We start from the raw sequence: 72,089 nt of genomic DNA, 5'->3' as shown, positions 1-72,089 counted from the left end.
AATAATTGAAGTTCTTCCTCTTTTAAAGCAGCACCATTCCTCTTAACCTCTTTTGCTACCATCCCGGACTCTCAATCTTGAGCCTGTGTTATAAAGGACGAATGAAGGAGGGAACGAAGGTGATTAGGGGAAGTTTTATAGGGGGATAGGGTTTCAGGGTGGAGCGTTCATGTCGATGGCAGCATAGGGAGGGAAAAGGAGGAAATTGAAAAAAAAAAAAAATACTGGTCGGGTTTCATTTCAAACATACCTATAGCTAGCAGGAACAAATGTTGGACATTGTTAAAAATTGGCAATTGCTGGACACTCCATACTACACACATAGATACAAGGTGCCGATAAAAGGTAGGGTTGGTCTAGTGTTTTTTATATTGTGCCTTCTTTGCTTAATGAGGTTATTCTTAATCTATAATGGAAGGCTTATGTAAGGAATCCTTAGGGAACCAATCATGTTATGTTGAGATCTATTACTTGACATGCCAATAAATTTTTTTTTTGAATGATTGTTAAGGTATCAGATGAAGTTGGAATTTAAACAAAATAGAGCACTTAGAACTATAAAACACACTATATAGAGATAGATGAATTCTTACAAAGATAGTAGTCCTTCAATAAGGACAAACTAAGCTTGTATAAGACGCCTGTATCAAAAACTTCTTTAATCTTTGGAATCGCAAGTCCAAAAGTACCCATCGATACTTGATAAGATAAATAAAGAAGAGTGAACCTGGATATTTCTAACACGTATACTGTGGTAAATGCCACTTTATACTTTCTATATGTAAAAGACATTTTCATCATAACTTCTAAGATAACTCAAACAATTATCTTTCTTTAAGTGGTTGTATCTAGTCTTCATCATTTAATACAAAGACGATAAATGGTGATGTTTGAGTATGGCCATGTAGCTTGTTAATCAACGAGAAAAATAGAGATAGTATTTTGACATGTTTCATTTGATTGACAGCATTAGTTACCTTGTATGGGAGCAATGAATTCAACCTGCAGTATCATTAATTTGTCATTGGTTTTAGCACACTCTTCATTTTCAATACCTTACATTTGCTTTATATATGACTTATCTTATTGATGTGATCTTTATATTCAGAACCTAACAACTCCAAGGTTTTCTAAATTATATAAACTTTTAAAATGCCCAGTTTGGATTTTTCTTTTTGCAACTGAAATTCGTCTTGGACTTGTTTTAAAATATGATATTTTATGTTATTTTGCATATTAAATTTGAACATGTAGACCACATCTGGGTAACTATCTTTCCAAAATAAAATCAATTCATTAAATGTCCATATATGTGTGTGTGTGTTTGGGCAGGTGTATCGACTCTGGCCCTAGCTAGATCTTGTGTCCTATTTGTGAGTGTTTCTAGTTGTGAGTGTTTCCTCTAATCCCATGAGGGTCAGAGTAGTTTTCTGTAAACCATTGGATGGAAATAATCCTATGGGTGCCATTGGAACTTTCTGATTTGCAAAATAAACAAAACAAAGTACACCTTTTCAACCTCTACACAATATTCATTTCTAAAATTCTGTCTTCACTTTTCCCTTCTCGTGTTAAGATCTTTGTACTCCTTCGTGCAGCTCTCCTAGTGCTTGGTGTCTCATCAACCAACAAGCAAGTTGCACAGTCCTTGACAATCGATATTGTCACGTCTTATAAGTACTTTTTTTTTTCAATTGGTATCTGTTGCATCTAGGTGGAGAAGAAGGCGCAAAATCAGACTATTTGACCAGTTGATTATTTATTTTTATTTGAGTGATGGAATGATCTTGCCGCAGCTATTGCTGCTTCAAAGGGCATTGCCTACGTCTATGTATAATACTTTTTAGCTATTAAACGGTACAATGGAAGCCAGCAGTTCCATCAGATCCTGCCATTTCCACAAGTTGAGACTGGATGATAAGCCAGCTCGATTTGAGGAATCAAAACTTGTATCAGAACAAAATGATTAATCAGCAGAAACCGGCTAAAATCGACATGAAGTCATATGGCTATTGTGTAATCTTCTTTTATACGTATGTGGGGATGTGCACCTCGACTTCTCTATGCCTTCATGTTTAAGTCAGCTTCAAAACCATTCCAAAAAGTGATCAAGTAGTCAAAATAATTTGGTCAGATAAGTTTCCTTGGATCTTTAACTACCTTCAATAATCAAAAATTCGTCTGTATAATACCTAACGATTGGTTGTTGAAATCTTAGCATGCTTGATTTTATATTTTTTATATATATATATATATATATATATATATATATATATATATATATATATATATATGAACTGAACATCACTCACGTGGTGACAAGGATTAAGATTTTACGGGTCCACATATTCATTTTCAAAGGCCAAATTCATTAAAAACAATTTTTTTACCGTGTTTTTAGCAAACAACTTTTGAACCTAAAAAAATATTTTGGTTCCTTTCCAAAGCAATGATTATTTTTTGGGATTCATGAAACAAAAAATTGTCCCAATGTATTTGCACAATCAAAAGTTATGATCCAACCAATTGTGAGAAGATGATCACTTCTTCCCATACTGTACTATGCAAAAAATCATAAAATTTTACACACCAAAGCAAAATATAACAATAAAATATAGAAAATAGGTTGCTGCATGTACATGCATTGATACTTAATAAACATACCTGAAACTTACATGGAAAACTATAACAGAGATCAAGCAAAAGAGACGAGATAACACAAATTTTTACAAGAAAATCGTTTTAAATGAAGAAGGAAGATCGTTTGGCACATCAGAACAAACCCAATATGTAAAAACTTACTAAATTGCACACATTACATGCGAATTGCTCCATGGAAAACTTTGAAATTTTCATTGTCCAACTTCATTGCAGTATTCTATGTAGTACAAGAGTTTTGTACCTTAAAAAAGGGCCTAACTATATATATATATATATCTATATATATAAGAATCAAAATCAACCCAACCAACATCCAATGTTGGATCGGTGAATTTACATTTTGTGATGTTAAAAAGTGTCACAAATAGTGCGATCCACAATGGCAAATCATTGGCAATAGTGGAATTGAATTCAGCAAGCTACTTTTACGGGGCAGAACTATAGATTCAAAATATTGACAGGAGATTAAATATAATTTATTAAAAAATTATACATGATAAATATTTTTTTAAAAATTTACATATAAATTATAGGCATCTTGCCACCAACTTAAATATTTTCAATAGCTTGATTCATTTATGAAAGCCTTCATGTTGTCAATTTTCTTTTTTCTTATGACATAGTTGTTTGATTTTAATCGTGTGCATACTTTATTTGTAGCTTTTTAACAGGAAAGTGCAGCCCTAATTAACAATATGAATGTTCTCCGAGATATTTGTGCTCTCACTTCTCCTATTTTGTTCTCCTAATTTGTGGGATCAACTTTACTAGTCGTTTTTATTTCCCTTTAAAGATTTTTCTCTTAATAATCCGACATCGGGAGTTTGACGTTGCATTTGTACTTTGCAAGCCTCCAATACACTTCTCCTACTTTTGTTGCTTCCATGAACAACACTATTGCTTCTATCACTTTTGTAGTTGCAGTAATGAATGGGTAAGGAGAAAATAATTTTCTTTGTAGCATGCAGCAGCTTTTTTTTTATTGGGACAACTAAAAGAAAAAAAAATGCAGATAGAAACAGAATTTTCATGTCTTTAGCATAGAAGACAAACCTGTGCCAGTTTGAGTAGTTGTTGTCATCTCTGATACAAGGTTTCTTCCCTCAACCATCCTCTCAGATAAACTTTATGAGAACCAACAAACTATATATGATCACTATATTACATATGGTGTTTACTTCAAATTGAATAAACCCATCTTCATTACATGTTCAGAACATAGTCAAGAAACTAGCACTTTAGTAAGAAGATCTGTCACCATATTTTTATTGTGATGTATTGAATATATACCAGATGATTCTCTATCCTCTTTAACATAGTACTTTAATTCTATATACTTACATGAAGTTGTACTCTTGTTGTTATTAAAGAAAGACACTATTGCTTCACTGTCACAAAAACCTTTAAGTGGTCTTCTTTCATGACATTTATCTAGTACATGTAGTGTTTGCTTTTTACAACTTTCATAAATGTCGAAGGCTTTCCATTGATATTTATGAAATCATTAAACTCTTGCAGATACACTATATGATTAGGTGGAATAGTAGGTTTTCTTGTTCTAGTGGATTTTCGTACAAGTAACTATACAAACTTAACATGAACATGTACCCCTTGTTCTTGCTCATCAGCATGATCTGTGCCTGGTTCATTTGCATTTAGTACATTACATTCTGAATCAATTTTTGTATTATCATAAGAGATGATGTAGTCAAATCTTTTAATATTTTGTTCAACAAGTTTATATTATGTATTCTGTAAATTGTAATTTTTTTAAATTTGATGTTTTGTAATGCATTTAACCTAATTGATCTATTTTTTAAGAATTTAGCTTTATCTGTTTCTTTAATATGAGGCAAATGAGATGAACAATGGAATATATATCATTTTGATCTTTCTGAATAACCCATGAAAAAACCACTAGTTGTTCTAAGATCAAAGAATTTTATGTGAGGGTTATATAGTTTAGCTTCAGCCAGACATACACATATGTGCATATAAGATAGGAAAAGTCTCTTACTTATCCATAACTCATACGAAGTTTCAGGTACAGCTTTAATAGGGACTTTGTTCAAAATATACACTACTATCTCAAGGGCTTCACCCCAAAGATGACATGAAGAATAGAGAAATTGAAATTCTATGATTTTATAAATCATATACAATATGATTTTTTACTATAAACATAGCCCAAGAAAACACATCCACTTCTCACATCAAACTTTCATTTAGGATTCAAGTTTGTTGCAAAACAAGAATAACAAAACACTTTTGGATGACTGTAAGATGGTTTCTTCTTCAATACTATTTCATTAGGGCTTTTTCCTTGTAACAATTCATTAGATGTTCTATTTATTAAACACATAGTAATTCAAATAAATTCTAACTAAAATTTGACGGGCAAGTAAATTTGGCATTTGAGAGCTCAAGCAACATCCAAAATATGTTTGCACTTCTATTCAACTATGTCATTCTATTGTGGCACATATGGACAGCTGTAACCTGTAAAATATTTTGTCTAGTAGAATTTGTTTCACTTCCTATGAAAAAATTGATAACCATTGTGATGTTTATTTTTGGAAACTTTAACTATGCATTTTTCTCATCATGAGAACAAGATAAAGATACCAAAAGCAATGAGCCAGAGAGTGAGAGGTAGTGGTTCTCTCTCACCGAACTTTGCATGAAAACTGAAGCTCAGCAGGACTTTAAGATATGCTAGCTTACACAGAAAACCATCAAAGGCATCATGTCATAGCAAGTCTTCCTATTTCTTGTAATTTCTTGACATAATTTTGTCTTAGATGATAGAATAACTTCCCTTCATCATCTTTTATGATGAACCAGGGGTCGGAAAGAGGATATAGAAGAACCACGTAGATCTCCCATCTTTAAATCCCTCTAGTTGGTGGATCTTATCCACTCCCATGAGCTCTTTGTAGTAAGCTGCACCCTTGCCATGAATCCATCTTTCATTTCTTCACTGCTTACTCCACCTTCCTCAACATTGGTTTCCATCTCCTCACACTTCTTGTCATCTGCATCATTAGGATTATACTCTTCTAGGGAGATAGGAACAGAGTTGCAGATGACCTTGTGGGTGATACCTATAGAAATTTTGGAAGATCATAGATAAAACTTGTGATTAAATATGAAAATAACCAAATGTGAATATACGGCTAATATTTAGAAGCTCACAATTTTTACATACTCTCGTAAACCTCTTAAAAGGTGCTCAACAACTGCAATATGCTAGAGGGTGATGCAAATGTGAATGTTGATATTGATAAACCATTTATTAACAAAGAGAGAGAGAGCTCTCTTACAAAATTGAGCTCTCTAACAAAATTGTGTAAAGCCAAGGACATGACCCAGCGGACCTGCTTGGTCTCTGCAATGGTTTCAAATGCTATCCTCTAGACGACATAGCATCATTCACTTCAAATATGTTTATCTCATTTGAACTAAAAGCAACGACAGTCATATATGCCCTTCCAATATAAATATCTTAGGTATTTCCCTTATCCTGATGACTAAGAATAAGCAAAATTTAAGGGATTCCTAAATCAAGTTTCCTTCCATCTATCATTTAAAAGGAACATAAAGGTTCAAGAATGCTTGCCATTTTTGCATGCTCTTTAAAGCTTCCATGATTTTTCTGTGTATTTTCAAGGTATCCTACAATCAAAAGAAAAGTGAAATAACATAAAAAGAAATTTACAGCAAAGAACTGATACATGGGAAAAGGAGAAAAAAAACTGCACAAAAGTATTTAGACATTTTTCCATGAAGATGGTAGATTATTCATACTTCATGATTTCATTACAACACCTTTTAACTTCAATGGCATGATAACAGCCAAAGCTTCAGCAATCAAACCACTAGGCCTACTACCAGCTTAGTTGGAGAAACATAAAGTCCACCACGACTAGAAAAGAAAGGCAAATGAACCAATAATAAAATGTTGCAGAATCACTTTTGGTGATCCATGCCATGTAGATAATCAGAGCAACAAGAAGAAACTTACATTCTTTATTTAGATGTTAATGGATGTAACGAGAAGGAGGGAATGTGTACATTAAAGGCATAGATTCGTATGTAAATATTCAAGATCGTCTTGCTTGTCAATCTTCAGGTTTCAGTTATCAGGCTTTGGGGCAAAGCATTAGATGGGTTAAACATCTCAAGCACAACAATTCAAAATCTTTAGGCACCAAAAGTCCAATTCAAGAGAACAAAAACTTCATGATTACTTAAATTCCATAATTTCAGAAACTTCAAATGCCAGGACAAGTCACTTCCAGTGCTCAACAAGAGACGGGGTTGCCTGTGTTGGGTCAGATGCACCCTAAGGTTGGAGAAATGATCACTTTGGCCCGCACTGGATACATGCCAGCAAAAGTAACTGTCCAACTACCTAATATATATATATATATAGTGAGTTAAAAAATTATTCTTAATGCATTGTTGCCGCATACATATACCAAAATCTAAAACTTCAATCATCAGGTTTTCAAATCATAAAATTGATGAAATTAATGGAGTTTGAATACTAATAATCTTTATCAGTCACTTTGAGTTCAACAAAAGTAGATTGCTCTCAATTGCAAAGTAGTTTGCCAGATCAAGCAATTTTTTGTGAGGAGGATGACTTTCTGCACGGTACTCAGCAAACTCTCGCATGTTATCTTTAAGTGTCATTCCTAAGCATTGAGAAGGATGACTTTCTGCATGGAACTCAACAAACTCTCTGAGGCCGTCTTTGAATGTCATTCCTAAGCATCTCAGACCCTTTGAACTCATCCCTAGGAACTTCAACAGTATTAATAGTCTACAACTCTATATATCCCATCTAATGGAACCAAGGGTGGAGCCAGAAATTTTTCATGAGGGAGCCCAAATTAAAGTTTCTAAATTTTGATTACGGCTGAAATATCATTTTTCAAAATTTTTACATAAAAAAATTGAAATTTTCTAGAATTTACATGTAAATTTTTAAAAAAACAATCTTGAGGTGCGGCCAAGGCCCATGCACGCCAAACTTTGCTCCGCCCCTAAGTGGAACAACTGATTGGTCAGCAAGCTGCACATGAGAACTCCACTCCAAGACATTCTCTACTGCACCCTTGAGGAAGAACTTGTATATAAGTCCAACAAACACATGCACGTAGCAAAAATCGTGCTCGTTGAAATATGAGCCACATGATGCCAACAACATCAAATCCTGCCTTCTGCTGGTCCTAAACCTTTTTTCATTAACCCAAGATTGATTCAGCTCTGCAGCCATTTTTCACATCCAAAAAGCTCGGATGGACAACCTAAAATAATATTGTTTTAATTAGTTTCAAGAACCTCAAGATATGGTTTTCTTTATAGATTGAGTGAAAGGTGATTATGAAAAGTATCCAAAAGCCTTACTTTAATATGCTTTTGAATGAATCCAGCACACAAAAGAGAGACTCTCACCTAACATCGGCAGTCTGCGGTAGCGGGTTTCGATGTGTGGACGGAAGCCTAGGGCTCGAAAGTACTAAAAGCCTATAACTTAAAAAATCAACAGTGAGAGAATGGAAGTAGGAACACTAAGAACAGAAAACGAATCTAGAGAATAGCTCACAATGCCCGCTGCTTTTGTAGAGGTAGTGAGAGTGAATTTATAATCGCTATGATAATCCTTGTAGGGAAGACCTAAAGGCAAAAAAACGCTTGATGTGCATAGGGAAAATTAAACATTGCATGCCGGCTTACTACGTTTGGCTCTATGACAGACAATGCAGCTCCATCGTGAATGGCTCTATGACAGACAATGCAGCTCCATTGTGAACCTGCATATAGCTAGATAAACTCTTGTGCAGATACTTCATGCAGTTCACAAATGGATTCTGTTCCACCATTGAGTTCATATTAAATTTCCAGCATAAGATTGAAAAAACGACAACAATTAAGGAATAGTTCTAGCTAGAGAAGAAGCAAACCTGCATATAGGACCTCACTGCATATAGAAAGAAGCATAGACACATGAATACTAGAAGAAAACAGTTGTAGCCATCACCAGCTGATTGCAAGATCAGAAAAGAGCACTAAAATGGTAATCGGTAGTAACTGTAGGCCAACAATCCATCCTTGTATGATAGAAGTTTCTGGTCTCCCTGCTGTAGTTTATAAATTCTTGATACAATATGGATGAAAGTAACAAGCACTTAAACTTTTCACTGTACATATTGCCATACCCTTACCATATGTCCACACTACAAACACGAGTGATCCCAATACCTGCAGGTGAAGCGCAAATAAATTATATATGATGAAAGTGTTAACGACTTAACACAAGAAACACAAAACTTCACAATTCAAAATGGTTCAGTATATGCTGGAAACACCAGCACATGATGTGCCCCAAGAAGATGGAACTGAAGGAAGAGGATTGGCATCTCCTAATGGCTTTTCATACCCTGACATATCACAGCTATTGCTTCCAATAGAACCTGCCTCAGGCAGAGTACCAGCTGAATCTACTGAGCTTCCAAAAATGGGATGAATATGTGATGAGCTATGAACGCCTGTAGTTTGACTTGCTGCGTTCAACTGAAAGATTGCTCTGTTTGTTGAGAAAACAAAAATGATCTGTTCTTAATCTCTCCCTGCCAAGATGTGTGAATGTCCTTGTCTAAAGATTGCTGACCAGACACGAACCCTTAGTTATGACTGAAGCATGGATCCTTCAAAAGTAAAAGAATTACCATTGCCCGAAATATCATTCATTGGTTGAGAAGATGTGCGCCCTATAACATGATGTGATTGCTGACCAGACACGAACCCCTTGTTATGACTGAAGCATGGATCTTCAAAAGTAAAAAAATTACCATCGCCTGAAATATTTCAATGGTTGAGAAGAGGTGCGCCCTATAACATGATTTGCGGAAACCAAACTAGATTCAAGGTTCTTGTCATGATAACCACCCAGATCAGAAATTGACCGTATTAATCCTTTAAATTAATAGAAATTATCATGCATGCCACGCGCACATGCATAAAAGCATGAAAATATTGCCATAATCCTGATCACTTGAGTTGGTGATGTTTTTCAAAATATTATGATTCAATTTTCTTTATCTCTTCCACTTTTAACACAATATGTTTAGAAATACGAGACAACATGTTTGTGACAATGAGAAAAATAAATATTCTATACTATAATAGAATAAAAACCAGATCCATTAAATCACATGACTACACCTATCAAGATTCCTCTGTTTCAACCTTCAAAGGGTTCAAATATGAGGTTAACTAAACCCTTTGCTGACATTTTTCCGCGGCCACAAATTTAGATTTGCTTAGTACAATGAACTGGCAAGAGAACGATCAGAATGCTAACAAGAGAAACAATGCGCCTAGAAATCTCAGCAATGATTCCATCCACATCATGAAACCAAAGACAAAACCCAATTGCTAACAACTAAAAGAGAAAGGGAACAAGCAGTCAAGAATTGGCTACAATTGAAGGATCCTTTGGTTGCGAGTGACCCCTATCAAATTGATGACCAGAAGTACATAGAAGCCTGAGGAAGTTGTGACAACTTATCACGTCTGCAAATGAATAAATCTCCACTTGGGAGACAGAAATAAATTGGAGTAGTGATGCAGCCACAAATTAATCGCAGGAAAAAATTTGATTCATGAGTTCTGATGAGAGAGAGATAAACAGGGAGATTTCAAAAAGAAAAAAAAAAAGGGTCCTGCTGGAGTAGCGATGCAGCCGCAAAGATGGGCTGCTCAAGCAGACCGAGAGAGAGGTGGGTGAGTAGCAGCCTTTACAACTGAGGCAGCACCTGCGGACCAGAAGCATAGTCCCATTGGAAGACGAGCAACACCGAATTGAATGAGGGATGAAATCGAAGGAGCAGCAGGGTCGTGTGGCCAGCCTCGTCGGAGAAGAATGGTTTTGGCAAGAACAGTGATTTTTTTGTGCGAGCTTCATGTGCGGTGCATAGATAATTGAAGAGCTTGGGATGGATACGAAAAATAGACCCGTTTGAGTTCCAGTGGTGAAGAGAAGGGAAAGCCGACACATGGTCTTCCATGTGTCGGCAACCGTGTGTCGTTGATGGGCATATTGTATGTAGTGAATTATCTAAGTGGATTGAAAGAAACATGTAAAAAAAAAAAAAAAAGCTTCCAATTGAAAGGAACAGCAAAACCTTCCCTTAGATGACGATTGTATGATCATGCAGCTTCAAAATATCAACCACACAATCCCCTGTTCATGTCGGTATGCATCAAGCAAGCCCTTGAAATCGGCACTAACTGTTTTCCAAATCAACTTGTACAAAGAAAAATAATAAACCAAAGATTAAATGAGGGAGAGATCGTCAGTGCTGAAACAAAGAGAAATCTACATAAAAACAATACAATGATTTCTTTTGAAATAATATAACTAACAAGACAACTTTGCCCACAAACACAATTCTAGCTTCATCCAAAACTCGTTGAATCTTCAACAACTTGTCAGCTTCCGTGGGGTCCTGACAAGTGCATTATAAATATCATACACCGCAAGAATAAAGGTAAACTTGACATTCATAGAACTAGGCCACACAGCATGATGAAAAGCAAATTGATGACTTCATATGTAAGACAACATAGACATACCTTAAACTTGCAGCGAAGAAATAGTCTCAACCAGAAAATTTAGTCATTGAGAATGTCTAGCAGCCTGAAAACGGTCATGTCATTCCACCAAACACTTCTGCAACACACTTGCATAATCATGTACACAGCAATAGATATAACGAAATACTAATGATGCACCAAACATAGAATGCACTACGAACAGGCAACGGTCCATCTTACGAGGTTCTACGATTAGCATCAAGCATTTTTGACTTTCTCATTTTCTTATCGTGGACCAGAACCCAGTTGTGAACCCTCAGCCTGCAATTTGGACTCCGCGGCCAGGAAGTTCGAAAATTACTGTAGTGAAAGTTTCACAATAGGGGCCTATAGTTTTTGTTAAATTCCGCAAGAGGCACTCAACCTTTTCAAATTTTTTGGCAAGATCTATAGCTGCAACCAAAGGGAGGGGTAGTCTTGTCTGTAAGCTTTAGAATTTAATGTTGAGAAAACTCTGTCAACTTGAACGAAATAACTTTCGATTTTTTTTTTTTTGGAGAAATGCGAACACTTTTTCTTTTTTTGTTTTTTATTCAATGATTGATAGTTAAAAATATGGTTCATATGGAAAATTTTGGAACACGAGAGGTTTTGGTAATACTATCGAAAGAAGAGCCCCTAATAGAAATGCCTGAAACCATTTTCCTACCATTTCCGTCTCTAGATCTTCGGTGGGTTTGCGGTATTTTTTTGGGTGGTGGTTCTGTCCACTGCACTCCAAAACCGAATTGCTACTTCATTTGAAAGCTCTTCTCCTTCTTACTTCCTTCTGCTCCTACTCCTACTCTTTTTCTTCCTCCCCACTTTATAAAGAAACAAGGAGCAAAGGCGAAGTTTCAGAAATAGAGGATAAAAAATCCCTAATTCCACCTTCATTCTTCTCTCTCTCTCTCTCTCTCTTTCTCAGCGGGCTTATGGATTCTTCGGAAGAGGAGGAGGAGAAGAAGGGCCAGACTAGGTCAATTTGGCGAAGAGAGTGAAAGGGGGGAGTGGAAGAGTGGAATATGAAGTTGCAGCAGTTCTTGGTCTGGCGGCGGACGAATAGTTTCCGAAGCGTACTGTCTGAGGGTGAGGGAGATGGCACCATGAAGTCGCCGGTGGGGCATTTCTGGCTCGTCCCCCACGGCCTCTGCTGTATCATCAGCTTGGGTTTCACTTCTCCAGGCTCAACTCGGGGAAAAGAAACCAGACCGCTGCAAAAAATTTGGAAATGCCGCTTGGGTTTCGCTTCTCCAGGCTCTACTCGACGAAGAGAAACCCAACCGCTGCAAAAGTTTGCTAACAGCCAGCCACCGGTGACAACGCCCCAATCATTCGTGTATTGAGGGCTGCTGATGGATGTGCACGCGGCCGAAAAATGAAAACTAACGATGGAAAATGGTGGCCGAAAAAGGAACAGAGAAATATCGTGTGAAACTGGGAAAAATTCACGCAAAGGGTACTAGGGGCTATTCATATAGTATGCTTCGGCAATGAATCCTAAATGGTGGATTAATAGTAGAAGCTATAGCAACTGCAACCATTTTTCCTTACTAAGTTGTATAATCAGCTCCGCAAGCAACCAATACTTTTTCATTACTATTTCTATCACTTTTGACAACCAAATATTTTGTTGCTGAACACGGGTATGTTGTAGAAGCTAATATCGAAAATTATCTTTCATTGCTGATCTTATGACACTATAAGCCATCTACAATGCATCTTTCCTTTCGTAGTGAAGGCCAAACAAATAGTGACAAATTTCAATGTAACTTCCAAAATGAATCTATCTCCTAAAGATTGTCTAAATGTATCAAAACAACAATGAATGAAGAACGCGTCTAGCCTAAAGCCTGAAAGCTTAGGCCACGGATGTAGGTCCCTCAATTAAATTGAATGCGTGATTAGAGGGTGAAAGTGGCGTCTGAACTTTCGTTGTATGCATTTGACATTGTGCCTTCTTTTTCTAATGAAGTTATTCTAAATCTACAATGGAGGGCTTAGGTAAGTTATCCCTAGGGAAACAATCATATTATGTTGCGCTCTATTACCTATCGTGAAAGTAAGTTTTTATTTTTGAATGATTCTAAGGTACCATATGAATTTGAATCTAAACAGCCCTTGGCAACTATATAAAGCATTAGATAGAGATGGATGAATTCCTACAGAGATAGTTGTCCTCCACTAAGGGCAGCCTACGCTTGTATAAGACGCCTACAGGGATATCAACTTTCGAAATCATGCCTTGGAAGCTCAAGTCCTAATGTACCCATATAGTGATGTTAGAATATTATGGAATAAAAGGGAAGATGTCATGTATGGATAAAGCTGAGCATGCAAGGATTAGTAGCTAATGTGTGTGTGGTAAGAGTTGGGCCCATACCCATTCAGGAGGATCCGTTCACATTGAGTTTTAGCTACTATTGTAGAGAGTCAAATGTGAGGTTTGACCATTAACGTTTAAATTTGTCCATATTTTGCACTGAAAAGTTAAACTTTTATATGGGCGTTCATTAGAAGGACGGTGTGTCTTTTTCTTTTGGGGGTGCCTTTACATGGTGGCAGGTGAGCATCTTCTGTTATTAAGAGAGCAAAGAGGTCATTCTTGCAGGTTAAGAGAGTTGATTTCTCAAGTTTCAATGTTTGATAAGATAAATAAAAAAGAGTGCAGCTGGATATTTCTGACACGTATACTGTGGTAAACGACACTTTACACTTTCTATACGTAAAAGATAATTTGACCCTAAAAAGTTGCCTTTATAACTCAAACAATTACTTTTATTTAAGTGGCTGTTTCAATATTTGATTGTCAGCATAAGTTACCCTGTATAGGAACAATGAATTAATTCAACTAGCAGTATCATTAATTAGTGATTGGTTTTACCACACTCTCCGATTTCAATAAGGTTCATTTGTTTTATCTATAACTTATCTTATTGATGTGATCTTTATATTCACAACCACATACAAATATTAAAAACCATCCTTCTGAAATGTCTATACATGTGTGCATTATCAGTGGGCGTATCCGGGGTCGGAATCAAGGGGGAGGGTGGGCCATATGGGCCTTGCCCCACTTCAATTTTTTTTTAATTTACATGTAAATTTTAAAAAAATTATTTGTCATATATAAAAATTTTGAAAAATGATATTTTGATCCATAAACTTTAATTCAGCTCTCCTCATAAAAAAATTATGGCTCCGCCCTTAAGTGTATCAGATTTTGACCCCAAAATTTATGGCTCTGCCCCTAGGTGTATCAGACCTTGACCCCAACTAGTATGTGAGTGTTTCCTAGACTATTACCATGATGGTCACAGTAGGTTTCCATAAGCCATTGGATGGAAATAATCCTATGGGCGCCATAGGATCTTTCTGATTTGCAAAATAAACAAAACAAAGTGCACACTTTTTCAACCTTTATACATTTTTCATTCCTAAAATTACGACTTCACTTTTCCCTTCTTGTGCGTCGCGGATCTCTCTGTTTGAAATTCATCAAAGTGAAGCTCTTTGAATTCCATCGTGCAGCTTTGGGAGTGCTTAGTGTCTCATCAACCAACAAGCAAGTTGCACAGTTCTTGTGCTTAATCGATGCTGCGTCCTATAAGTACTTTTTCTTTCTTTTTTAATTGTCATCAGTCGCATCTAGGTGGAGCAGAAGCCGCATAATTAGCACTGTTTGACCAGTTGATTATTTTACTTTATTTGAGTGCTGGAATGAGCTTGCCCCATGGTGGGGCTAATGTCTTGAGCTATTGCTGCTTCAAAGGGCATTGCATATATCTATAATTTTTTTTAGCTCCCAAATGGTCATGGAAGCCAGATCCTGCATTTCCGCAACGGTGAAACTGGATGATAAACCAGCTTGATTTGAGAAATTAAAATTTGTATCAGAAAAACCTGATTAATTAGCAGAAAGCATTTACAATTAAACTTCATGCAATCTATACATTTATTACAAGATATGAAGTCATATGACTACTGTGCAATCTTCTTTATATATATATGTGCGTATGTGAACGAGCCTTGACTTTTCTGTGTCTTCTTGTTTGATCAAGCTCTAAAGCCACTCCATAAAGTAATCAAGTAGTCAAAATAATTTGGTTACAAGTTTCCTTGGATATTTATTTAATTACCTTAATACTCCAAAATGGTTTTATTTCATATCTGACGATTGGTTGTTGAAATCTTTGCATGCCTAATTGATTTTATACTATATATATATATATATATATATATATATATATGAAATGAAGTTCACTCACTTAATGACAAAGAATAAGATTTCTACGAGTCCACATATTCATCTTCAAAGTCCAAATTTATTAAAAAACAGCTATTTACCCTGTTTTTAGCAAACAACTTCTAAACTTAAAAAATTATTTTGGTTTCTATCCAAAACAGCGATCATATGTCATGCTTTACAAGGCACAAAAAATTGCCAAATCTATTTGCGTGATCAAAAGATATGATCCAATAAATTGTGTGCTACTCGATGTGATAGTTTCACCGGTATAGATTGCTAGACCACAGTGCTCTAGCAGAGTAGCAGTGGTGTTAGAATACATCTGTAGTGATTACGGGCGTTACTGCATAGTTTATGGGTTATATTTCTGCAGGATGACCACCTCTTCCCGTACCGCACTGTGCAAAAATTCATAAAATTTTATACCAAAGCAAAATATAACAATAAAATATGAAAAATGAGTTCCTGTATATGCTTTGATCGAGATCGAGTTCCGTGAACAACCCTGTGCAGGCAACATAAATACACTCCTCCAAAAAATGAGAGATGGTTGTGGTATTTTAGAAATTATAATGCATTGCTTTTTTTAGTTTTTTACTTTTTACAATCTCTTGTTTGTCCTTTTCAAAACGTTCGTTTTTTTTTCACTTGATGAAAGGTACTTTGGTCATTACACACCCCCGCTTCAGTTTTGATCCTTAACAACAAACTTACTTGAAACTTATATTGATATAACATAGATTAAACAAGAGAAAGCATGCACAAACTTTTACATGAAAATCGTTTTTTAGAAGAAGAAGGAAAATCGTTTGGGATATCACAACAAAACTACTATGTGAAAACTTACTAAAACACACACATTACATACGAATTACTCCACTAAAAATTTTGAAATCCAATTTGATTGCAGTATTCGATGTCGTACATACGTTCTTGTTTTGCACCTTAATAAAGAAAGTACCTAACTAGTAGGCCAACGTCCATTGTCGGATGGGTAAAATTAAATTTTGAGATGCCAAAAGTGTCACAAATAGTGCACTCCACAACGGGAAATCATTGGCTACGATTTCTAGCCATAGAATGCACCATTTATGACAATTTTTTGGTGTTGCAATTTTTTAAAAAAAAAAAATCCATCTGAAAATAGACGTTGGCATGCTGATTTTAGTTAGCTATCTTCGTGGTTAGGTGGTTATTTTGTTTATAAATTGTGCTGCTAAAAGCTATTGCAGTTGCATTTGCAACCGATAATTGTCTAGTCATGGTTTTCAATGACAAAATATCCTTTGCAATGATTTTTAGCAACACAAAATAAAAAAATAACCATCCGGTCTTTATATATACATAAAGGGAGGAAGACAGAGATATTGAAATCACCCAGCTACCTACGTGGTCAGATGGTTATTTTTTTTATAAATTTGTGCCCGCTAAAATCCATCGCAGAAATGTGTGTTTGTGATGACCAATTGAGTAGTCATAATTTTGAACGATAGAATACACAGTACAATGGTTTTTAAAAAATACAAAACAAAAAAATAACCATAGGCTCATAAAGGTAGTTGGCTCATTTTACTAAACAAAATATTTTAAACAAAATACAAACGTCTTAATATATTTATAATAATTATTTTGATATAAAACATGTTTGGATTCAAATTGTTTTTATGAAATAAGTGGATTTTTTATTATCAAAATGCTAGTACTATGAGGCCGTTCATTTTTTTATTATAAAAACACTATTTAAGTTTAACAATTAAACTGCATAATATATATTTTGCATCAACCTATTCTTAAGAGTATGGTTAAACTCCAAAAAAAAAAAACAGTTTAAACATCAAAATTAAAGCGGCTAGTTCATCCCTGACCAAACCGTAACCGTCTGATTTTATCAACTCAAATAAAACTAATGGTTTAAGCAGAAATGCATGCTAGATCTCCTCAATGTGTACTCAAAAAGAGGGTGGGCACGTGCCTACCCACTCATAAATATCGATGCGCCACTGTCTTAAGTTGGGATGATCAAAATCGTAAGAAAGGACCACTGGCTATGATATTAGGTACTAAACATGCAGAAGGTGACCAAAGCACTTCTTCTAAATAATGTTACCCTCTCGCATAAGCCGTCACTGGGCACCCACCTCTCTGGCCCGCTTCCACCCCATCCTTTCCTTGGTATGACTCACAGCTCCGTCAGTTGCCGGGAAAACCAGACGTGCTGGACAGCTCGGCCACTAAATAACTATTTCTTAATGCGAAGAGAGTGCTTAATCGGGGCCACATTTTGGGCCTTTTGTCTTTCAGGAAAAGCCCCGAGTTCTGACGCTCGCTAGAGGGAACACTATATAAGAAGGCGATTGGTTTCTGTTACAGCACCATCAAAAAGCAGCCTGTGCTTCCCAAAGTACTACTCCTTTGAACTCCCTCAATCAATTTCGATCCCCCTCGTTGGTTGCTATCAACCACGAGGGTTGTCCACGAAGGGTTACTGTTTTAACATCTCCCCGCTACAGTAAGAGAAGCTGGCGCATTGTTTAATCCAAATCCACGACGTTGGCGCCCTTACTTGTAGCGCCACCTAGGCAAATTACCGCATGCAGTTTGCCAGTCTTCTATTCTTATCTCCATTAGCAGTTCTTTCTTGAGTATAACTACGTGATCTTTCCTAGCGATCCAGCTACGTACGGGCCTCGCCTTTGTGAAGGCTTTCGACTACTGTTCGAATAAGCAAGAGACTAGTGGTCAAGCAAGATGGGGATGATGAAGAAGTTCAAGGCACACCTGTTGATGGTGGTGACGCAGACGGGCTTCTCTTTCCTCTACTTCATTACTCAGGCAGCTTTCGGCAATGGGTTGAATCCTTTTGTCTACGTCACCTACAGGCTTCTTGCCGCCGGTTTGTCTATGCTGCCGTTTGCCTATTTCCTGGAGAGGTACTTGTCTTCATGCTTAATTTTCCATAGCTTGATTCGTTTATCAAAGCCTTCATGTTGTCATTTTCTTTTTTTCTTGTGACATATATGCTTGTTTTGTGTTAATCATGTACATGTTCTGCTTGTTGCTTTTTTACAGGAAAATGCAGCCGAAGTTGACAATACTACTATTCTTGGAGATATTTGTGCTCTCACTTCTTGGGTACTAAGACGAGTTAATTTGTGAGATCAACTTTGGTTTGTCTTTTTTATTTCCTTTTTTCTGAAAAATTGTTCTCTTATAATTCGACAGGGGGAGTTTGACGTTGAATTTGTACTTTGCAAGCCTCCAATACACTTCTCCCACGTTTGTTGCTTCCATGATCAACACTATTGCTTCTATCACCTTCGTAGTCGCAGTAATGATTGGGTAAGGAGAAAATATTTTTCTTTGAACCATGCAGCAGTTTTTTCAACAAAAAATAAACCAATTAATTCTTTCATAAAAGTCTATATGCATATGATGCTTCAGATATGAATAAAGAAAACATCCTTTCTTTATCAAACTATAAATATCTTTAACTACTTTGTCTTTTCAAAGTAAAATCAAAACACCATCCTTAAATCTCTTTAATTTCTTTATGGGAGTACCTTAATACATTTTCTACTTTTCTTGATTAAAATATTCGTTACACGTTATACGTGCCTGTGTGCATCTGTGCTTGTCTATCTTTGTGTACATGTACGTTTGTGAAATTCACAGTGCGATCCTCGGCGAAACCGCATAGAGACTGGTAGAAGCTTCCATCTAGAAATACATCCCTGTAAGCTATAGCTACAGAAGCATGCAGCTGGCCACTTGCTTAATTTATTCTAAATAGACCTGACTTTGGCAGACGACTAGTACCAGAATAATACAGCTCAATCATATCATTTAAAGTATGAATCATATAGCTTTTCGTACTCATTATGACTTAAAAAGGTTTATTTCCACTTTTGCAAAATAGAAACTAAAACATATTATCATTGATGTTTGATTTATTCTGACTGACTTATATGAAATACAATTATTAATGAGAAACAGGAGCAGCGTATGTAGGACCCCATCTAGCAATTGTGAGCAAATTAAAGTTAAGTCCTTTACAAATAAATTTTGGAATAATCCGATGCCTTTCTATAATAAAATTCACAACAAAAAGTTATACCATAAGTGGAAGACAGAATATATATGAAACATTGCAGAAGCTAAGACTTCCAGTAAATGATAGAACTTCTGAACTTGTACTTCCGGTTCTGTGCCTCATCTAATTCAGAGCAGAGTATGAGAAGCATCTATATATAAAATATATATATATATATATATATATATATATATACACATATACCTAAAAGTATTCAGGATTTGCTTACTTGGTTGCCTTGTCGGTGTACTGCATATGCATAATTAAGAATGGAGAAACTGAATGTAAGAAGCAAAAGAGGGGCAGCGAAGGTGGTGGGCACGATAGTATCGTTAGGAGGAGCCCTGATAATGTCCATGTACAAAGGCCCTGACTTCAAGAGGCCCTGGGGAGCTTTGATTTCTATCCATGGTGGCACCGTCCATGAGGACTGGGTGAAGGGCTCTATCCTCTGCATCACAAGCTGCTTCACTTGGGCCATGTGGTATGTCATGCAGGTATCAGATCCACAACTCATCTGTCTTCAATACGATCTCTACAACTGTTAGTGTACGTATATCACAGTTACTGGTTTCATGTTACCCAAGTTAGCTTTCCATTGGAGACTCTCTGATCTCCCTCTCTCTCCCCCCATCTATAACAAGCGGGCACAGGCTCAAGCATCAACAAGTTAGTACTTACTCTTAGTTCGTCACTGAGCTTGGCTTCTCTGTTTTGCATGGGGACACAACAGGCCAGCACGCTGAAGCGATATCCTGCACAGATCTCATTGACCACATGGATGTCCTTCATTGGAGCAGCTCAGTCTGCTATCTTCACGGCTTTCGTGGAGCGCAAACCGGAGGCTTGGGCCCTTCGTTTTGACGTCAGCTTCTGGAGCATCATTTACTCTGTGAGCCTTCATGATTCTATATCGCAACATCCATTTCACTGCTTCTAATTACTTTTAGCATCTGATAACTAGCTAGAGACGTTAGTATCGCTACCTTTAATTACTCTATTGAGTGACTGCCGACTCTGTGCTGATAAAAAATGTTCAACTGCAGGGGGCCATAGGTTCAGGCATGCTGGTCTACACGCAGCTCTGGTGTTCCGAGCAGAAGGGTCCGGTTTTCGTGACCATGTTCAACCCTCTCTGCACCATCTTAGTGGCGTTAATAGCGTATGCAGTTGTTGGCCAGGACCTGTATGTTGGAAGGTACATACTAGGAAGCTAGATCTCACAAATTAATCTTACCCGCAACCGACTACATCAGCTGCCATGTTTCTTCATAATCTCATATATATACTTTGTTCACTCTGACGATCTAAGGGCTCATGATTTTGTCGAGGCTTAAACCCCCCAAAAAAATAAATCAACTTTATTTCGTCCGGTTAATTTCACAAGGCATCCTAAAGCATTTAGCAACATTTTACCCACTTTTACCAGTCTCACCAAAAATATATGAGTCTTTATATAGGGGATCTCGCAGTTGGAAAGTTGAACTTTTGACTACAATGTGCTGAGTAAAACGAGATCGAGTTGCATGCATAAATATGCAACGAAGGAAAAAAAGAAAGAAAAAGGAAACGATTGGGCTATTTTAGAACTTTTTTTTATAAAAAAAATACTTTTTGGATTTTGAACTTTTTCATATTCCTTTCTTTGTCCTGGTAAAAAAAGCTCTCCTTGTTATTTATTCAGGGCTAGGTTGGTCATTATACACCCCTATATGGGGATGCACACAGAACCAGTTTAGACAAGGGCGGAGCTAGAAAGTTTCTTAAGAGGCCGAATGGTATTTTAAAAATTTGTAGAGGGGCCGAACAATATTTTTCAAAATGTTTACATGGAACAAATTAAAAATTTTCAAAACCACCCCCCCCCCCCCCAACCAAATATTACCTGTTTGGTGCGTTCGTCCAACCTCATGCACGATGTTTGAGCAAGTGGACAAAAAATAGTTGTCGCAAACCATTTCCAACGGAAAAGGTATTCCCTCTTGTAATGGTGCAGCTCAAAGTTCAAGTTATGAACACTTAATCTATGAATTGCAGTCTTTCAAAACAAGGGAAAGAGAAAAGTATGCATAACTGTGTTCAATCCATCTTGTATACCTATTTTAATTAAGACGACTGATATATATATATATATATATATGGCTGTTAGATCTAGTTATATCCTGTATATTGGATAAGATTAAAATGTTTGTGGGGACCTCGCCCATTTTATTTATATATGGCTGCTAGACATAGTTATATCCTGTAATGTTTGTGGGGACCTCGCTCATTTTATTTGTTAGTTGATGCCCTGACCTGTTATGGAGTGGGATTGGATAAAGGTTCGGTAAACAATGCGCATGGATAAAAGTTGCAATAAACCAGGACTGTCAGACGTATATTTATATCTGTGTGTGTGTGTGTGTTAAAATTTTAGCAACTAACAGTGGGTTAATAATTGTTCTAGTGTTTTGGGAGCAATCGTTGTGATTGTGGGCCTTTACTTGGTACTCTGGGGGAAGGACAAAGATCAAGTGGATGTCAAGGATGGAGAGTTTCTGCCTCAGTTCGACAAGGTGTTTGCATCAGACATGAAGGGCCAAACCAAAACCCAACAGTTGGAACAGGAGAAGAACTCCAAGGAATGGGCAGAGATATAGAATTTGTGCATGCACGATTTTGCCAAATAAGAAATAAGCTCAAGAACTTTGTCTTCTTGGCACGGGCTCTTATAAGATGTTGTAAGATGTGTGTGTGTGTGTTTCTTCCCTTGGTTTTGATGTCTCTGCCGCATAACGTACCTGATACACTATGGACGTGTAAGAATGGATTTTATAATTTATTCAAACGCAATCTGTTTGCCTATACTTTAATGACTTCCTATTCTACATATTCCATTTTTTTATTCCCTTAGCTTTTTTGTTAGTCCATGCAAGGAAAGCAACAGCAGCACTGGTGGTCAAGGGTGGTCACTGTCTTATGTCTCCAATAAGTGATTGAGTCTGTTCAATATTTGTGATCTCAACAAAAAAAAAAAGAAAAAAAGAATGTTTGGGGGCCACAGAAATGTTGGTCTGAAACACGTAATTAGTATAAATTAATTAATCGGATTGATAATGAACCTTTTACAAACCACAACGCGCTCAAGTTTTAGTGATGTAATAGAAACATGCACTAGTTTTGGATTCCCTTATCATTTAGCTGCGTCTGTTTCTCATGTAGTACTTTAATTTGGCTGTTAAATGAAATAAATTTATAGGTCAGAACGAGAATTAGGAGAGAGAACAATCATGTGTGTTATCTCTGTTGCTAAATATTGTTCTCACGAATATATAGAATCTGACGAGACATACATGCTGTACAAGAAAGATAAGATAGGAAGTCCTAAATTTTAGCACAACTCCATCCTCTTTTCGGTTGATGCAAATTTGGTCGCTATCATTGCGATAAAAAATTCTGATTTGCTTCCTGCTCTCACGCCCTTTGCTTCAGCGCTTTCCTTAAGGGCCTCCTTCAAGGTAAATGGTGGTTTCATCATGTTAATCTTATTTCGAACCTCCCTGAACACTGCCAAGCCCAAAGACTTAATTAACCAGGATTTGGATTTCAGGTTATAATTGAAAGATGAATTGTTTTATGGCCTAACTTATAGGGAAAAAAACCCATTTTTCCAAGAAAAAAAGAGACTCAGTACCATAATATTGTAAAAGAAAGAAAATGAACTATCCATCAACCTTTTTTTGAACAATTTTCTTCCCAATTTGCTGGATAAGCTCATAATTTGAAGTTGCAAGCAAATAGAAAAAACAAACATTTCTAGATATGGGTGAATTTAGTATAGTACATGCACTAATAATGACTAGTTCAATACACAACTTTGCTTTGCAACAATCCTGAAGCACAAAATTTACAATGCAAATAATCCACCAACAAAATTTAATCACAAATAGCCATATCTAAGAACTTAATCTATTTTTTCTTCAATCATCTACAAGAATAAAATGATTACTCCCTAATTCCGATTGCCATACTGCTTCCCATTTTTTTAAGATATTCTCACTCCAGCAACAATACTGTCCATGTGAAAGCAAGTATAGGCTTTTATAGCTTGATTGCTGAAGCAGCAGCTGACATGTGATACTGTTTTTTATAGAGTACACAAGAAAATTTTATTATACTTGAAAAATATAGCTTCCGCATGGTGGCTGTCACTTCAAAGTTAACATTCTGATGCTCAAATTAGACTAGGGAGCTTGTTGAGGAAGTGTAAGACTATACAAAACTGTGTGAGAACAGAAACCTTCGATTTAGCCTGCTTCTGGTTGATTCCAACGAAGAAGAACACAAATCTCTCTGTGTCTATCTCAAACAGATAAGATAGAAATAGAAAATCAGCTTGAGAAAATATCATAATGATTGTTTTAATTGTTTGGTTGATTGTTTCAATTGATTGGTTCCTTTAGCAATGGCTGAAGGCATTGCTTCCTACCATTTGCAATGACTATAAATGATTACTCTTCTTTCCTTTTTGGCCTTCTACATTTTTCCTTTCTCAATCTCAACACAAAGTTCATCAGATTTGATTGTACATTTAAATGAGAGGATGGAACACAATGGGTTGCCGTGGAGCTGTCATGCTTACATTGCTCACACTGTTATGTTTTTCTTCAAGACATTTTTGGACTCAAACAAGGAAGAAGAAATAATATTTTATGAGTGGTAGGCTTGTGGATTCCATGGAAGTACGTTGATCGGCTTTGCATCACACATTTGTGTGCAACTTATGCCCTAATTCCAGGTTGTGTACAGCATGTACCTTGATGACATCAGGAGCCATTATGCCAAATGACTTTCCAAGCAAAGATAGATAATAGGACAAAAGATTAATGTATCAAGCATCAATAGTAATGTAATGCTCTTTCACCTCCCACCCAAGTTTTTTCACATTATGCAAAATAGTTCTCCTGTTAAGCAGAAATCTGGTGGAAACTATTTGAGTAGCTATGATTTGGGTCTTTGGAAGCTATTCTCTCACTTGCATGCAAGAAACTCTTAACACTCATCCTAGTCAATTTTGACTGCATAGCTTTGGTACTTTTGGCAGGTGGTTGCTGTACCTACGCAGAGCTACAAGACTAATTCCTGTAGGCAATAACACACTTCCAAACTATAACGTCATTATCAACACCATCATCATACCCTCATCTAGCTATAGTAAAATTACTTACTGGGCTGCTATGAGGATCCAATGCAATGCAATTTGCTCTCTCTCTCTCTCTCCCTCTCTCTCTCTCTCTATTGGTACTAATTAATTTATCTATGATGTTTTGTATATTAATATGTTTGTTTTTATTAGCTCGATAAAATATAGTGAAAAAAAGTGATTGTTGACAATGGAAGATCGAAGTTGGAAACACAAAGATAGGTAATATTTTCTTTTTCTCAACTGTAAAATGGTATTGCATAATTAAATTTTAAAATTTATTTATTAAATTTTTTCAGAAGAAGTAACAAATATGTGACTGGAGCTGAATGTTTCATTGATTTTGCCATGACAAATAGTGTAGTTATCAATGGAAAAATAATGTGCCCTTGTGTAAAGTGCAACAACTATCTATGTCAACCAATAAGAGATGTTTAGATCACTATGTATATTTTGGTTTTGTTCAAAATTATACTCACTAGCATTATCATGGTGAGCCATTATTGCTATATCAAAGTTGTGATGACAAAGTAGAAGAAGATAATGAAGGTGATATGCATGTGAATTTGAAGTAAAAGATGTGTTGCATGACCATGCAGATGATGACATGGAAGATCAAGGGAATTACATAATAATGAATACATAAAGTTGATAAAAGATGCCAGAAAAAAATTGTATCATGGATGTCTTAAATTCTCAAAGCTAATCTATCATTATTCCACTATTTCACATAAAGTGCACATATAGATGGAGAAACAAGTCATTTAATATGCTAATGGAATTATTACATAAAGCAATTTTCGAAAGAGTAATTTTATGAGACAAAGAAAGTTACTAAATTGGGTATGACTTATGATAAGATAGATGCCTGTCTATTTTGGAAGAAATCTTTTGACAAAAAATCAATGTGATATTTGTGGTACTGCAAGATGGAGAGATACAGATGAAATGAATAATACTACAAATGAAAACTCTAGTAAACCTTGGAAGATTGCTACAAAGATTGTACACCACTTTCAACTAATACCAAGACTTTAGAGAATGTACCTATGATTGCTTCAGACATGAGATGACATGACAAAAGTTGCACTAAAGATGGTAAAATAAGGCATCCAATTGATTCATTAGCTTGGAGATCATTTGATGAGTTACATTCAATTTTTTTCATTTGGCAGTTGTAATGTTAGACTCGGTTTGGCAAGTGATGGGTTTGATGCCTTTCATACTTTGAGTACATCATACAACATATAGTCTTTGAGTACATCATACAACATATAGTCGGTTGTGATTGTTATATATAACATACTACCATGGATGTTACGAAGCAACCATACATGATCTTGCTGTTGATAATTTATGAGCCAAATATTCTTGAAGAAACAACAAATGTCTATTTGTAGTTGATAATTGATGAATCAAAATTAAACAATAGATGTCTATTTGTAACTGCTAATTGATGAATTAAAATTATTTTGAGATGTTGGTATAGAAACTTATGATGCAAGTAGAAATCAGTGTTCTAAAATGTATGCTGCATTGTTGTGAATAATAAATGATTTTTCAGCTTATAGAGACTTATCGGGATGGAGTATAAAAGGAAAGTTGCATGTCTTATATGTCACAATGATACATATTATTATTGGCTAAAAATGAAGAAATGAGAAGTGCTTGTCTTCCTCTTTCTGAAATTGATGCACTAGAAATAATGAAACATGGGCAACTGCCTTATAATTACAAAAAGAAAATTATATTTGTCATTTTGCCATACTAGAAGCACAACAGGTTACGTCACAACATAGATGTAATGCATATAGAAAAAAATGCATGTGATAATGTAATTGGTATATTGTTGGACCTGAAAGGGAAGACAAAAATCACTATAGTTCTCGTTTGGTCCTACAAGCAATGAATATAAGGCAAGGAGTCCATCCAAAAAAATAAAATAGAACCGGTAAGATACTATTATATGCAGCATGTTTTCACATGACAAAAAAAAAACATATTTTTCAGTCTTAAAAAAATTAAAGGTTTTACGTGGTTATGCATAAAATATTTCAATACGTGTGCATTTAAAGGGCTATAAATTATCGGATTAAAGAGTCATGATTGTCATATGCTAATCCATCAGTTTCTTTCATTGACTGCATGAAGATCTTTACCAAAAAAAACATAAGTATAATGTTGATTGAGTTGTGTATCTTCTTAAAAAAAACACGTACCAAAGTTGGAAAAGAATATGAGTTGAAGCATTTACAAGATAAATTTATATTGCCACTATGTTGCTTGAAAAGAAAAAATCACCAACATTTCTTGACATCATGATTCATCTACTCATTCACTTAATTCGTGAAATTCTATTGGCAGACCTATAAAGTATCCTTAGATGTGTCTGATTGAATGCTGAGTGCAAATAATATTTTATGTGAGATCAATTTATGATTTCTATTAACATGTAAGTACTAACTTTTACTATGACTTTTTGTTTAAGATATTCACTCATGCTGAAATCGTATGTATGTAATAAAAGTCAACCAAAAGGAAGTATCACCAGAGGATATTTAGCCAATCGAAGTTTAACTTTTTGCTCTAGGTACTTGAGCAGGATAGAAGCACAATTTAATAAGCATGAAAGAAATTATGAAAATGTGCCAATACAAAGTCACACATACCTACAAAGAGGCTGTTTTTTGGGAGCATATGAATTGATTACTCTAGACAATCGAATGCTCCAACAAGTACATACATATATTTGTTCAATCATACCTTAGTGGTGCCATATCTTTAGTAAAATGCCAATTTAACTTAACCTAAACCTTGAAATGATTATACATATTTAATTTATTCATAAGTTCGTCATCTAATAGGTGACATTTGAAGTTGATGAGAAGATAATATTATAAAATATCTCATCAAATTGAGAGATTGCAGTCTTTTTAGAATGGTTTCAAGATCATATATTATATAATAGCTGCAATTCGAGTTTTAATGCATACTAATTAATTTTTTTTCATCTAACTTATCATGTGAGTACAAGCCAACAAGTGAATGACAAGTTGATGCCTTCAGAAAGTTGTAAAGAAATATAAAGTTTTTATCATAAATGGACTCAATTTCATACATTTGAAAGACAAAGAAATAGGAAAACCCAAACTAGTGGAGTTATTGTCACTACACAAACTTCAAGTTTCTTCAGTGCAAAACATAGAAATCCAATTGTTGTTGAAGTTACCTACTATGGTATAATTAGAGATATCATTGAAGTTGAGTATTATGGGGGCTTGAAGTTCCTATTGTTCAAATGCAGATGATTTGATGTTTTGAGTTCACATTCTAAAGGCATGTAAAAGGATGAGTATGACTTCGTACTTGTAACCTCTAAATATAAATGTATGGATAATGAACCATTTGTACTTGCATCTAAAGTTGAATAAGGTTTTTATGTAGAGGATCCTATTGTTATAGATTGCAAGTAGTTGTGAAATTGAGACCTCAAAACTTATTTGATGTGCAAAGATAGCAGTCTACATCATATGAGATGATTGATGAAGCAAATCCTAATTTTGGAATAGTGAATCTTATAACTTTGAAATATTAGAGGCAAGTGATGATGTTGCTGCTTGGGTTCGAACATATGTGCCAACTATACTTGTCAACACATCTTCTCCACTTGATTGAGCTACCAAAGAGAACAATATCATAATATTGTAATACTTGTACTGTATGTTTTGAAACTTGATGGAAACATATTAAACATGTTAATATTCGTCCTTGTAATAAGTCTGGAGTTCAATTTAAGAATTTGTCATGAACATCAAATTGTTCTACAGAGGTACAAATTACTTTCAATTAGAAGTTTTTTTGCTTATTTGAGTGATAAAACTAAGTTCATTCATAGATATGTTGGTTGATAACCTTCAAGTAACAATACTCTCTTACTTTACATTGAGAACATTACCTAAGATTTGCAAGGATGAAGTGTGGAAGTGGGTCACAGTAGTGAGACATTATTTTTCTTCATTCTCGTACTTGAGTATAAAATATATATATTACTAAATATTTTTGTGTTGCATGACAAATATGAAGGTCCGGGAACTACTTTAAAATGGGTAATGAAACAATATGTAAAATTGTAGAGAAGTTGGAGATGTAAGATGAAAAAAGTTTATGAAAAACATAAAACATTAGAGAACTGCATGACAAGGTTACAATCCATGAAGATCAATGGAGGGCTTTAATCAAACACTTTCAAAGTAGAAGATCAAAAGTTAGTGTATGGTCATTTCATATTTACTTTTATTTTCATCAAATTTTAATTTTAATTTTATTTTATAGGAGCAGAATGTTTAAAACAAAATTGACTATGCAATGCAGAAGTTGTCTCATATGACAAGCACAAAGACTTTTCCTCATTTTCATGTAGAAAAAGTAATTTAGTCAAACAAAATGTTATTTGTTTACTGTTAGTTATTTAATTGTCTATTATTAATTGGCTATGTTGTCTAGATTCTCGAAGGGGAACCAAAGCCTTCACCCACTGAAGTATTCATTATGATGCGGACATGTAGAAGTGGTACTCAAGATCCAACGGTGAGTGAAGCAATTGTAAGTATAATCAAATATTATTAATGATAGTTGTAATTCAATTCTTTTTAGTAAACATGTTATAGTCTGTTACATTGATTTGTAGAATCGAATCAATGAACCAAGAGATCAATTACCTAAAGGTGTTAGAGATGATCCATATCCAATAGATATATTGTCACAATTTATGGGGCTAGACCAATATGGATGAGTGTGTGCATACGAGATGGGAGTTAAACCATCCACATATTTTTATGCTTCTCCAAGTAAAAGTGAATTAATGGCACAAAATACAATGCTAAATCAAATAACAGAATATTCAAGAGCAAGGTGATCAAGCCAATACGATACAATAATAGGAAGAGCAAGTGAAGATGCAAGAAAATCAAGTAGATATGATACACCAATTGGAAGAGCAAGTGAAGATGCTCAAGGAAATTATTAGAAAGAATCCATCATCGGGGAACTAATTGGTAAGCATTCAGTATAGTAAAACATGTGATTATTCAAGAACTATATTCTTCATTAGTCTAATGTATCTTTTCTTTTTATGTTTACTTTTTAGGGGCTCAAAGAAGTGTGGATCTTTTTTGTTGGTTTGTTGGAAAATTCTAACTATAATTGTAAATATGTTTTTCTTAATAGTTTTTTGGTACTTATCTCAATCTATCTCTCTCCCCATTGTTTATACGTTTATAGCTGCCATTGAATCTCTGATATTTACTACACCAGCACAACATTCTTTGAAGATGAACAAACTTCACATGTTTTTGTTTTTCAAGATTGATCTTAATGAGAACTATCCTGTGTAGTTACATGTTTAAATATGCATTGATCTTTAGTAGCCTGAAGCAGGAGAGTAGCTTCACTTTTGTGTTCTCTTTCTTTTTATGTCATTGAGAGTATTCAGATTTACAAAAATTGCTATGAATGCTTCATTAAGGACAGTCTTCTTGAATTATAGCATCCAAAGGATGAAAGGTACTTGCTATTGTCTACTTTTACTTTTTATGTGATTGAGAGCACTTGCTTCCTTCATGTTTGGTTCTTCAAATGACATGCACTAAGAGTTTGGGCTTAGTGTAGGACTGGGCTGGTCGTTACATTTATCATATCTATAGTTGTTGAACTGTTTTCCTATTTTTTTACATCCATTCTTTCAAGATTTGTCAAATAACAATTTTGACGATGCAAATTCGATGACGTGCTCACCTTCGTCGAATGTTTAAGAACACCTACCTCTTAGTTTGGTTGACTACATTGTTAATTGTCACTTAGGTTTGTGTTAACTTCTTTGTACAGTTCTCCATTTCTTTATGCTCCAAGAAGCTCATATCCACTTCTCATCTACAACTGACAATTCATAAGCACCATATTTCTTCCTTTGGAGAACCACCTCTAGCTTGACTATTTGTTGCTTTTCAGTTTTCAAGGAAAACTTAGATATCAAGGAGGACATCCCTGTCACTTTTCTCCCTTTCCCATTTTTGCATTCAACATACACACACACACACACATATATATATATATAACAACATGTGGACAATCATAAAAGATGGATAGTAAGATTAGTGCTTAGTTGAGAAAATAAGAAAAGTTACATTTGATTTTTCAATTTAACTATCTATTGTTTTAAGTTGTTCTTAATAGTTTGAACCCAAATATCATTCTACACTTTTGTAATCAATCACATGATTTTGTGTTATTGATTTGTTTTCAGTTCATGGTGCCTAACCTTGGCTGGTACTTAAACTTTTGAGCTGATTTTTCAGCTTTTACTTGAATATGTTTGAATAGTGATGGTGAAGTTTGCAGATTGTCCTTATCCAGCAATATGAACAAAGAATTTGCTTGCACTAGAATCATTAATTCAGCATCGTGCACTTGAATATCATGGGGCACAACTAATATGTTGTTTGAGGCATGACGCGCTCATACTTCAGTTCTAGTCCATTATATGCATCCTTTATCTGCCAATTGTGTTTTACCTCATACCAGCATAAGGACTTGGAGGGTTGAATTTGAACAAGCTCAGCCTCCTAGTACCATCTCTGCAGCACCATGGAGATGAGGCCTAATATTACTCATTTCCTATACATACATTGCAATGACGGTATCCAATTATGGAAGCTTGAAAACTGACTAATTTGAATGCAAATTACATGGCTAAGCATTTGGAGGTTCGGATTTTTTTTTCATTTTTTGTGATTCAACCTCTGGTTATCAATTGAACTTTCTGATAGTGTTAAATAAAATAGTTGTATCATATTTATTCTATTTCTTTTCTTCACGATTTATGTGGCTTTCCATTGAAATGAAAAAGAAGCAACTAAATGTTGAAGAACTGAATTTTTCTAAACAAGTGATAATAGCATGTGCCAACTTCAGTTTCTTGCTTCTACAAGCTTCACATGTAAACAATTGACAGCAGTGGGTTCCTTGGTTGTGTGAACGAGACTAGATAAGACCGCTCCATGGTCATGCTTTGCTAGAATACATTGTCTGCCCACATTTACCAAAGGTTGGATCTAAAGAAATCAGTATCTTGAGGATGTTAGTGACGAAAGGCGAGATCATAGCATTGCTGCCAACGTAAATAACATGTTTTTCATTGCGGTTTTACCACAATTATGTTATTTAGGATATTTATGTACATCTAATTGTCATTGTAATTGCTTCAAAATCAGAAATTTTAGCATCCATATAGTTTCTTCTTTATTATTGTAAATACATTTGCTGCAACTGTCTTCATTGCCAAGTAGAGGCTCTTCATTTACATATTGAGTCTATGAATACTACTTATCTTGCTAACCGACGACTCAGAGGGGCTGAAAATGATCCATTTCTTGAAGTCTTTAGAAGGGAAACAACAAAGAGAGAAGCTACTACTAGAAGAGTCCATCCAACTTTACGTGTACACAGTCTGTCTCAGCCTTCCACTCAAGGTGCTGCAGCTTGTTTTCTAGCTCTGGACCCTTTCAAGTTCCCATCCTTCAGTTATTGGTAGGAAGTTCAAGTTCATTAAGTAGCAGCTATTCAATTTTCAACACCCCAATGAGTTCTGCTACTTCTGCATCCAATTGAGAAGAAAAGAACCAACAAGCAAACAGAGATACAACATTGGTTTTGCATGGGCATACAACATTCAACATGGGTCTTGCATTCTTTGGCATCACAAAATGTGAGATCTCATATAAAAAGGATAAGGATATAAACATGAAATGCCAGAATAGTAGTGTTCTTGTAAATGCACAAACTCCTAATGTTGGTGAAGTCGAATACTATGAATACATCACAGATGTAATGGAGGTCAGTTACTATGAGGGACTAAAGCATATGTTATTCAAATGTGAATGGTATGATGTCTTGACTACACGTTAGATGGGCATTAAAGTTTACGAATTTGGGATCACATTTTAATATTAACTATAGATGTATGAAGGACTAATCATTTATTTTAGAATCTCAATGTCTACAAGTTTTTTATGTAGAGGAACTAGTAGACAACAATTGTCATGTTGCAATTAAAACAAAACCAAGAGACTTGTATGACATATTGGGACATATGACAGAGTATGATATAGATATACAGAACTCGTCAAATAATCAACCTATCAATGAAGACAATGATATCTGTTGGCTTAGGGATGAAGAACATGCAATATTGTAATTTTTGTGATTATATCTTTTTATGTCCTTGCATTATACAAATCCATTTTATGAATCCATTTTGTACATATTTGTTTCTTGTTGTAATTTTATGTGAATAGTTGAAACAGACGTAATGGTTATATTGGCAGTGAAGAGCAGACAACTGATGCATGTCCTCCTCGTAACGGATATGAAAGAATTTAGTCATTTGTATATCACCATGTTGTAGTTCATAAGTATAAACCTCATTTAATGTACTTGTAGGCCCTTCGAGTAGGAATACACGTGACATCACTTGAGCTTTGGCTACTACAAACTTAAGAAATGTCTCAAAGCACGAGATAACTAGAAACCCGATGGGCCAACCTATTAAAAAAGTGGCACAATATTTGACAACTTACATCTTGCTACACCATTGTTATTTCATAACTTTTTTGAGTTTTCATCATCATTCAAGATAAATCTATGTTTGTGTGTACAGGAATGTAATGTTTTGATAGAAATTGTTTATGTTAAAGTATTATACTGACATCACTTCAATATTTGAAAACATAACCTTCATTAGGCCCTTGACATTATCTATCATGACGTTCAATAATCAAGGTCTCCTTTCTTATTTTTCCCATTTGAATTGTTGAAGGGGAAGGAGTTGGTGATGGTTAGAGCAGAATTGTTGAAGAGCACAATAGAGAGCTCGATCAATTGCCGGAGATTACGGTTAGAAAGAGAACTATATAAACTTTCATCATTTAACATCTTTTGGTAAACTCCCTTGACAAAATGTCACGTCCATCAGCACCTAATTGTCAAACAAGCTGGATTTGTATGCTTGTTGTTGCCTATACAATTATGTCAACCATTTATGTTCATCAAGTAGGATTGTCCTTTGAGTAATTAAATAAGATATAAGTATGAATATCAGATGCATCATTGAGTAAACCTTACGTGACGGCATAATATATATATATATATATATATATATATATGTGTGTGTGTGTGTGTGTGTGTGTGTGTGTGTGTGTGAGTATGTTTATGTGTGTGTCATTAAGCCTGTGCACTGGGTCGGCCCGCCGGCGGGTACCCGGTACTCGGCCTGACTTGGGCCCGGGCCCAGAATAAAAGGGCATCGGACCGCCCAATAATTTATCGGGCCGGCCCAAGTAAGTTTGATAATTTTTTAAATATTTATTTTATTAATTTCTATATATAATTATAATATTTTATTAGATTAATTATATTTATGTATTATTTTATATAAATATAAATATAACATATATTTTTTAATTTAATCGGGCCTGGCCCGGGCCGGGTTCAGGCTTGGGTTTTAATTCTCAGGCTAGGCTCGGGCCCGGTTTCAGTTGTCGGGCCGGTCTGAGCCCGACTCCTTATTGGGCCGGGCCAGCTCGATGCCCAGGCTTATGTGTAATCATCAAAGGGCATAAACATCTTAACTTGGAAAGTAAGGTACATGATTGGATTTCTACCCTCTCAATTTTGATCAACATGAGCTAAAGACATAAGATCAAAATGAAAATTCAAATAACTAAGATTAACCATTTGGGTTTCTATGTAGGTTGCATTTCTATGCACCCATGGTTAAATTTCAACCATAGTAATTCCTGTTTAAATTCTCATTTCTTGGAACCTAAAACATGGACACTGACTACATATCAATGGTACATTTTTTGTATAGTTATTATCATTAACTTTGAAAATAGAGATGTCAAGACTGGTTTATATTTCATAGAAAAGAAAGCCACATCATTCAGAAATAGAGAATACAATAAAAAAAATTATCAAGTTGTAGACTATACCACACAATGAAAAAAGTAAAATTAAGAAAATGGTCAGCAATGAATAAAGTAAAATTAATCAGAACAGATATGCTAATCAACCCAATAAAAGTAAAAATATTAGGGATAAGATAGTGCCTTCTTCCGTAATTGACAAAAACTATCTCCCAATAACATCTTTTGGTAAACTCCCATGACTGAATGTCATTAGGTCCACGTCCATCAACACCTAATTACCAAACAAGCTGGATTCGTATGCGTGTTGTTGTCAGTGGTGCTTGAATCTCCATATATGATAGCCAGATCTTCAAAATATTTCATTGTTTAGTATTTTTGAATTTCTGCCTAGCTAGATATTCTACAACAACACCCACAATCATGCGGTTGTAGCAAAATAGTACTTACACAAATAATTACGCAAACAATCATGTATGACTTACAATTATGTAATTTGTCCATACTTGATCATCTATTTCAAAGCCCTTTGAAGTAGGATACCATCCAAAGCCACTTGTGTTTAAATTTTTTTTCCAAGCCATCATGGTACGTTTGCAAGTTTTAACTTATTTCTTATTTTTTCTTTCATGAACGCAAACCCAAACTCTTCAATCATTTTCTTTTTTATTATCTTGTAACGTTTGTTGCAATCCTCCACCATGCATCATCCCCACCGTTCTTTCTACTTCTAGTAGGTGTTGTATTAAAAGTCCACTTATTGATATGTCCATTGCATGAATTTTCCGTTTGATGAACCATACTCTTTCATTTTAATCAACTTTCCATCAAACTACCAAAATTATCTTCCAAAACAACTACCATGCTAATCAAATGTACAATTATGTTGCAAACCATACATTCTACTTCAACTATAGGGTCTTTATTTTTGTCTTCTTCTTTTCATAGATCCCATCAATACTTCCCACTGATTGCATTCTTCTTCCCCTCATGAATTCTTGCAAGCCATACATTCTACTTCAACTATAGGGTCTTCATTTTTCGTCTCCTTCTTTCATAGATCCCATCAATACTTCCCACTGATTGCATTCCGTTTAGATTAGTGGCAACCTCACAAATATGTTCACTTTTTTTAGCTTTAAAATAAAGAATTCTTCCAATTGCTGGCCTTTGGCTTTTTCAGATAAGGATGTAAACCCCATGAGTTTTTTGCTCTGCCATGCTTCCCCTACATATCTTCTAATGATATAAGGGGAAACTTGACCTAAGCTATAGGCAATTTCACATGCCTCCTGGCTGCTTTGGTTTTTGTTGAAACCAAGTGGACTAGTAAATACATGGCATAAATCTAATTCATGCTTAAGATTATTGAAAGCAGGATTAACAGAAACAATTTATGGATGGCACAAATTTCATACTATTGAGGAAAACACAAAGTACAGGCATACATGGTGTTTTTTCCTTCAAAACCATAGCATTTGCTGAAGTAATATTCTGGAATTGATCATCCTGCTGAACAGATTAAACAACAAGTTTTCTTTCAGTAGACACCTCTTTGTGAACCTTTGCGATTGAGGGTATTTCTTGCATTGATTCTTAATTTGCTGCTTCCTTCTTCTCATCTCTGACTTCAACTTCCATGTTACATGGTAAAATAGCAGCAGGGCAAAATCCCCAAACTCCTATTGATTACTAGCAAGGTTGTGGTCTTCCTCTGGTGTTAACGATCTATAGTACATCCTTCAACTCAAATATCACACTTGTCATTGTTTACAGTTCAGAAGAGTAAAACATCGGAGCATGACAATAACCATAGGATACAAACTTCATATCCTTATGTGTGAACCACCTTGCTGCTCCAAAAGTCTAAAATATACATAGAGTTAGATAAAAAAAACAATTTGGACTTAGAAACATATTTGTGGTTCCAAAGAAAGACGGGTAGTTTGGTAAAAGAAATCTTCCAAATTTCCGTGCAAAATGACTTTTTTCTTTAGGGGACGTTTGATAGCATTGAAATGTATTGTAATGTTAGGAAAAAAAATCATTTTTTTTTTAATTCTCCCCATCAAACAAGGGACTCAAAATGTGGCCATTGAATTTCCGAAATTATTATTCCGAAAATTCCTTTCCACCCTCGAGAGTGGAAAAACATTTTCGAAAATGTAATACTGTCCATTACGCCCTGTTTGGTTGGAGGGAAAGGGAGGGAGGGAAAGGGAGGGAAAGGGAAGGTAAAAGAAGGGGAAGGGAAAAGAAGGGAATGCTCAATCCATCCCTTTCCTTTCCTTTCCTTCCCAATCCCTTCAATTTGGAGGGATTGGATTTACACTACACTCTCCTTTCATTTTCCTCCCTTTCCTTTCCCTCCCCTCGCAGCCAAACAAACTTTCTCTCTTTTCTTCCTTTCTAATTAGTCAACCAAACAAAGGAGGGATTGCTCAATCCCTTCCTTTTCCTCCTTTTCCCTCTAACCAAACAGGGCGTTAGGGCTTCACTGTCTCACAAGCTCGGAGAGGGGGTTTTGGCCGTTGTGCGTCTGCTGCCGGGGTTGATGACATTGGTGCGTAGCGCGGGTTGCTTCACTTTGGGGTTTCCATTATCGCTATTTATCGGCACTCGACAGCAGAGATAAGTTGCATCACTGTCGCACCCCATCTCATCCCTGTTCATTGATTGCTCATGTTGCGCAGCCGCAAGGCAAGCAGCACCCTGCAAGACCCTCAAACAACCGGCGATTGTGGAAGTAACTTTGTTGCTATTGATCTCTCTCTCTCTCTCTCTCTCTCTCTCTCTCTCTCTCTCTCTCTCTCTCTCTCTCTCTCTCTCTCTCTCTCTCTGCCCCATTATTTCCCCTTGAGGGTTGAAAGTTGAAATGGCCGACTCTTCATAGCATCTCCTCAGCCTCTCTTCTCCCCTTCGTAGTAGCTCTTCCACAGTAGGAACGGTAGCTCTCCATAGCAGGGACTCTTTCGCATCTCTGTCGAGGTTGGGCATAGGCTGCTTCTCTCTCTCTCTCTCTCTCTCTCTCTCTCTCTCTCTCTCTCTCTCATTGTTTCGTATTTGCCTTTTCCCTGATCTCAGCCCTACTCCTCTTTCTTGCCCTTTTCCCAACACCGTTTATCATTTTTAGCCTACGAACAGCCCAACTGTAGTGTTCGGTGCAGCCCAGCAGTAGCTTCTCGTCGGGGTAAGGGCGTCCTCTTTTTCACCCTTTTCCCAATTGTTGTTTATCATCTTCTCTCCATTTGGCACAACAGATAGTAGGTCGATTCATAGGATTGTATTTATTTTTTCTAGCATAAGTTGGATTGGCATCAAATATGAACCCAAATTTTGGGCCTTTCATTTGGCTTTTCTCCGTCTAGTTTTTCTTGCTTAGAAAGAGAGCATGAACTTTTTTTTCTCACTAATCCTACGAAAACCATTCGTGTCTGCTATGTACCCAGATTTTAGGCCTTTAGTTTGGCATTGTTTTTTCATGAAATTTTGCTTGTAGGGTAATCGAATAGTCTGTAATCATGGATTTTTGAAGTTTCACATTTAGTCGATTATGTTTTACTTAATCCAAAGGTCATATGGATGCTGGAAAATATTAAGAAAATAGCAGATTTGGTTGCAGATGATTACCCATTTCGTTTCTAACTTCTTTGAAATTGTGGTGCATGAAACCAGTTGATGTCCTGTTTAAACCTAGAAGATATTATTATGAACCCATAATGAATGTCATCGTCTCCTTTATGAGCAAGAACTCTCAGAGCTCAAGAGGATTGTAATTGTTGAGGTTGAGCAGTTACAATTCATAAGCAAATGTACACGTTTTGTGGTGTCTATTTGATGAATATGATAACATTGATTTGATTTTGTAGACTGGCTTATTGTCTTGGCGGCATGGCTGCTTTGTGGGTTTCATGCTTTGTCATCCAACGATCTCATTGTTCGTAAACATTATCAATTAAGATTGAGATAAAAGTATATTCGTCTCTCACTAACTGTATTGTTTTTTCTATTTGCATTACTAAATTTTACTAGAATTTGAATATTTTGGATCGACAATGCGAAGGAGGCAACAAGTTGATTCAATAGTTAAGAAAATGCAGTTGATTCCTCTACCTAATATATTTCTTATTTCACAAGCTATTTTACTATCAATAGTTAAGAGAAAACAGTTACAGTGATTTAAAAGTTTGTTCACTTTATAAGATAAAGCACATATGTATGAACATTTGTTTTATGGTATGTGATTTTTAGGAAGATTCTTGTATCTACTTATTATTCATGCATACTATCTTCTTGGAATTGTATTGTAGTAGTTATGGAAGGTTCAAGCAACCCAAGAAATGAAAGTCTCATACGGAGTGATGCTCAACTATAATATCTTATACATCTTCTCATTCAGCAATCACGATTACCTGGCATGAAGTCAGGCGACAATTAAAGGGAAAATCTTATAAGGCAATTGAACAAAAGATGATGGAAAAGCTTGGGCAAGAATTCACAATAGAAAAAATTAAGAACAAGTTGAAGGGTACAAAAGCAGACGACAATATATGCAAGCAAATTTTGGCAACAAGCGGGTTTGGTTTGGGCAACAAGCGGGTTTGGTTGGGACCCAACAAACAAGTGTGTAGATGTTGATAATGAAGTTTGGGCTGTCTACATTCAGGTAAGTATGAGAACATTTAGTTGATGAAATTCATCATCATGTCAATTACTAGTTCTAACATATGTGACTAAGAACCAAATTGCAAAAATTCCCAGTCAGGCGCAAATTCAAAGGATGGAAAAAATAGAAGCACTATGAGGAGTTACATGAAGTGTATGGCAAGTCAACTGCCACAGGTCATGGCAGTTATAATTGTACTTCATACATGATGACTAATCCTATTCCTGAGAACCCTATAACTCATACCAATGATTTGGGGATGAATGTTGATGAAAATGTATCCTTCACACAAGTGTTGAACAATAATGCTCCTATACCATCACCAACAAGATTCACAGCCTACTACAGTCATCCAACAAAAGAGTAAGATTAAGTACAATTGACGAGGACTATCGAATGTTATTGCATGACATAGTCAATAGTTTTCAAACAATGACAAACACATCTAGAGCACAAACAAACAACAAATGTGCACTCATATTACGTGAAATGCTCAATTCAGGAGAGATTGATAGGAGCTTGCATAGAAGAGCCTTGACACTAATGAAGCATGGAGATAGGCTGCTCACTTTCCTGAACCTTAACCCCGATGAATATGTGCCTTGGTTGCTTGAAAATATCAATTATCAATAGTAAGTAGCATATGTTTCAGGTATCTTTGTAATTCAATGTTGTGTTGGTTCTAACTTCTATACAATTCAAAACATGTTACTTATGTTAAGACCTTTTGTCTGCGTTACCTAGTGCTGCAGTCATGTTGTCAGATGAGGGAAGAGAAAATGCTATGATGAAAGTGATGTTTGTTTTTGTTCTCATATTTTTTAGATGCCTTTATCGATGTAGGCGAATTGTTCACCCATATAGAAATGTTGGTAGTCAATTCATTGATAATGTCATTAATGGCCATTCAAGAAACTGCTTGGACTTACTGCGCATGGATCACTACTCATTTATTACAATATGTAATATCTTACAAGAGAAAAATTTAGTAGAAGATGGTCAGGAAATCAGCATTGAGAAACAAGTTGCTATGTTTCTACTCATTGTTGGCCATAATGAGCACAATCGTGCATGTCAAAACACGTTCCAACAGTCAGGTCAAACAATTAGCAAGTACGTCACCATTATCCTACCTGCACTATGTCAATTGGGAAAGTAATACATCAGCCAATTGAAGAATGACACTCCATCCAAAATCCACCTCAATCCTCGTTCCTATCCATATTTTAAGGTAAGCTAATTCATGATCACATATTACATTGTAAAATTACAGTGCAACTAACATTTTCCACTGTACGTAGGATTGCTTAGGAGCTATAGATGCCACTCACATACTGGTCTGTGTACATACAACAAAACAATCAAGGTATCATAATAGAAAAGGAACTCTTTCATACAATATCTTCGCTGTAGTTGGATTCAACATGCGATTCCACTATCTTTTTATGGGTTGGGAAGGCAATTCGACATATTCAAGAGTATTATACAATACACTAGATAATGACATCGACCCTTTTGTCATACCTATAGGTGAACACAATATTTACTCCTTCTTAAACAACTAATAGACTGTTGTGAATGTCTTAGCTTACTATTTATTTAATGTTAAAACTCTTAATAACTGTACTGTGTAGGGAAATACTATCTCGGTGGAGCATATCCAAACATACATGGTTTACTAACTCCATATCGAGGTCATCGATACCATCTCTCTGAACTTAACGCACGGGGGGCACGACATACTACCACTGCAGAGGAATTGTTTAATCATCGTCATTCATCGTTAAGAACAACTATTGAACGAGCTTTTGGTTTATTAAAAGGATGGTTCCCTGCACCAAAGCACAAATGTCATTTCTTTATCGTAAACAAGTTGCAATTGTGTTAGCCGCGTGTGTTCTACACAATTTCATTTTAGACCATAATCCTCATGCAAAACAATTTGATCTTGATGAAGGTCCATCTTACGATGCAAATGAGGGTACACCGTTTTTAACCAAACATGGAAGTGCAACACAAAGTGTTCATCAAGAATCCAATAATGACCTACACACTTCAATAACATCTCAAATGATCATAGATTTTCAAAATTGTAAGCGTGTGGTAACTTATCACACACATTTTCTATTGTGAAGATGATGATTATTTATTCATATGTTTGTTTTGTTTATGTTTTACAATTGTTAGTTATTGTAAGATTAATATAAGCTCATCACACTTTAATATCTGTTAAAATGTGATGTTTATGCTTATGTTCATAGGTAATCAAGTATGATGCCTCGACATAAGTATTATGTCGTGTTCGAGAATCATTCAAGCGGCATATCTAACTGTTGGGAAGAATGTCAACCACAAATTCATCGATATCTAGGAGTATATATTTCCTGTTGGGTCTTTACAAGAACATGTTATTGTAGTTTTATGTAGAATAGTGTTTGGATGCTTTTGTCAACACTTACGTAAGTTTCTTGTTGATGTCTATATTTTCATTGTTGCTTCTATCTGGTTTTCTGATATTCACTAATTCAATGTTGCCAAACATTTCATCTACTTGGAGAACGGTTGACAAACTAGTGTAAACTGTCCCAACCAGAATGGGTGAGTATGTCATCCCTCCTACAATTGTTATATTTAGCTAAAGACAAGCTTAGTATGGATTACTTTTGCCAGAATTTTTTATAGATGTTTCATGTGAGAGCTGTATATGGTTGCTCTTATGTTTGTTTTCTAAAGTTCATGAAGAATCTTCAGATCATGCAATTTTTTAATGTTCTATTTCATCTAACATTTAGCATTTCAATGTTTCCAAAATTCCCAGTAAACTGAATTTCTTATGGGAGCATGGTGAAAATGGTTAACTCTTTGTGGGTTCATGGTACGTCTTGCAGTCATTGGAAATTGTGGACCATGATCCTTAACAAAGAATATTGCTCATAAAGATCAAGTCTATTGGGCTGCTTGAGCTAGAGATTTTGTATTGTGTGCGGGGAGGAAAATTTTTATCACTTGATTGGATTATAAAAGAGCAGGGAACAGTTGGCTGTTGGCTGGTTGAGAGCCTATAGCTAAGTCCTGGACTCAGCTACAAGCTGGGTTTACTCAATTGCAGATGATGATACCTATGGTGCACATCCTCTACCAGAAGTTCAAAAGCCAATGGTATATCAATTGGTCTCTCTGTCTGTTAAAATCTACTTACGTATCTGCACTTGTTCTCTTATCATCTCTCTGTCTGTTAAACAGGATGTTTTCATGTTTCAAAAGATAATGCTCAGTCTCTCTGTACTCAGATGTGCCCGTAATATATTTAACGCATTTAGTTTGCCTTGGCTTTAGTCGATATGAACTGGCAACCTTCGCCACAATTTTTTTAGGTCTTGCATGTCTTCACATTTTCAATTTCTTCCCGTTCCATCAAACTAAGAAATAACTTTTCAGAAAACATTTTTCAACCCTATCAAACACACAACCTAACTGGAATAGGCACCAACTTTTGGGTTCTATTTTTCCTTAAAAATATTTCTAAAAATTTCTTTCCGGGCCCTTTGAAGTAAAACGGAAAAATTGCATGAAATTAAATTGACGAGGAGCCCGCTTGAGGGTGATTAAAACAATCCGCTCCATCTAACAAACGGGGAACAAAAAAAAATCCCGCGAAGAGAGAACAGGAAACGAAGACTTTTCGTTGGAAACTGGAAAGGGTTGCGCCTCAAACGGACCGACTTCTCTTCACTTCCGGGTGTTTATGTGTTTGCCCGTTAGGGCATCGTCGCGGTGCCCATCAACGAAGAGCACATCAGCGCAGAGCAGCGGTGGTATCCTCCTCCCCCTCGGCAGCAGACCACCATCCGAGCAGCGGAGCAGCAGCTGTAGAAGCCTTTGGGTTACTCTCTGTCTCTGTCTCTGTCTCTGTTTCTGTCTGTCTCTGTCTCTGTTTCTGTCTGTCTCTCTCTCAAGGTACGCGCCTCGCTCCCCCCGTATCTCTCTCTACCTTCCTATAGTCAGTGAGTTGGACGGTGGTGGGGAACGGCGGAGAAGGGTGGAGAGTTGCTTTGGCGATGGATTTTCCGTCTGTCGCTCGAGGAGATGGCGCTTTCAAAACCCGCCCTCCTCCCTCGTTTTTCTTCGCCTTCCCCTTACCCTTTCGTTGCCTCTCCTTCGCCTCTTACCCTTGCTCACTTTCACGAAGCGGCTTTGACAGGTACAATCTACTCTCACGCACCGGCTTTGACGGGTAAAGAGGAAAGATGCGGGCAATACCTCAAAAGGAGGGAATTGTCTGTGAGAAGCGGGCTAAAGTGTTCTCTCGCTATTTCTCTCACGCAGAAGAAGGAACCAAAGAGAAGGAAAATTATAAGAAGAAGAAGGCGATGGGTGAGAAGGGTGGTGATGGAAATGGCAGGAGAGAAAGAAGAAGAAGAACAAAAAACTCGAGCCAACCGCCTCCTCCACCGATCGTTGTTTCTCCGTACTTCTCCCGCGCTATGGCGAATTCACCGAAAAGAAGAAGGGTGGAGGAACTCGGAGCACCCTTAACAGGGAATTTCAAAATTCAGAAAAGATTGCCTATGGAGATTGGTGATTTGGTTTCCCCAGATGTTAATTGCAGCAAAAAGGTGAACTGCAGTGAAGCTGGGAAGGGAGTTGCGAAGAGAAAGATGGAGACAGGAAGGGTGGCAGCAAATCAAGGCAGCCCTGAAGACTTCGGTGTATTGCCATCAACATCTGCCGACAGCGCTGCAGGATCTCTCGTCGGAAGGATGTCTCCACATTGTGAAAGAATCAAAGAAGCGAAGAAAACGGTTGGGAGCAACAAGAAAAAACCGAAGGGGAGAAGTGGGAACGTTGGCATGTCAACTCCGTCCAAGAGAGCCAGTGATAGTCAAATCCGGATCGTCTCTCCGTACTTCAGCAGAGTTGAAGAAAATGAAGGTTCCAAAAAGGGTGGGAAAAGGAGAAGCTCCACAACATCATCAGCAGCACCACCTTCACAGCCATCACCTTTTCCAGAAGTAGTTAAGGATAGCAATATCAAAAGAAGACGAGTTAAGTCTTTTGTGCTAACGAAGAAACAAAAGACTATGGATGCTTATAAAAGGAGGACGTCAGACAACAACTGGGTCCCGCCTCCCTCCCCATTTTGTCTTATGCAAGAACAATATTACGATGACCCATGGAAAGTGTTAGTTATCTGCATCTGCCTCAATCATACGTCCGGCACTCAGGTTCACTTAGGAATCGCCTCGTTGTATCTTGCGTTCCATGAATGCCTTAAAAGTTTGATTTATTATTGTGAAAAACCTTGGACATTTGCTAATGATGTCACTCCCGGGACGAACATAGTTTACTGGTGAATCAATAGCATCTGTAACTTAGTAATTAGTTAATAACATCTGTAATTGTTCATTCAGCTGCTTTGTACATTTATTCAGATTGTCAGAAGAAATGCAGAGAATTATGGGTTCCATTTTCATGCTACGAACTTGTGCTAATCTGTCTCAGTGTTGTAGACAGACTATTTTATAAGAAGCTCTGTTCCTGTTTACTTTCATGTGTACTAACTCAATCTCATTATTTGTTTGCGTCTTGCAGACAAAGAGAGTTATAGAGGATCTGTTCGATCTCTGTCCTGACCCTTTGACAATGATGTCAACTCGTGCTCGTGAAATAGAAAGAGTGACACAATCTCTTGGCTTGCAGAAGAAACGGGCAGAGATACTTCAACGCTTTTCTTTTGAATATGCAACCACGGGATGGACCCACGTGACGGAACTACATGGCATTGGGAAGTATGTAGCATATTTAATGAACGGTACTTAGGTCTAGAAATTTAGTTTAAGTAGAATATATGACCTGTGGATTTTGAGGAATTAAACTCAAAACATCTTCACCATGGACGCTTCAGTAATGAGGACGATTGATTCTTTTAGTCACTAACTGGGAGAATTTCTCTGCAGGTATGCAGCCGATGCATATGCGATATTTTGTACAGGAAGGTGGATGGATGTTCGTCCCGATGACCACATGCTAAACAAATATTGGGACTTCCTCTGGAAATTTCACTCAACGGATCTGCCTGTTCAAGATTCAGTTGTGCCCGCATGAACAGAAATATGTAGCTCCATGAATTCTTTAACTCAAGAACGTTGAAATTAGAATATAGTCTATATACGTTTTCATCTCATGCAATACTCTCTCCATTGACTTGGCCTTTTTTTTTTCTTCCTTTTTCCCATTTCTGTTGCTTTGCAGCTGCTTATCATTCCACATTGCTTCGCTAGAGTTTATAACAGATAGGGGAAGCCGTGGCAGACTTTGTGGCTATTTACAGCAGGTTACAGAATTTCAAGAAGGCCGCTCGTGATCCTTAGATTTTCCTGGTGTTATTGTTTGGTATTGTTATCAACATTTGCTGTAACATGTTACAGGGCTTGGAGGTACAAATCAACCTTCTTATAACTTCAAAAGAACAATTTGCTTTCGATGTCTAAAACTAATATTTATCTAAAATTTTCTATTCCCTCAATGAATGTGATTGCCTAACTTGTATATGCAGAGAAAACAGAAAGCGATGCCAAGCCTAAACCTGACATGGTTATATGTAAGCTTAACAGGCATTAATAGCTGTTGTCTGATCTGAAACGTTTGCTGCTATTAGCTTTATCAACTGGGGAAGCAGGTATGAGGTGTGCTACTGCAAAATTTTCTCATTGGGGCTTAGTCATCTATGTGGTTTATTTACTGTCCAACTTCCTCGTGATATTTTGAACGTCGCAGGCTTCTTGGTTGTAGGAGCGAGGGAACGAATCAAATGAGAGAACGGCACAGGATCAGAAATTTCAATGAGCTCAGTTCAGAAATTTATCTGGATGCAGACCTATCATTATGAACTATTCCGAATAAGGTTCCCAAACCGCTGAAAAACCTGAAAATGGACAAATTGTGGAGCTGGGGAAAGTTAAGGCTTCATTTTTTGGGTCGTGGATCGCGCGTTAACAGTTTCATATTTGAAATCCATATCTGGTGATGCCCAGAACATATTCTTATCGTCATAAGGGTGTGCTATCATTGATTCGTTATTGCTAACTTGTTTTTTTAATAAACTGGTTATTATATTGGTGTAGGTCCCCGGGTTGTGAATATTAGGCACCGTCCGAGGCGGCAGTGACAATCTATACTTGTTAATCCTGGGTTTTGTGTTTTTTATACATTTGCTAAGGATTAATGGACTCGTTCGGTTGTTGATAGTTGAAGTATTATAAGATGTCGCAAGGATTTTTTTTTTTTTTCAATGAACCTAACTATAAAGTCGAGAATATCTAAATTGTAAGGCTGGAAAAACAGTGCAAAAATCTGATAGTTGGATTTCATATTCTGATGAATTTAAAACCATCGGATAACCCATTTTTATAAAATCTAATAATCGTTGATTAAACAAATGTAATAAAGCCACAGACGCAATGGATATTTTTTTTTTCTCAATCTTGTTCATTTCATTATTACAGTTGGGTACATTGGCTGGGAAGCTGGGAAGAGCTTCTGCACATATTCGTAAAGTCGGCCGGCTAAAAATTTTAAACGGTAAAAACACCATAATAATCTCGAGCATGCAGAAAGGAAGTTCATTAAAGTTCCAACGCATTTTGTTGGAAGGCAGGCATCTGCTTTATTACATGTTGCATAATTACTGTTTCCTACTGCAGAAGACTTAAAAAGTAAAAAAGGAAAAAGAAATGGTATCGCAGAACGTCAAGGAGGACATGTTTTTCTTGTATTCTTTTTCCTGGTCGTTTACAGTTGATCCTAAATGTCTGGCTATTCCTTGGAAACCTTCTCCTCATTTAAATTCTGCTCTTGCATGTGACCATTCTTTGTCGATGCAGGAAGTTTGGAGTCAAACTGCGGCAGCAGCTCCTCGTCATTTGCCTGTTGATCCTCTTCCTTCCCCCATAGCACCAAGTAAAGACCAACAATGACAATGGTTCCTCCTACAACACTGCAAAACTTATAGCCTGATTAATCGACTGGAACAACAAACACGAGTCGGGCTGGTGATTAATTTGCTATATAATTTCTTCGGCGATAAGAGTGAGTGCCGGCCACAACGGCAGGGGTGGTTGGGAATTAAATTTCTCTTTTAACCTCTGGTAAGGTAGCATTCCAGCACTAGCATAATCTACATGCCCGATTTGGGTAACTGTTTTTCTTTTTAAAAGTATTATTATGAGATATGTACATACTCTGTTTGATAAAAATCAGCACTTGAAACTGAGATGTGCGGAATATTTTCCAGAAAAATTTTCAGAAAAATTAACCATCATGCAGGCCCCAAATTTCAGCGATTTGAATCAATATGTTTTCCACATGGGACAAAAATGAGCCAAGACGTTGAGCCTTAACAAATTACTTAGCATGTGTAGAGCATCGCACGATAGCTTAAAATACTAAGGAGCTGTTTGGTATCAGCAACATTCTATTAATGTCCCAAGAAGCTAAACTATCCCTAAAAATAGAGTAAATTCATATGACATTGCAACAAGTGTTCCATGCATATTTATAAAACAGTAGCAATGCATGTGTTACTTTACTTTTGGCAAACAGCCTTTAAGATGTTGTTTGGCACAGGGACACTTTGTCCGTGTTCTATGAACATGCTCCAAAAATTGAGGTAGACTCATGAAACATAAACTATTGTTGCATGAATATGTCCCAATCTTAGGAATAGGTTCAAGGGATACCCACAGATATTGGGAATATCTGTCAAACGGCCTATGAAGGGACACATTTAATAATAACAAAAACACAATATAAGTATATGCATTTTTTCCAAAAATAAAAGTAGATTCATGAAACACTAACAGAGTGTTCTTATTTTCAAGCCTTCAAGCCGTGGGTTTTAAAGGCAAAACACCTCCAAAACCTGATTTTGAGGCACGTTTGAGTGACATTAATAACACTGGGATTCTCAAAAACTCAATTTAGATAAAACTCATTGCGAGAAGGGCCTGAAAAGGCTATCTCCCGTCCCGGCCTCTCCTAAGTTTCTCTCCTAAGTTCATGCCTTGTTACTCAAGTACGCAGGCCAGTTCTTAGAAACTATTTAGAAAAACATTTTTCATAAAGCCTGATTTCTAGAAAAGACCGTCCTTTTTTTTTTTCTTTTTAAAGGGTGTCATCCAAATTAACTTAACTGTACCTAAGATTAATGCCCAGGGCATAACCTAGAGACCAACAGCCATAGGAGTCCGCATCGTCGCTAGCTAATCATTCCTTCTTTTCCATGTTAGTGGAACTATATCCTATAATTTACAAAGTTGGTTGCATTTGATTCTGTTTCGTAATATCATGAGAATAATTCATGAATTTGCATCATCACGCAAAAAAATTTGTGAGATTCCAATACCTTCCGGTGTTCAAGTCCTGGCCTAGAAGCGCGTATGCTGTTAAGGCCACCAGCACGGTGCAAAGTGGATTGAACATGGTGACAAAGACTGGCCCCTTTTTCTCCGTGCACCACAGCTGAACGAAGGTCACAAGGCCTGAAATTACGACGCCCTGCAGTAAGACATTTTCATGAAATTGAAAATCCGTCAGCCAAATATGTTAATAAGGACGTCATTAGTGTTGTCAATTTCTGAAGACTAAAAGATCCTGTACAATGAGATCTTTAAGACTAACCCCATAGATGATGGCCCAGAAGTTGATGTTGAAACCAATCATCCAAGCCTGCGGCTTCTGCTCAATGAAAGCTGTATAGACCGCAGACTGTGCAGCTCCAAAGAAGGACATCCATGTGGTCAGTGAGAGCTGTGCAGGATACCGCTTCAGCGTGCTGGCCTGCAATTCCCCGGAAGAGCCAACTCGAGTTTAATGGCCATGAACTATTTAATTAGGTAAAATTTGATCTTGTACGAAAGGCTTCTAGCGCATTGCACTTCAGGAGAAACACTCTTTAGGAGCCTCTCTCAACCCCCATAGGTAGGATGTTCTTGGAACGTAAGAGAAAGTAACAAAGAACGAAAGGAGAAAAAGCAAAGAACAAGGACTTGAGTTGCTTTTTTGAATGAACTGGAATTGCTTTTTTGAATGAACTGGAATTGGTTTTCTGAATGAACTGGAGCTTAACAACCCATTGCTCTAAAAAAGGCTCCAATACTCTCGTCATTCCCTCAACCCTCGTGGGGTCTCGTGCTATGTTGGGACCTGAGTAAGGTATAATATATCAATCAATTAGAGTGTCGCAATCTCACCATTTACAGTACAAAAACATTAACGCACCCACAAAAATTGAATTTGACTATACCTCTTCCACGTGAACACTTGTCGACAAACTATACTATACCTCCAGGTGAATGAACACCTACCGGACAAGCTATACTAAGCCTTGGAGTTGACTTGAATCACCTTTTGTACGACACCACTTTATGTGCTTTGCCCGTTAAAATAAAACGTAACATGTCATTTAGGCTATTAATTTTAAACCAACCTGACCTTTTGTGATTGGCAATTTCTACATGTGGCAGGTGTGGTCAGCTGTCCATATGGTCCCCTAAAATTTCCTTTATTCACATATTGGTGTTTTCAGACATTTGATTATTTATATATGCTGGGGCCTCTAAGGGTTAATTATTTTTGTATTATTATCTCCCAGTTTGGTACCGCAGACTGTAACTGTGATGCCAAGGATCATGTACAACAGGTATAAAATCTTTTATGATTCGCAGCTTCGGGCTGTTTTATATTGAATGAAGTATTTAATAGTATAACTGCATCAACCAGCCGCTCACGATTGGATAGTACCAATATGTAGTTAAAATGTTCTAAAGGAACAACCTTCATTTTTACTGCACTTTTTTGTCTGTTTATACGCGCAATTGACTAGTCGCCCTTTTCATTTGCTGGAATATGTGAGAGAGGCATCTCTTTTCCTTTAATTGTCGGCAATTGTTTAGAGGGAGGGAGAAAGACAATGGAGGAAATATTGAGTGTGAGATATTGAGTTTTAAAAAGCTGTATGTCGTGACAATAAACTGACTTTTACATATTGGAGAGCTAGAGTAAACTAAAATATTGTTGTGCAAGGATGAATTAGAGATCGATAGAGAGATATATATAAATATATACCTGCATGACAAACCACACGGCCCAGGCGAAGCAGCTTGCTATTGTGAGGATGGAGCCTTTAACCCAGTCCTCGTGGACTGTGGTGCCTGGTATAGAAAGCAGCGCTCCCCATAGCCTCTTGATGGCTTGGCCCTTGTAGAGCGACATTATCATTGCTCCACCCAACGATGCTACCGTGCCAACCACCTTTGCTGCTCCTCTTCTGCTTGTTACGTCCAGTTTCTCCATTCTACACGTATAGCAAGCAGCCAACCAGTGAACAGTAGGATTGTAATTGGATAGCTTCATATCATTATTATTCAAATGTGCATATTGCGAGGGGTTTGACATAACTGGACAGATTGGTCCTTAATTCGACTCCTAATAAAAGTCAAACCTCTTAACTAGTCAGTTTAGCCCACACATCCCCATACCCATGGGGTCAGGCCAGTAGAGGAGCTACTGTGTGACTGGTTTGGGTGACTGCCCACACTAGCCCTTAAAATCTTGCATTGTGATTAAGCTGGAGCTAGGTTCAACTAGGTCAAACTACATGTGGTGTCCACACCATATGTCAGTGCCCTACGATTACTCATGCTCCTAAGCAAGAGATCGATTAGTGCCCCTCAATCAATGGGGGTCACCTAGGCCATGGCCCCATCCCAACTAATTAACAAAAAAATATATTGAAAAAATTAAAAAATTTTAATTGTACAATGTATTTTTTAGATTCAGGTTCAGTTTGACCATACTTGGATCTGAGGTTAAACTGTTTGGCTCGCCCCTTAAAAAAAATATTGGCTCTGCCCCTGCCTTCAACCAAAATTTTTTAGCTCTGCTACTTGGCCAGGCAAGAGGAAGGAAGTGGGCCGGGGGACTGGCCTACACCCTTGCCATTCAAAGAAAATCGGTGTTGGAATGTATGAGAAATCAGATACGAGTAAGACAGGTTGCATCTAATTAAGAGAACTTGAAGGCCCGAAGACAATATATTGAACACTTTACAATCATATCTGTTAGTGTAAATAGATTCAGTTGCATGCCAGTTTGAACTGAATGTTCCCATGAAATTGAGACAATAAGTTTTATGGGCTGCTTTATATGCCCACACTAGCTAGTTAGATGAGGCATGCAGAGGAAATGATGAAAGTCCAGAAATAAGTCTCATACAAGTAAACTAAGTCATGTTCCTCTTTGTTAGATAAATTTCTGTGCATGGAACGAAGTTTCTGTCAGAATTCCAACAATGGACACATAGTTCCCAATTTAATTTTTAGCAATAGACATAGGTTTCCTGACAAATATTGTTGGCTAATCGTGCAGTTAATTTGCCTATCACTGTAGTCGCACGTTAAAAGGTCAATCTGGTTGAATAAAGGAGGCTGGTAGCTAGTTCTCCTTTATTATTATTATTGTTGTTATTATTACTATTATTCATGAAGGGAAGAAGTTTTTCAAGTCGAAGCCTGATAAGAAAGTGCACAACATTTAACTTTATAGTTTTAAAATGGTAAACGCCTATATATATAATGCCTTTCCTTGCCATAACTAAGGACAATATCAAATATGGACAACTTGACGATCGTTTACCATAGTTGTTTAATAAATTAATTTCGACAACCCATTTTTCAAACATCAACAGATTTACCTAAGTTGTTGGCAAATGACCTTGCAAAAATTTAGCCGGCTTTCCTCAAGTCACAACAACTAACATGAGGGATGCACTAGCGCCGAGGCACAGTTGCTTTCCCATGTGATTCATAAAATTTTACATGCATCTGTCTCCTAAACCTTCAAAATGTTACAACATCGGTGCAAGCTTGATTTTGTGGCAATTTAGAATTTTTATTAAAAATAAAAATAAATATTGAAATATGGAAAAGATAAAATCAATTTAGTTTATTTTAATAAAAAAATGTCTTTTTTGCTATATACCTATCTTTTCCTCAATTCCCTTTTAAAGGACAGGATGTGCACATTAAGTGAAAGACACAATGTGATTTCTTTTGACTCTTGGTACCATGGGTCATGGTATCACCGTAGATGAGAGAAAAATAAAAAGAAAAAGATTTTTCCTTGTTTTTTTCTCAACCTTTCATCGCAATGAATTAGATGACCATAAAAAATAAGTTGACACCCAATTAATTTTCTTATATATATATATATATATATATATATATATATATATATATATATATATATATATATATATATATATATGAAAGAGAGAGGAGAGATAGTCAAATAGTATGCCTATGTTGTCAGCTTTAAAGATTAATTAAGAGGTAGCCAGCCACATTCTAAATTTACGACGGTCACTTTTTGAGTTACGGTGAAACGCTGGCTGCTTGTCCAGACCATGATGTACTTACCGAGTCACAACTGCAATGATGAAGGTCATAGAAGCTATAGTGTTAACCATGGAAGCAACGAACGTTGGAGAAGTATATCTCAGGCTCGCAAAGTACATATTCGGCGACAAACTCACCCTGCCACATGATGTAATTTGAAATTAACAAAATTGAAAATGAAAAAAAAAATTCAAACAGCATGTACGTACTTTTGTACAACAACGTGAGATCTTTTTCATGTTTAATCGAAAGATTGTGTGGATGATTCATTTACCCAATAAGAGAGAGAACGAATAACTCTAAAAACAGAACTATTGTTAAATTGGGTCGCGTTTTCCTGCACAAGAAACATGGAATCATTTGAGAACACCAAACACGTGAACAAGAAAGACAAGTAAAGGGGCCATTAGGTTACAGCTACACTAATACAGTACAGAATGCAGTGTAAATCTGCTATAAGACATATTAATTTATAAAAGACTATGTTAATCTTCTTATCATCAAATACCCTTTAACTGTTCAAATTAAGCTGCTTCAACATTAAATTAAGAGAATGGAAAGCACAGTAGAAATACCGCTCAAGGAAATAGGCAAACGGCAGCATTACAAAAAATGCTGCGACGTTCCTGTAGGTCACGGAGACATGGGGATTCAGCCCTTGACTGAAAGCGTCTTGAGTGATGATGTAGAGAAACGTGTAGCCTAGCTGCGTCGAAACCATCAATATGTGTGGCCTGAACCTCTTGGTAGCAGCCCCGCATCCTGAACTCCCCATCTCTCTCCCCTCTTCAATTTGAGCTGTGACTTCTCTACATGAGCAAGCAAATCGAGTAGTAAATGGGAATATATATAGATATTGTCTGCCTGGATGTTGTGATGCGAGGTCACAATATTCTCCATCCATCAGCAACTATTCATGCAAATGGCTGGGCATGTAATATATATTCGGAAAGACAAAACGAGAAACAGCCACGGAATTTAACGGCAGTGGAGAATCCGAAGCCAGGGCTTGCAGCTAGACTACTCTGGCGTGTCTTACACTAAGAAGAAGAATATTCGCAACGTGCATGATCTTGCTGCCCCTAGACAATGGGCTCTTGCAAAGCTTTCGAGCACAAAAATAATTGGGAACATCTGTCGGTTGGAAAGGTGAGGCAGACGTGCGATTCGCTGATGCTGTTCTCAGGAGAACACTTGAACGGTGAGGAATCTGAAAGATCCTCAACATGATGACAGAGATCGATCAGTAATATGGAAAGATAATAAATTAATCAACATTGTAATGTGGAAGCAAAATTTAATGCGGAAGGCATTAATTAAAAGGCATTATGCACAAGGTAAGCGAGACAACCGATCGCGACAACTGAAACAGGTATAAAAGAAATCTAAAGAAATACCACCTCATACGTATATACTGCACAATTACGTAAAGAAATCTAATGAATTCGTTATAAGACGAGTGCCTCTCAGCTTGCCTGGGTTGTGTTAAGTTAAATTTTCGCTCATTCGTTGAAGTTTTATTTCTAATTTTCTTCTTTACCGTTTTGCTTGTTTTATTTTCTGGAGCTAAACGAGGCAAATATGCTTGATTGATTATTCGAGTAACTTCCGGTAGATTGGACCCAATTCGTTCCTATTGTACGAACCGTTGGAGACCCATTTAAGTTGCCTTTTTTTTTTTCCCCATTGGAAAGTATCTTCCAAAGTTGCATATATTCGAGAAGCATACAATAGGGATGATGAACAAGACTTTTTCAGAGACTATGATCATATATATGATGAAATGGATGTCAATTCTTTTTGGTATTGCTGAGCTACCGTGTCTCTGATAGTCGATCTGTCCGGTCGGCCACTTATGTGCATTCGTGTAGCAATCAAACGCTGCATTTTTTGTCCTTAATTCGCGGTGCTTGGATTCAAATAACTAAACATTTAGATGACGATAGCAAGTGCCTACGCGTGGTGCACGACGCCTTGCTGTCAAAGGCGCCATAGATAAGATAATGCCAAACTTATTTCAACCTAAGACGCTTGGATGTTATTGGATGATCTATGGTGTCGGATGTGAAAAATATGCCAGATGTGAAAAATATTGGCTGAAATGTTGCAGAACCTTTTGGATGGTCATACCAAGCTATTCCATTCTCTCTCTCTCTCTCTCTCTCACACACACAAACCTTGTAGGGGATGATTTGTATCTCTCTCTCAAAAATCCATTTGGTGAAAGCATCCAAACGGTTGTTAAAAATACAATAAGCAGTTTCTCACCATAAATTGTCGTTAATGCTTTTATGATGTCCTTTTTTATGAGATTTTTTTTTTTTTTTTTAGCTTCTATCAACATTTGACACATTTAAATTATATATATTGGAAAACATGTAAATACTAAACTCTTATATTACATGCTTTGATGGGCATAATGTATGTCATTGGTTTCAAGGAGATGAGATGGCAAATATTAAGTTATAAATATAGAAGCAAACTGTTTTTTGATAGTCTAAAATACCGCTCAAAAAAGTCGAGAGATTTCATTTAAGAAGATTCATTTGTTTCTCTTTTCCTTTTTCACTCTCATCCTTTGAAGGGTAGTTTCCGAATCTTATTAAAGAAAACTACTTGCCTTTTATATTTGTGATTGAATCTCCACCGTTTAATTTCTTTGAATCGGCCGCCTAAATGATCCCCATCAAGTATTGCATATGGGTCTGATAGCTACTTGTATGTATATATATATATATATCTATATATATATATATATATATAAACTTATCCTCAAAAGCTATTAGTTTGTTTTTTAACTGCAAATTAACCAAAAATACACTATTTTTTGGTCCTTAGTGTAATCTCATGCGCGGAACCTCTCTCTGTCTCTCTCATACAATGAAAAATCCACCATTATTCAGCACTTCGTAGTCCACCATGGAGCTGCGAGTGATTGTTGTCTCATCTGCCACCCAGTTTGTTGACCCATCATATTATACGATACACTTTGAGTGGAGGAGAAGGCATGTTAGCATTCTTTTGACTACTTTTGTTGTCCTTACTTGATAGTGGAGACGATTGTGTGTACTTTGGCTGCCGTGTTTCTCTCCTGTCCGAAACTAGTTATATCAAACCCTATCTCTGACATCCATAAGAACTTGAAATCAAGTGGTGGATTACTGATGAAATTGGCAAACGATATTGGCAACCAAGTCCCCAGGCGGATAATTTCCAACCAACTAAATAACACAAAAGTTAGTGGACACGAACTAAGATGAATTGGAAATGTGATTCCAATTCAAACTAGGAATTATGTACGATTCAATTGTCTATGTTACTGGTTGTGAATGTAAGCTATGGGCACTGTGGAAATGCTAGGGACCAGACTGATTCTTCATGATTTTTACCAATTGAGAATGCTATAGCCTAGAAAACCAAATGTAATAGCCATAGTAGTTGACAACCTACCACCAGACGTTGCAAAAAAAAAAAAGGGAAGCGGAAATAAAAAGCCAAAATCCAAGATCAAGGAAGGGCAGATAGCGTGTCTCTGCGTAATATTAATTGGTAGAAACCGTAATAGGTCGGAGACAAAAACGGGACCATTTACATATGATATTTAATTTTTTTTTTGTGAAATATAATCTTACCAATACGATCTTAAGGATAGGTTGATGCAAAATATATATTAGTTGATTATTTTTTAGGTTTTTTGGGCTTTAATAGTGTTTTTATAATAATAAAAAATGAATAGCTGTCATAGCATCAACATTTTGATAATCTACATTTTCTTATAAAACCAACTTGATTCAAAGCACGTTTTATATCAAAGTAGTTTTTATAAATAGATTAGGATGTTTATATTTTGTTTAAAATAATTTTTTAGCAATAAATTAAATAGTCTGGTTTTTATCCCTCATCTAAATGTCTGTTGTTTACCAATTTCTCTCTCTCTCTCTCATATATATATATATATATATATATATATATATATATATATATATATATGAACTGGCTAGATGTCTGTTTTTTTTTTTTTTCTAATTTTCTATCGTTAAACAGCATTGGAAACCGTAGAAGACAAAAAGTCGCTTGATTGAGTCGCCTTTCTTCGACACACTCTCCCCTTCACCCCCCTTTCTCTCATCCCTCCGGCTCTCTCCCCCTTTTTCTCTCCCCTACCATTCAACCCTCCTATTCTGTCCACTTCCCCTTGTTCTCCTGTGAACACGACAAATTTCATGTGGACACAATCTCTATTTTGCCTACAACCCAAACCTTATGTTACCATTTTACCATTAACCTGGATCTTAAATTGAATTCATGCTTCTAATTCAAAATATCAATCCAGTCCAAATTTTGGCATCAATTCTAATGCCAAAGACATCTCAGATCAGATTTGTGCCTTAATCCTAACCGTATATCCATTTCGGATCCAAATGTTAATTTCAGGTCCGAGATCTCACTTTTGGACCCATTTCGGACCTAAAAATTAACAAATTCAGAGTCAAAACGTTTCATTTAGTTCCATTTGGATCCAAGATATTCCTTTCGAATCTATTGGGGTTGAGAATATCTCATTCTGATTCTTTTGGATAAAAAGTATCACTTTCAGGTTCATTTGGATCAAAACTGTCACCCTCATATCAATTCAGGTTCAAAATATCCTTTTCAGATTCATTCATATCCAAAATATTACTTTCGGATTTATTCGGATCCAAGCTATCTCTTTAGGATCCATTTGGATCCAAACTATCATTTTTGGATCTATTGGATCTAAATTAGGGCTTTCAGATCCATTCAGATACAAAATATTGCTTTCGGATCCATTCAGATTCAAACCATCATTTTTGGATCCATTTTATCACCTATGGATCTATTTGGATCCAAAACATTTACTTTAGACCTGTTTGGATCCAAAGTATAATTTGTAATCCATTTCAATCCAAACTATTGCTTTGAGGCTTATTCTGATCCAAGCTACCACTTTCAGATCGATTTGGATCCAAATAAGGATCCAAACTTCACTTCCAATTTGAGTTAAAATCTGACTTTTGGATCCAGTCCAATCCTAAACAACACTTCTAGGCCCGTTCTAGATTCCAAACAGTCATGTCTGGATCCAGAATCTAGAGTCAGATCTACAACTCATAATCTAGATCCAAAACTCCATTTCAGACCTCCAAGGGTACAAAATCCAGTACACTATACACTTTTTCTAAACTACCTTCATTTCTGCTTCAAAATGCCTGAATAACCCTTAATTCGCAAAATACAGTTGATTCCCAAAGTACCCCTAGATTTCACTTCAAATTATTTAAAATAAATTCGATTTAACAAAATAGTACGTCTTTTCAAAAATAAAATTGTTTATAGATACCCCCACTTCCCTGACTTGGCATCAAGCCATTTCAAGCTCTTCTTCACTTCCATCCTCTCTCCACTCTCTTTCTCTTCTACCCTCTTGTCTATGAGGTTCTCTCTCCCCCCTTCAGGCCTTTAAAGTAGGCATTCTTAGGTAACTTCTTTTTCCTTTCTATTTTCTTTATTCATTTTGCTTTATTTTTTTGATTATAACATTATTTTACCTCATTCTTAACCATCTTTTTTGTGGCAATTTGCGTGTAGCACATTGTGAAGCTCTTTTATTAAAAAGGCTGGTGACAAATTGGCGAGAAGGAAAGTGTGGATGTTGTCATATGTAGGTACATTATGATTAATTAAATAGATTGTTTCTCATATTGTTGGCTATTAAGATTCCAACACGTACTATCCAATGTATAGAGAAGGATTGCAATAACTTCTTATGGAGAGGTCAAAAGAACTAACGCAGGTTACATCTTGTTAGTTGGAAGACTCTCTACATGGACAGATAATTTTTTTCTATTATTTAGAATTCATTTGGCTAATACAATGTGGGCCCAAAACATGAGATTTAAATCTCTCTTCGAGTAGCTTGTGGACTTGTAAAGCTGAGGCTAACACTTCATGGACATGGAAAGGAATATAGTGGGGATGGCATGATATAAGCCAAGAAGTTGTTTGGGATCTAGGCCAAGGAGACAACATAGTGTTTTGGTATGAAATTTGGGCTCGAATTTGTTATTTCATCTCTTGGGAGGACAAGATTTTGAGAAAGTCAAGCAAGTGCTGAGTTATAAGGTGCAGTATTTCATTGTTGAATGATCAGTTGTCTACCTTTGAATCAAGGTGGCTCAAACATGTGTTGCAGGTTTCTAATGTACATGCACAAGAAGTCATATTGAAGTGGGGTGAATCTGATGTTCAGATTCTTAAATCATGTGGCTAGCTATCGTAAACTGAAAGAAATAATCCAGGAGGGGCTGGATTTCGAAGAGCAAGCCTATTCCAAGAGCTACCATATCTAGCTACTGGAAATAAGCTGCTGACATTTAATGGGCTGCAACAATATGGTTTTTGAATGGCCAATAGACGCATTTTATGTAAGACGCAAAGTGAATCCGATGTTCACCTCTTTTTATCATGTTGTATGGCTAAGAAAGTTTGGAACTTCATTAGCAGGAAATTTGATGTGAGAATTGTTACACTGGATTTGCTTGAGGGGAAGTTCAAATGATGGTGGAAGATTAGATTTTCATCCAAGTGGATGCTTTAGACATGCAGAATGGTGTACCCACTTGCCACTTGGTCATTGTGGAGATATAAATGGTTCAAAGCTTGTGGACAGGTTTTAAAGATGCAACCTTAAATGCTCGATGAGTTGCAAACTATAATCATGAAATACGTATTTAGATTATGTGGCCTACATCGTTAAATCTAGACAAAATGCCATGGTGAATGCAGGGGTTGTTGCAAGGCTGTTTTGCAATAAAATCATCTCTACTGACATACCTTGGAATATCTTATACATGATCAGACATCTTCAGAAGGAGATACACATGGTCTTGGGAGTTGGGACCTAAGCAACGGCCATATGTGATGAAGAAGGCTGTAAGGCAGATCTATGCTGAAGGAATGAGATGCTGCCATCTAAATAGAAATCTCTCTACGGTGCAGGTGCTGAAAGACAACCCAACTACTGACGTTTTTCGCATGCTTCACAACAACTGATTGACTCAGTAGTGTGGACTAACATTTCAACTTTTTCAGGAAGTTTTTGATTCATGGTTGGTGTTACTGCTGATGTACTCTTTTGCTTTTTTGCATTTTTTGTCCCCATTCTTTTTGTATCTCTGTAAATCCTATTTTTTGACCCCATTCTCTCCTAGTAGCTTTGCACTGTAAGTGTTTCAGGCCCTTTATGAAGACCAAGTCTTATCAAAACTGGGCCCTAGCAAACCCAATTTTGATGTGATCCAAATACACCTAAATAAATGATGTTTTGGGATCAAAACCACCTGGTTTTATGCTATCATCCAAATGCCCCCTCAGTTTTAAGTATTAACTAATAAAAATGTATAAGCATAGTTTGAAAAATAGTTGCCAACCGAGATTTCTATAACAAAAATAGGTGAGGTCTATGTTTCTTTCTATAACACTTGTGATATATTCTTAAAATGCACAAATTTATCATTACATTGAAAAATTTCCAACCCAAACTTTTGGGTTCATGCTAATAAAAATTACGACCAACTCATTGATACCTGAAGCATATTTAAATCTTTTCATGGTTAAATTAATAGGACCCAAAAGTTTGTTTCTATCGAAATTCTTTCATAAAATGTAATCCATCAGTTCTGATCAAGTCATGTAAATTTGTAAAAATCAGAATTAAAGATAACAAAAATGGCCAGCTCAAAATGCATCAAAATATGAAGGGTTAGAATACTTTGATATTATTTGTTAAATTATAATTAAGTAGCACCAAAGCTTGACTCTCTCTCTCTGTCTCTCTCTCTCTCTCTCTCTCTCTCTCTCTCTCTCTCTCTCTCTCTCTCTCTATCTATCTATCTATATATATATATATATATATATATATATATATATATATATATATATATATATATATATATATATATATGTGTGTGTGTGTGTGTGTGTATTATATGTACATATAAAATTTCTTGATATTCACAAAATGTTTTATGTTATGATTCTTGGGGCCCTAGATGGAGTTTTAGGAGCATGGGAAGAAGAAAAATTCATCACATTTAAACTCATCTTGCCAAAATTTTGACATTTTTGCTATCAGAGTTTACTCCAATCACAGTTGTGGTGTTACGTTTCCTCAAAAGGAATGTATATTGGCATTAAACATATCTAATACGCTAAATGTTCTCTATCAAGTAATCAGTTACAAAAACTTTGGATGAATCAATATTTAGCCAAAAAGTTTGGATTAGTAAATACAACAATCATTCTACCTTCCAAAAAGTATGTATTAAGATATGCATGCATATGTCAACATGAATATACCTAAGTTCGGCTCAACCTAACTTTCTTGCTTGGATTAGAAGATATGCTCCACCCCAATACCAATGAAACCTTATGCATCTATGGGAGGGGCAAATTTGTTGGATTGTTAGAGTGTTTACATGTAAAACTTTTCAATCTTAGCAGTCCATAATAGATAAAACTTGTTACCTATACTCGCCTCTATTCATTGTCCAGGATTCTGAGAGATGGGACCCAACCTATCGGAAGGAGGTTGACTATTTCTTGTGCCTTTATTAGGGATAATCAAACCAAGGACTAAACTAAATGTTCTATTTTAAATCTAAATGTTGTCCATAACCTGAAAAATGCAAACATGCCCTCATTTTAAAAGTCATGCATGTTTTGAAATATAAATAGATCTAAGAAGTAGACTGAGGAACAAAGAAAACTTAATACAATTTTTGTTCAGATCAAAATCATCATAGATAAATGCAAATCGAGATCCTAGATCTAAAATGATGCAAGTAAAACTAGGTCATGTAAATATAGAGTCTGGTATCTACTAAGATTGGAGTATAAAAATGTGGATCTATTAGGAGAAAGCTGGATCTGAATCCAAGGCTTGTAATCATGATCCAAGAGATTTTGTTCTAAATTGAAAGAAAAGATGTTATAAATATACAAATGTCTTCATGTTATGGAAATTCACAATCCAAAATCCAAGGTTTGAGATCAAAGTTCAATATATAGGATCTATGATTTGGGAACAAAAATCTAAGATACAAAGTACGTAATCTAATGTTTGATATCTAAATTTGATATTCAAAATCTGAAATCCAAAATTCAAGGCCCAAGATCCAATATCCAAATCTAAGGTTTGAAGTTCAAAATCCAATGTCCATGATATGGAATCCATAATTTGAGATTTATGATTTACGACACATTATGTGAAATCTGATCCAAAATCTAAAATTTGAAGTCCAAGATCCAAAATGTAAACTTTAAGATCCAAAATCTGAGATATAGAATCTGGAATTGTTAATTTGAGGTTTATGATTCAAAATCCACGACCTCATATTTAGAGTCCAAGACCTGAAATCTAATACTTGAGATCTAAAACACACGAAGCTAATATGAGATATAAATCCGGGATTCAATTTTTGAAGTTTATATATGAATTCGTGATTATATCTGGATTTTGGTGACTAAGGCTAAGTCGGGCCAAGAAGAGGGTTCAACCTTGCCTAAACTGATTTGAACCTCCCTAGGGATATGCTTGATTGGAGCATATGAGTTTGGCCTTATTTAAACCACATGATTCTTGATATGATCTTCATTCAACTTATTTGGTTGGATATAAAAGGATGGGCTGGGACTAAATTATAGTGCTTGGTTTATGAGTAATGGGCTCCATGACTGGTCTGGGCTACATACTAGTGAGCTGGACTAGGTTTAGACTCCACATCTACATGACCTAGGGTTTTTAAAATCATTTGAAAAGGTTAATTTTAAAAACATTTTAGAAATCTATCATATGAAACGGTTCTTGTGTGAAGACCAAACTGGATTCAGGCTTTCACATACTTGAGTTAATGTCTCAGGGTATGCAACTAGGCTGACCGTTTGGTTTCAAACAAGGTGTGCATGTGGGTGCCAAATAATCCAGTGCATGTTAAAATAAATGCACAATGCACAACTAATGAAAACATAAAAGAAAATACAAGCTATATGCATGATGCCATGGCAAAAGGCAAGAAATTATGACATGGAAATAGCACAAGAGAAAGAGAGAGAGAGAGACAAACCATAACAAGAATGTGTGCACTAAATTCTCCTGAGAATTGAATTATATGAACAGATTCTAATTTGAAAATAATAGAAAATATATGAGCAATGAAAAATATGTATGTTGCTTGATGCAGACTCGATGACATTTTTTAGTGATGAGTGCGATGCGCATACATAACCTTGTTGGTTTTTACAAATTCATTTGGAATCATATTATTTTGGATTTGATCATTTTAGATTCAAATATGAAATCTAATTTTTGCTGAAAATGATTCTGGACATGTGTGAGCATTTATTGGATTTATATCTGGATCAAAATCATTTGGATTTGAAAATCCAAATCAGTTTTGGACTTTGAATTTAATACAATGCTTTCGATAGAAACATGGATCTAAATTTGAAATCTAGTTTGGATCCAAATATAACGTAGTTGAGTTTATATTCAGATATAAAATCCCATTTTATTTAAGTTGAAAACCACTTTATCGAGCGACAAAAATTTAATGAAAATGACTCCTTTTAAACATGGCTTTACGAAACAGATTATGAATTTTGAGAGTTTGTTTGGTTATTAACTTGGGAAATCTGGTTTAAGGAAATGGACCTGAATTGTATATTCCTGGATTTAGATCTAAAAAACTGTTTATTTGGATGCCAAAATGGTGGTTTTGGAGAATTGGATTTGCTTGATGAAATGAGAGATTGGAAATGCTTTTGAAAACTGGATTGGATTGAGAAACTATTGAAAACATTACTAATGTTGCCAGGGGTCCAGCTCGAACCTACTGAAAGAGCGAGCATTGAACCCAAGAGGCATTGTGAGAGGAGAACTTCCCTACACATCTACTTCAATCCTCATGTTGCCAAGCCAAGAGTTCTCTCCATCTAGAGACACACAGATTGACACTCGACACTAACCTAGGTTGGCTTTAGGTGATATGTAAAAGAGTTAATCAAAATGGATTTGAATTTTAACCAGCAAGACAATCAAATAGTTGTATCAGAAAATGAATGATGATTTAAATTTTACAAAACCACGATGCCCAGCCAGACAGGACCTCGATGCAAAATCTCAAATACGAAATTCTCAAATAGGCCTTAAGTTTTCACGCAAGCATGCATGTACTTGTGCCAAATCAAATCATGTGTGCGCTTCGGATTTGAATACTAACAATCCGCGTTGGTCATTCATTGTTCTTGTCCTGTTATTGAATTAGTTAACCAGAACGCTCATAAGGACGGCTATTGGGGCAAAATACATGCAGCCGTTAACAAGTAGAAATTCAAAGTGTAATGAACATTTAATCATCGGTTCAATGGTTCATGAATGAGAATCTAAACATATGAATAAATGTTGAAATGAAGCATGCTTATGAAAGAGACGTGAGAGATAAAGAGAGACACAAGAGATAGAAGGATGTGTCAAAGAGATGATCCTTCTTCCATTCAACGTTGGGTATTTAAAGGTATACAAATCAAGGGATAGATCCAGAAATCATGGGATAAAGATGTTACAGAAAATCATGGGATGCAGATGTTACAGATAAACAGAAAATTTAAAGATAATAATAAAAAAGATTATCTTTCCTTAAAATCAGATTTTAGATTATTCCTTCTAATCCGATAATCCCCCTCAAGTTGGCATGTGCAAATCTGAAATACCCAACTTGGCACTTAGATTTTGAAAAATGTCTCTCCCTCATGGTTTGGTGAAAATATCTGCTAGTTGCAAACATGACGATACATGATGTGGTTGGATTATTTCTTGCTGAATTTTTCCCTTACAAAATGACAATCTCTATGTGTTTCGTTCTTTTATAAAAAACCGGATTTGTTGAAATATGCAAAGCTGCTTGATTGTCACAGTATAAATTGATTGACTTATCATAACTCCATTCCAAATCATTCAATAAAGCTTTTAACCAAATAACTTCAGAAGTTGCCATAGCCATTGCTCGGTATTCTGCCTCAATAGAGGATCGGGCAATAGTAGATTGCTTCTTTGATTTCTAAGAGATAGGACTGTTTCCTAAAAGCATAATATATCCACTAACTAATTTACGAGTAGTTGGAAACTCATCCAATCTGAGTCACAACAAACTCGCAATCGTTTTCAACTTGATGATAATAAAAATATTCATTTCGTTGGTGAAGACTTCAAATATTTTAATACTCAAAGTGCCGCCTCATAGTGTGTGGTTCGTGGCAATTGTATGAACTGACTGATAACCTGAACTGAATATATTTTGTCTGGACGGGTGATAGTTAAATAAATCAAACGTCCAACTAGCCTCCTATATTTAGCTTGATCCTTTAGTAGAATACCATCATTTGGAGTCAACCGTAATTTTTGCTCCATTGGAAAATCAATAGGCTTGGCTCCCATTAAGCGTGCATCATCCAAAATATCCAGTATGTATTTTCTTTGACTTATAAATATTTCTGATGGCACTTTTGCAACTTCTATACCAAAAAAACACTTCAGTATTCCCAAGTCCTTAATATGAAATTTAAAATGTAGATAATGCTTAACTAAAGCAATTCCTTGTTCATCATTCTTTGCGATGATAAGATCATCAACATACACAAGAATAACAATAAATTGTTATTCATGTTTCCGAGTAAATAGAGTGTAATCAGCTGATGATCGAATGAAACCAGCGTCTTTAAGTGCTGATAATAGCTTGTAAAACTAGTTGCGTGGTGATTTTTTAAGTCCATAAAGAGACTTATGAAGTCAGCACACTATATTACATGGATACTTCCCCTCATGAAGAAGCTCTGGTGGAATGGTCATGTATAGTTCTTCATGCAAATCACCATATATAAATGCATCACTAACATCCATTTGATATAAATGCCATCCTTGAATTGAACCAAGAGAAAAGAGAGTTCACATGGTTGTCAATTTCGCAATTGGGGCAAATGTCTTATGATAGTCAAGACCCTCTAGTTGTGTGTACCCTTTAGCTACAAGTCTGGCTTTGTAGCGTTCGATATTTCCATCTGGTCACTTTTTAATTTTATCAACCCAACAACAGCCAATTGGATGTTTGTTCAGAGGCAAAGTAGTGAGAGACCATGTATTGTTTTGTTCAAGTGCCCAGATCTCATCAGTCATAACATTTTACCAACGTTGATACTTAACCGCTTTTGCATACGAGCTAGGTTCAACATCATTCATGATAGAGGTTAAAAAAACATAATGAGATTTAGAAAATTTGTGAAAAGGTAGATATTTGTGTATGGGAAAGCAGGTACCTGAGGATCACTTATTTGAAGTACATTCCTTAGGCAGTGAACTTGTAACCATTACATTGGAGCACACATAATCTTGAAGATAAAATTGTGAACGACGAGCACAACTAGATCGGCATAGAAGAAGTGGGTTAAATGGAGTTGAATGTGATGCAGGTTGATGTTCTGAAATATGGGTGGCTGGTTGGTTTGGAGCATTGCTGGTGGAATCATGAAATTTGGTAGATGATGTAGACGGTATTGGGGAGCAGTCTGCAGAAATGTCATTCTCACAAGATGACATATATTTCTCGCCAAGACAATCTTGTTGAGGATGAGGCAAGAGAATTTTGTTCAAATCATGTGCATGACATTTTTCAATTAGAAATGGAAAATGATCCTCATAAAAAGATATATCTCTACTTGTAAAAATTTGTTTGGTATCTAAATCATATACACGATACCATTTTTTATTATGAGGATAACCTACAAAAACACATTTGTGAGCATGTGATGCAAACTTATGCATTGGATTTAAATTTTTGGCATAGCACAAATATCCAAAAACACACAAGTCTTCATAATTGGGTTTTTATTATAAAGAAGTTCAAATGGAGACTTGTCATTCAAAAGAGTTGATGGCATTCTAGTAATTAAAAAAGTCACTGTCAAAATACATTCTCCCCAAAAATTAACTGGTAGGTTGGCTTGAAACCTAAGTGCTCATGCCACCTCTAATAGATGGTGATGCTTCCTCTCAACATGTTCGTTTTGTTGTGGAGTTCCAACACAAGAACTTTGATATTCTATACCATGATCATGAAAATACACTTGCATATTATGAGTTGTAAATTCAACACAATTATCACTTCCATCACATTTTACATGAGTATTAAATTGAGTAAAAACCATGGTACAAAAGTGAGTTAAACAAGAGAACGTTTTAGATGTAAACCTCATTAAGAAAACCCATGTAGATCTTGTAAAATCATCTACTATGGTGATAAAATAATGTGCTCATGTATGTGACGTCGTGGCATATCCTCCCCAAATGTCACAATGGATCAAGGCAAAAGGTTTCCTTGCTCTACTAGTATTAGCTGGAAAAGGCAAACGAGCAAACTTAGCTTTATGACAAGCATCACAAGGAAAATCTTGCTTAGAAATAGAAATGTTTTCATTTAAAAAAAAAAGTTTTATCAAATGAATGAGTTGGAAGAACCTGTGTATATGGATCGACCACCAGAATTCAAGGACCCATATAAGCCCAATCATGTCTGTAAGTTGAACAAAGCCATATCTGGTCTGCATCAATATGCTAGAATGTGGTTTAACAAAAACTATGGATTCTTTTGTAGTCCAGCAAACTCATCTTTATTCATACGCAAAGGAGAGCATGGTATTATATGGTTACTCCTGTATGTCGATGATATACTCATAACTGGTGACAATCCTAACACATTGAAGGCATTCATTTCAGATATCAGCCACACTTTTGCTATGAAAGACCTAGGAAGCGTCCATTATTTTCCTGGTATATAGGTCCAACAAAATGAAGCAAGTATGTTTCTAAGCCAGACTAGATATGCCAACGGGATCCTCAAGCAAGCTAACATGTATGCCAACGGAATCCTCAAGCAAGCTAACATGCTAGATTGCAAGCCTAGCAGCACACCCATGGGAGAATCTCTCTACTGTAATCAGTCCACATCAAAGTTCTAGGATGCTACTTTTTTCAGGAGCTTGGTTGGTAGCTTACAATACTTAACCTTCACACGTCCAGATTTGGTCTATAGTGTGAATTTTGTGTCTCAGTATATGCAATCACCATCACAATTTCATTTCCAACTCTGAAGAAAATCGTTAGGTATGTAAAGGCCACTATCAATTATGGTTTAAGGATAAAACCTACAGAGTCTATGCTTCTACGAGGATACTTAGATGCTGATTGGGCAGGCTGCCCAATCACTCGGCGTTCAACAACAGGTTATAGCATATACCTTGGGCATAATTTCATCTCTTGGTTTGCTAAAAAGCAACCCACCATAGCACGATCAAGTTCGAAGGTAGAGTATCGTGCACTAGCTGCAGCAGCAGCTGAAATGACTTGGATCAGCTATATTCTAAGAGAGATTGGAGTTAATATACACAAAACTCTTATTCAGTTTTGCGACAATCTATCAGCCTTACACATGACGATCAATCTGGTGCAACATAGTCGGTCTAAACATATTGAATTGGACTATCATTGTGTTCGAGAAAGAGTGGTTGCTAAGCTTCTTGAAACCAGATATATTCCTTCATTCGATCAGATCGCTGATATATTCATGAAGCCCTTGGGAAGAGTATGGTTTCTTTATTTGAGAAACAAACTTGGCCTGGAACACAACACCAGTCCAGTTTGAAGGGGGATATTAACATATAGACGTCCCTAGACTACCAAGCATGATCAGTTCTAGAAACGTCTATGTTATGGTGCTCATCATGTGAGGCAAGGCTGGAACGTAACATCATGGGAACCACCTGCTGGACGTGTGAAGATGCTGCGATGGGAACCACCTGCTGAATGTGCGAAGATGCTGCGATGATGGTCAATTTCCATACCAAGCGGGAAGTGCTGCTAGACGTGTGAAGATGCTGAACTTGTGAAGCAGTTATTATCCTTTAAAACTGCAATGTAAACTGCAACATAACCGCACACCCTTGTGCATATATAAGAGATAAACGAGAGTAATAAAGAAGGAAGAAAAACAAAAGGATTTATTGCAGCCGTTACAATTTTTCTTTTACAATGCTTAGTGAAGGTGGGAAGATGTAGCATTGCATTCCCTTTTTCTTGCTCATGGAGTCCCGACAAACTTCAATAACCAACCACAGGTGCTCAAAGTTCGTTCCAACAATGGGAGGATGCAGCATTGTGTTCACCTAAAGCAAGTCGGTCCATCACCAAGTGCCGTAGGTGAGCAGAGGAAGACAGACAGGCTCTTCCAAGACACTAAACCTCTGCCAAGGCTCAGGTGAAGGCGAGGCATCACCAACGAAAAGTAGGGATCCGAGAAATGCCCTCAGTGCTCTTGAACAAGCCTCTCGTGTTGGGTTGTGGCCATGTGCCTAACCTACAATCTCATAAGGTATGAGTGGGCCCGCTCATGCGTTATGGTAATTAGTTACAACCCTTTTTACAGTAATTATGTAAAACTGAAAAGGTTGTAACCCACTTACTTTTGTAACTGCCTAGCTGTGCATACAGGAAATCCAAGGAAGCCTATTTTATAAGCCCAACGTCCACTCTGTATGAAGAGTTATATTTGATGACTACAAGATCAAATAGAGGGCTCCTTGAAGCAAACCCATAAACACTACACTCACCATTGTTTTTCAACCTAATCTCTTTCTCTCTCCCTTTCTCTCCCATTTTGCTGTTGTGGGTTGTTTTCTTGGTGCATGCTTAAGTTGCAGGCTAATCTTGTGCATAGAGATTTTTAGTAGAACCTCAAAGTTCCAACAGTGGTATCAGAGCCTCGTTATATAACCTGAAAAGAAAAAAATTTAAATGCCCAATCACTGAGTTAGTTAATATTATGTTTGTGAAACCTGCTATTGTCTCTGTTTGAGTGTGCTTGATATGCACACCATGTATGATGCTATTTTATTGTATGTTGGCATGCATGACACAAAGCATATGCATGCTGTTTATGATCATTCACCTTCTCATAGTATGTGAACATAAATTAGATAACATGTTAGGTGAGATTTAATATGATTGCATATTCAGTTGTATCATGTCTGTATATTTGTGCTTGTAGCTAGAAATATGTCACGCAAGTATTTTGAAACAGAATAGGTATTAATGATGAGGCATTCAAGCAAGATGCATATGCATTGCTGGACTAAAGTTAAACATGGATTAAGATCATTTGCATAATTGCATGTGCAATGATGTATATGGTCTATAAATTAGATTAACGGTTACTCTCTGCTGAACATTCTTTTGACATGCTAGACTACTCATACGATTTCAAGGAAGCACATGAACATGCTCCATATGGTCTTATCACTTAGGACCTGGTTTATAATAATAAATAAAAAGGAAGAAACCAAAGGGATGCAAAACGTCGATTTTCTGATGCAATGGTTGATTACCATTTTGTTTGTTTCTCTGCCTATGGTATTACCTGCCACCATGCCATGCCTTTCTTTTCCTTCCTTCTGTGAATTTGGTGGTTTTTTTAATTCTGTATGTGAAAAAGAAAGGAAAAAATAGAGAAGAACTAGAAACAACTGAGGGAGAGTGGGAAAGATTTTTTTTTTTTAAGGAGAATACACAACCCAACGTTGGATCTAATGTACCGTGTGGCTGGAACCTCCTCTTCCTTCTAGGCTGCTGCAGGGATTCCCAGCCCTTGAACTCACTGGTATGCTTCTTGTTTATTGTTATTTTCTTGAAACATTTGTATCATCCAACAGAGAAATTAACATCATGCTCAGGAGGATAAAAACCATGGAGACGGAAGATGTAACCTGCAGGTGGCTATCCTGCTCCAGCCATCTTCTCAATCACTAGAAACCAGCACTACGCAGCGGCCACTGTGAGAAAACAAAAGAAAAAGAGAGGAAGGAAATCACAAAAATGGCCGCTGTACCTATGGCCAGGCTTTTTGGGGTTTTCCAGCACTACTGCAGAACGAGAAACATAAGATGGATGATGAAAAGACCAAAAAAGTGGCACACCACTGCCTGTATGTGCTTGGAAAATGGATAAGAGATCGTCTTCTTAAAAAAAAAAGGTTCATAATTGAAATCATAGGGAAGTCTTGGCCGAAGGACTTTTATTGTCTGTTTTCACTCAGAAGGAAAATAACCCTTGAGGGCCTGATCTTTGTGTAGGCCTAATCCCGTCTGGTTAGGTGGTAAAGAACCCCCTAGAGGTTTGATTGATTGATAGAAGTCTTGACACCCAAAACTTCTATACTTGAATATGGTCCTTTGTGTTCGCCAGAGAAAGCCATTGTTCGCCCTTGGCTGTCTGACGTCGTCACCAAAAAGCGGTGACATTGCCGCTGCTATAGAGAAAGGGAAGAAGAAAACCATCATCCTTGAGTCGGACCTGGTTATGTCTTATCTTAGCTCAGGAGGAAGATAAACCCTGAGAGCCACATCATCTCTTAGCCTCTATAGTTTTCTGCTATTCTCCCTTCCAGTGAAGGCGCCAGAACTTTTCCTCTCAAACTTTTGTCTCCAGCCCAACAACATCAATTCTATGGATACTGGATGTGAATGTACTCCACCATTAGCGTCCAACATCCTCAAACCAGCCAGTTGCTGGAAATCAGCACTTTTCAGTAGAACTTTCAGAAAGGGCGCAGAGTTCCCTGACAACAAGGCACTGGAGAGAGAGCCACTTAAAAGAAATGAAAAAGAAGTCGACAAAGAGGTTTGTATATTCGAAGTTCTAAATTACTTTGTCTTCCATGATGTTTTATGCATTTTATGAAATAGTGTTCAACTGTTTCAAATATTTTCAGCGGGATTATATTTCTATGAAATTACTAAAAGTGGTTCTCTATCATTTTTCTGAAAAAAAAATGAGAATCGCTTGCAGCAAGCTTTTCTTGTTCCTGATATTTTTAGAAAACTATTTTATGCTGGCTCCCAATTGATGCTAATTAAAAAAAAAACCAGGCGGCTGAAACAAACCTAAGTTGCTCATTCGTGAGAAATGAAGAAGGAAATAAAGTGGAGAATAATTCATTTTAAGACTTAAATTCTTGAAACTAATTTTGAATGATTTGGACC

The 72,089-nt window shown here is 36.4% G+C and overlaps 3 protein-coding genes across 7 annotated transcripts; 2 read left to right on the top strand and 1 right to left on the bottom strand.

Moving 5' to 3' along the window:
• Positions 1–17,945: 17,945 nt before the first annotated feature.
• Positions 17,946–22,449, top strand: LOC116266124 (WAT1-related protein At2g39510-like). The gene is made up of 7 exons (XM_031647226.1): positions 17,946–18,486; positions 18,626–18,688; positions 18,779–18,895; positions 19,915–20,143; positions 20,380–20,538; positions 20,693–20,844; positions 22,093–22,449. Exons 1-7 carry the CDS (start codon positions 18,305–18,307, stop codon positions 22,283–22,285), a joined length of 1,095 nt encoding a protein of 364 aa, XP_031503086.1. The 5' UTR covers positions 17,946–18,304; the 3' UTR covers positions 22,286–22,449.
• Positions 22,450–43,123: 20,674 nt separating this feature from the next.
• On the top strand, positions 43,124–46,727 carry LOC116265991 (methyl-CpG-binding domain protein 4-like protein). Of its 5 annotated transcripts, none has more exons than XM_031647021.2 (7): positions 43,124–43,357; positions 43,676–44,699; positions 45,067–45,263; positions 45,432–45,589; positions 45,727–45,911; positions 46,031–46,153; positions 46,252–46,727. In XM_031647021.2, the coding sequence occupies exons 2-4, from the start codon at positions 43,722–43,724 to the stop codon at positions 45,577–45,579; spliced, it is 1,323 nt and encodes a 440-aa protein (XP_031502881.1). In that variant the 5' UTR covers positions 43,124–43,357; positions 43,676–43,721; the 3' UTR covers positions 45,580–45,589; positions 45,727–45,911; positions 46,031–46,153; positions 46,252–46,727. The 5 variants fall into 5 exon arrangements, with proteins under 5 accessions (XP_031502881.1, XP_049936888.1, XP_049936886.1 ...); XM_050080931.1 differs by having other exon boundaries at positions 43,664–44,699; XM_050080929.1 differs by having other exon boundaries at positions 43,124–44,699; positions 46,252–46,497; positions 46,599–46,727.
• A 355-nt stretch (positions 46,728–47,082) lies between these two features.
• On the bottom strand, positions 47,083–54,077 carry LOC116265992 (WAT1-related protein At2g39510-like). Its single transcript, XM_031647022.2, has 8 exons — positions 53,968–54,077; positions 53,504–53,737; positions 53,203–53,265; positions 52,950–53,066; positions 50,599–50,827; positions 49,153–49,311; positions 48,878–49,029; positions 47,083–47,470 (listed from the first exon to the last, which is right to left on the bottom strand). The coding sequence occupies exons 1-8, from the start codon at positions 54,060–54,062 to the stop codon at positions 47,290–47,292; spliced, it is 1,230 nt and encodes a 409-aa protein (XP_031502882.1). The 5' UTR covers positions 54,063–54,077; the 3' UTR covers positions 47,083–47,289.
• Positions 54,078–72,089: the final 18,012 nt, after the last annotated feature.

This window comes from Nymphaea colorata, chromosome 12, assembly GCF_008831285.2.
Source record: "Nymphaea colorata isolate Beijing-Zhang1983 chromosome 12, ASM883128v2, whole genome shotgun sequence".
Lineage (NCBI taxonomy): Eukaryota > Viridiplantae > Streptophyta > Magnoliopsida > Nymphaeales > Nymphaeaceae > Nymphaea > Nymphaea colorata.
The sequence above is the reverse complement of the archived record's forward strand: the minus strand, read 5'-3'. Positions and strand labels throughout refer to the sequence as shown.

Coding starts and splice junctions, on each gene's coding strand:
- LOC116265991 (XM_031647021.2), top strand. CDS start 43,722: ATGCGGGCAATACCTCAAAAGGAGGGAATTGTCTGTGAGAAGCGGGCT. Junction 44,700..45,066: donor ATCATACGTCCGGCACTCAG/GTTCACTTAGGA, acceptor TGCGTCTTGCAG/ACAAAGAGAGTTATAGAGGA. Junction 45,264..45,431: donor GAACTACATGGCATTGGGAA/GTATGTAGCATA, acceptor ATTTCTCTGCAG/GTATGCAGCCGATGCATATG.
- LOC116266124 (XM_031647226.1), top strand. CDS start 18,305: ATGGGGATGATGAAGAAGTTCAAGGCACACCTGTTGATGGTGGTGACG. Junction 20,539..20,692: donor TCTGGAGCATCATTTACTCT/GTGAGCCTTCAT, acceptor GTTCAACTGCAG/GGGGCCATAGGTTCAGGCAT. Junction 20,845..22,092: donor CAGGACCTGTATGTTGGAAG/GTACATACTAGG, acceptor TAATTGTTCTAG/TGTTTTGGGAGCAATCGTTG.
- LOC116265992 (XM_031647022.2), bottom strand. CDS start 54,062: ATGTTCCCAATTATTTTTGTGCTCGAAAGCTTTGCAAGAGCCCATTGT. Junction 53,738..53,967: donor CGAATATTCTTCTTCTTAGT/GTAAGACACGCC, acceptor TTGCTCATGTAG/AGAAGTCACAGCTCAAATTG. Junction 53,266..53,503: donor TTTGCCTATTTCCTTGAGCG/GTATTTCTACTG, acceptor TTTCTTGTGCAG/GAAAACGCGACCCAATTTAA.